Genomic DNA, 71,031 nt, shown 5'->3' on the forward strand with positions numbered 1-71,031 from the left:
GGCATCTACATGCCCCTTTGACATGGGCGTGAGCCCCTCATAAAAGTTCTGGAGCACGAGCCAGTCCTCTATTCCTTGGTGTGGGCAGGCTTGGATGTAATCCTAGAGCCTCTCCCACACCTCGGGGATGGATTCGAGTGAAAATTGCTGGAAGTTTGAAAATTTTCCCCTTAGGGCATTGGTTTTGCCCATGGGGAAGAATTTTTTGAGGAACGCTGTTGACGATAGTTAACAACCATTATAAACCATCAATAAAACATGTATAAGGGCACAATTGAGATCACCAACAAAGGTCTAGGGGTTTAAACTAATAAATTCCACGAGTTTTGGTGAATCTGTGTTTCCAACAGGGTTTAATCAGAAAACCGCCAAGGAGAACCTAATCATCAAAGGAAAATACGGAGTTCCGCCGTGGTACCTACGTGGGAAGACTCTAGAACACTCCAGAAGCCACGTAACCGAAGCAGAGAGCAAGGGGATGACATATGGGGCTGCCTGACCCCACTATAAGGCCACCCAGCCCCCCATGGGCCCACATACCAGCCAACTTCGTATGTTGGTCTCCCACCGCCTTTGAGGATGCATCTAGGCCGTTGCTTAAGTCGGTTTGATCCAAGGGCTCATGTTGGACCCTCAAGGCTATATAATCCAGCCCCTGCCTCTTCCCCCAGGCATAACCCTAGGCATCAAGTCATTTGAGAAGACAAAAACCCTAATCATCCTCAGAGCTCCATCATATTCTAGGTCATAGCTAGTTAGGTTAGGTCTAGAGGGAGGCAAGCAGGCTTCGCTTGGATTCCTGATCGTGTCAAGAGCTTGGTTTGGTATAATCTTTATACCCCCTCTCTTTTGTATCTCCATTACTTTTATATGCTAGCTACAATTGTTATGACAATATCAGTATTCATCTCATTTATGTTCTTCATTATAATGTTCATCGTCTACTTTGATTATATGCTTAGTATAGTTGGATTATCATCATGTTCATGCATAAGTTCGTATAGTGCTCACTCTAAGGTACCATGGGTGGGTGGTCGACATTATGTAAGCATGGTGCTTATACGTTGTTTACCTATGAATACACCCTATATTCTGGGTCATGTGATAGATCATGGACGTGACACTCCCGTTGAGTCCTTTGTAGTCCACTCCCCGATGTAGGTGGCACGTAGGATCTGATTACGAAGGAAGATAAACTCTATTCTTACTCTTCCCTAGTAATATCCCTTATGTGTAGATATGAAGATGATCTTAGGCATGATTACTAGGTGTAATTGCACTAATCAATGTATGCTTTGACTTATAATTAAGAACAATTTAGTAATTATTCCTCTAATATTCTACCTGACCATGCTATTGCCATAGAAAGGAGTACTCTGAGTGATTTATCATTGATCAATACTTATTATATATATATATATATATTATCTATGACTTACCCCTGTTATGAGTGGAACATTGGTTATGATTTACTTCTCCATTAATAGTATAAGTTATCAATACATGTCGATGCTAGACCTTTCCTGTGGTAAAAATATAAATAACGATACCTGAAATACTCTCAGGTGAAGTACTACAATGGTATATTATCTGTATGCTTACAGATCCTTTTTCATTCATATCTATATATTCTTTCTACTCACATAAGATGATAAAGAACTACTTAGTATCATTCTAGTAGTGATGCTAGGCAGCACCAACAAGCATCTCTGGCACCATCACTAGGGATGATAACCTAGTAAAGTAATGTTAGAATATGTAGGTAATTAATAGGTGGCTATTAAAATAAGTGACAAGTTAATAAATACCAACAAACATCGTGGAACATTTGTCCCATGTGTTGATAGCTTCCTTGCTCTGGTAAAACCACTGTTTCGCCTTCCCCGCAAGGGAGAAGGGAAACAGACGGAGCCGGATGCTAGCTAGTGCGACATCTTTGATGACGATGGTGTCGCACAACTCAAGGAAGTGTTGCAAGTGTGCACTTGCGTCCTCACTTGGCAAGCCACAGAACTAGCTTGCCTGCACCATCGTAATGAGGCCAGTCCAAAGCTCAAAGTTTCTAATACCCGTGTTGACAGCGGGCCCAACGGGCACGTTGGCAACAACGGGGGTGGAGTAGTCACGGAGTGACTTGGTCATTTCGGTAGTAGCAGATGGTATGGGGTGACTGGTTCACTTGGCGGTGGAGTGACGAAGGCAGAAGAGGTACGGGACCTGTTCTTCCTTAGGAGCGCCTCTGGATTATCGATGTAGTTGTTCAATAGGTCAAAACCACTCATACACTATCCTTTTTTCATCCACAATAGGAAGAAAACAAGCAGAATTAGCCTGCATAAACTATGGCTACCATTACATGCATGTACTCATGATCATGTCCTACTAGATTCCTTCAACCTATGCCCTCCCTAGCAACGATGCCAGAAATACTTGTTGGCATTTCTTAGCGCAATCACCAAGTGAGGAGGTTTTAAGTCCATCACCGGCAACAATGCTAGAAATGCCTATTGGTATTTCTTAACACCATTACTAAGATTGAGTTAATCTTAGCAACGCCACCAAGAAACACCAACTACGATAATTCTTAATGATTAGAGAAATATCCGCAAGCGCACAGATCTATCATTGTAGCATTTCACCTGAAAGTATTCAGGGTATTGTAATTTATATTTTCTCAAAGGAGGGCAATGTATGCAGAGTCTAGCATAGACATAAACATGATTACATACTTGCATAGTGGACCATAGTTCATAACAGGGGTAAAAAATAGTATATCAAGGATAGTGGACACACCTCTGGGCCAACCTCAAGGATAAAAGGAAAACAAAGAATAAAAGAATGTTCCTACGTGGAGCCGTCATGTTCTAATATAGCCATGCAAAGAACAGTTAATGATCATACAAGTTATATGATTAGAGTTAGAGCTAAGTTTAAGATGGACAGGGATATCTACAAGCACTGGTCTGCCAGCAAGCGCGAGAGACTTTAAAACTCTTACACAATACCCAAACGTGGGGGGTTACAAGGGACGGATAGGGTTGTCACCACCTGTCGCCTACCCCTCAACCGTGGGATACCGTCATATCTGAAGGTTCCCGTGCACCCGAGCACCACGCCCATGTATAAGGAAACTACCTATATCCCCTTGGGACTCCAACCCTACGGATTGACAAGCAAGAATATAAGCAATCCTGAAGGAACAGCGAACCACCCCCTCAACCCTAGTTCTACTTCTACTCATACAATTTATACGAATGATTAAGCATAAAGTTGGACATGTTAAGATCATAACACACAAACTATATGCTAGTTCATATATCATGATTATAACATGAAAACTATACTCTAGTTCATATGCACTACTATATAAATGATATGAGAGCATGAATATGGAAGAACTCTTCATAGTATTATTCATACCAAAGTTGCTCTTCTTCCAAAGAGAGAAGCTCTCCAAGTAGCTTTGCTAGCTCCAAATACTACTAAGAACTAAAGCTAAAAGAGTACAAGTAGAGAGAGGTGAGGTGTAGCTCCAAATGATGTGTGTTGAAGAATGAGCTCTATCCCTCTTCTTATACTAGTGACTGGGCCAGTTTGGCGCTAAAAAATAAAGAAACCCTAGGGAACCACCGTAGCATGGCGGCATGCAACCGCTGTAGAAGAGTGGGGCCGAGCGGAGGCGGTGGGGGTGCGGCCGCACCCAGGGTGCGTCTGCCTCGCGATCGTCTTCGCCTGGTCGGTTCCTGGATGGGCCTAGACCCTGTCCACGGTGGTATTCTGCTCAGGTAAGTTGTGTAGGTGGGCTTCTCTTCTTATTCTCCTTTATGCATTTCTGCTATACGCTTTCTGTTTGCACCTTTTGGTATGTTTTCCTCTTGTATTCGAATATGTGACCTGCAAAACATGATTTCTCCAATACAAGTGGAACTAGGTCAATAGTAAATGCATATGTGTTAAAAGCATGTCTATTTCTCCTGTTTTGGGCTATAATTGGCGGTCGGATATGGTCATTAGTGACCGCCAACACTGGGACGGTTATAAGTCGCATGAAAGTTGGCTTCGAACAACTGGCGCAGATGGTTCCAAGACTGGATTGTGCACTCAGGCAAGTTCATCAGCCATGTTCAGGCGGACCCCTGAAGGACAGTCGATAGGAAGTTGGCTTTTACATAGTCATCTCCTGATGCTGCCTCGATCACCATCTCATAGATCTGGATCCACTCCTTAGGGTTGGTAGTCCCATCGTACTTCTCAATGGGTCCATGACAGAACTTGTCGGGCCATATCACCAGACGCAGCTTGTGCGCAAATGTTGAATAGGGGCTGACCGAGTAGTTCCTATGCTGGGCCATGTTGATATTGATGGTCTCTCGAGCATCGTGATTCCGGCAATTCCTATCAAATTCGGGTCGTAGATCTTGGACTTGTCTTGGTTGATAACGATTTCCTACTGAACGATTGGATCTCTCGGGAGGAGGGTTTCGACCTCTCGATTGAGATCGCGATTTGGCTGCCCTAGCATCCATGCGCTGCTTCATCTGGTCAGCCAGATTTTGAGCCTGCTCAATGATTTTTGCTAGGGGTGTGCCATCTTCTGCCAGGGCTCCCATAGTGCCTAGGAGCGTTCTGATCTAGATGTTATCTTCCTAGGCTGCCTAGAAGTCGGAACTTAGATTCCTTGGAGCCAGGGTTGATTGAGTTGGCGCCCTAGGTGGAGGTGGTTGGGAAACCGACGGGCCAGCCTCATCGGCGGGGGTCTGAGCACGACTAGCCATATACAACCGACGGCTTTCGAAGGGATCTACCTCACTGTCAAAGTCCTCGAAGTCTAGATCAAGCTGAGCAGTTTTGTCATTCTTCTCCTCCTCGGCCGGGTGTCCCCAGGAGGCGAAAACCTCCTGGCCGGCACGAGTCAGATCGGGATCATCGATCCCCGTCCACTTGAGATTGAAATCACCGTCATGCTTGAATACCAAAGCTTCCGAAGTGGATAGTTGGTGGCACGTTGCGGGATGGTGAATAGATTTGAAGTCCTGAGTAGTAGTCGCCCAAGATCTCATATTTGGCCGAAGTAGGCAATACCTCGACGTCGGAACGTGTCGGTGCGGCATACCAAACTTCATTGACGATCGGCAATGCCTCTGTCGGTGTTTTTTACCAGCAGATACTCGGTTCTTAGCGGAACTCGCTTGATGCAAAGAGCAAACATGATGGAGACACAAGATTTATACCGGTTCAGGCCCCCAGGAAGCGAGTAAAAGCCGTATGTCCAGTTGCTACTTGTTTGTATTACGATCTCGTCGGGATGGCGAGATGGTCAGTACAAGATGGCTATGCCTATGAGAGTTTCGATGATTACAACAGAGCGGATGGCTAGCTATTTATATCTGAGGCCTACTTGCCCTACAAGTTACATAGTCGTGCCCTAGTCGGAGTCTTGACGTGATCTTCAGATATCCTTCCTTGAATAGGTGAGTCGTGAACCTTCGGGTCTTCTTTGGTACGGATTCAGTAGCAGCATATCTGGTAGTCGGGAATCCTGGGAGTATGGAACCGTCAAAAGTATTACAAGTTGTTTTTGGAGGGAGCAACAAGTGTTAAAGATTGACACTGTTGCCGTATAATTAAAGAAGAAGATTAGTACCCACTACCAGGCCACTAACGTTAATGTATCCGTACAAGTTGTTGCAGGTGTTTGAAACATTCAAAGGTTCGGTAGCTGCAAGTCTGCAACCGGTAGTTTGGACACTCCGTCACATTAAATATTTGAATACACGTATAGGATATTAAATATAGGTTAAAAAATAATTAATTATATAGATCGTGACTATTTTACTAGACGAATCTTTTAAGACTACTTATTCAATGATTTGACAATAAAGTGCTACAGTAACATATATGCTAATGGTGATTAATTAGGTTTAATAAATCCGTCTCATGATCTAGCGATAGATTCTGTAATTTATTTTTTTATCTGAACACCCCTCGATGTGATACCTCGGTAAAGACGCCACATCAAAGGTTAGTCCCCGCCGGATCCCCGGGCCCGGATCAGTCAGCAGCTAGCATCGATGGCAACGACGACTGCTAGCGTGTGCTTTTTCACGTAGCGATGGCTTCCGAATGACGACGAAGCTAGTAGCTTTGGAGTTTGGATTGCCTCGTATTGTATCCGTGCTGTGTTGATGCAGAGAGCACAAGAAAGAGAGGCGCGCTACCTGTGGGCAGGGCCGCAGGGGCAGCGGAAACCTTGTGCTGCTACAGAAACAGCGGCGGCCGCTGCAGGCTGCAGCTGACGGAGCTGACTGAAGAGGCCAACCATCTGACGATGATGATTTGGCGCTCACTATCTTTTTCTCAAGCCAAATATATACTGCTCTCTCTTATTTTTTTTACATGTTCCATTAGTTTTGTTCTAGTTAAACATTTGAACTTTTACCATCAGTCTCAATACAATCTACGTAGTTTTATAACATACAAATGATAAAATTATGAAAGTTTTCAAGTACCAAATAAAAAAAACATAAAATATTGTGTTGTTATCTTATATGTATTTCAAAAAATAATATTAAAATTGATGTTTTACTTATATTTTTTAAAAAATATATATTTAAAATGCATAAGTCAAACGGAGAAAGTATTTAATAGAGACACGTAGCAGTCACTGACGCGGGGTGCCCTAGAATCTTGGCGTGCCTGTGGCTGCTTTCACACCGCCCACCCGTTTTGCATTTGGCGTGTGCCGTATCCGTGAGGGGAGAAGACACCAGAGAACGAGATGGTGACCGACCGGGCCGGGACGATACTTGCAAGCAGAAGAATTGTATATGCATACTTGCTTTGGCGTAGATAGATAGTTTAAGAACCTCGTTTGCCACGGGTATTTGTATTTGCTAGTAGGTTACCACTCTCAGACGCTAGAATAAACTAGGAACCGAGAGTGGAGTTTACTTATCAGTAGTTTTTTTTTTGCCCCTTCACCAGGTCCTACTACGACTACTAGACTAGGAGATACTGAAAACGGGAGCTGTTTGGTAGGCGTGTCAAATGAGGTTTGGAATGGCCGGCCCAATGCAAATGTGTCGCGTTTTCCAGTGTATATGTACTGTATGTACTTTCGTTGAGGTTGCATGAGGGCTTGGCATCCGCGGAGACCTGGACGGCGTACGGATTACGCACTTGCGCAGTGCCTTTACGAAACCGATGAACAACAAACAGACGAAACACGGCCATGGAGACCAGAACAGAAAGTGAAGCGGAGCAGCGGACGGACGCACAAAGGAGTGGCGTGATGGAGACCTGCCGGTCAGACGTTAGAGGTAGGTGGCGGCCGAGTCACTGGCTGGCTGGCCATGGGCCATGGCCTGGAAGAAACCAAAGCCCCGTGCCGCCACCAGCATCCAGGCCACGTTTAGATTGAAAAAAATTTCAAATCGATGAATAGTAGCACTTTCGTCTTATTTGATAAATATTGTCCAATCGTGGACCAACTAAGCTCAAAAGATTCATCTCGTGATTTCCAACTAAACTGTGTAATTAGTTATTTTTTTTACTTACATTTAATGCTCCATGCAAGCGACTAAAAATTGATGTGACAGAGAGAGTAAAAAAAACTTGAAATTTGGAGGTGATCTAAACGAGGCCCCAGTACATATATACAGATTTTGAAGGCAAAACAAAACTGCGAGCTGTTGCTGACACTCACCGGACCGGAAAGTGCAGTGCATCCTCCGTGGAACTGACGCAACGCAAGCGTAGTCTCTGGTCCGAGCCGCGAGTCCTCGTCATCTGGATCTGGAAGCGAAAGCAAGAGCTGCATGCTCCGATGCTCGACGACGAGTCGACGACCAGACCAGTCTCTGATGACAAATCAGAGAAGGGGCGCACTAGCGAGCCAAGCTTTTACAAATTACAAGAACAGGACGTTAGAGAAGCAGCCGAGCAGAGGAGAGCTTCTGACAATACGACGCTGGCTGAATGCCTGAATCTAATAACACCATCAGCAAAGCAACAAACTCATCATCACATCATAGGCAATACAATCCGGCACTGTACTATGGATCTTTACAATTCTTCTACTAGAAACATCAAACAAAACCAGCCATCTGTATGCACTACTGTAAAAGAAGAGAGATTAATTAAAGAGAGACAGAGAGGAGATCAGAAAAGAGAGAAGAAATCTAGCTAGAAACCAAAGCTAAAGGAGGGAAAAGGGTTGAGGGATGTGACGGCATCAGGCCTCGCTGCAGGCGCTGCGGCTGGACGCGCTGCGCATGGAGGCGCGGCCGATGGACTCGTCGATGCGGTCCAGGCGGGGCCTCCATGGCGCCGCCCGCCCGGGCTCATCCTTCTCCTTGGCCGCCGCAGGCACAGCCACAGCCACAGACACAGCCACAGGCTGCTGCGGCTGGCGACTGCCGGCGGCAGCGTCGGCGTCGAAGAGCGCGTCGAGCGGGCTGGGCTTGGGCGCGGCGGTGGCGCAGCCCTTGCGGGCGAGCGCGGTGAGGCGGTTCATGAGGCAGGCGAGGTCCACGGCGGAGGACTCGGCCTGGAACACCGACTGCGGGAGCAGGAAGTAGACGGTGCCCGGCTGCAGCGCGTCGTCGGGCCGGAACGGCCCGCGCCCGGGCTGCAGCAGGTGCGCGGCCGAGCACAGCACGTACCCTTTGCCGTTGTTGTCGCCGTTGCCGGCAGAGGAGGAGTCGGAGAGGCAGCCCGTGACGGTCGCCACGGTCACCACGCCGGGGCCCTCGAAGTCCTCCACGTACCCGTTGGTGTGGATCACGCGTACCCCGGCGCACGGCCGCAGCGCCCCCGCGGAGCCCGCCGACGAGAAGGCGCACCCCATCCTGCGGACTCCGGAGACGATCGATCGATCGGGGGCGGTGGTGCTCTGTCTGTCTGATGGAGGCTGGAGCTGCAGCTGACAGTGGAGGGAGCGGAGACGAGACGACGGAGGCGAGGACGGCGAGGCGGAGGCAGAGGAGGAGCAGAGGACGGGGCCGGGGTGGGGGTGGGGGTGGGGTTCATTTAATTGGTTTCCGCGGGTAGTTGATGGTTGGGCGGACGGACGGAGGCGGGGTAGGAGGGTCCAGCCGTCCAGGTCTCCCGTCTCCGCCGGGCGCCGGCCGATGACGCTGCTGACGCGTGGGGCCACGGTGGGTTAACCCGATGGCGTGCCGTGTGGAGTGAGCAGGATGGGTAGATACTAGATAGGAACAGGAAAGGATAATGTACGCCAGTCTCGAGCGCCCTGTTCGTTTGAGCTCGTTTGGTTGATAAGCCATGATTGAAAGTACCGTTGACTGATTTGGTGTGAGAGAAAAATATTGTTCGTTAGTTAAAAACCAACCAAACAAGTCCAAATAAATCGAGCGGAGGTCCAAGAGGAGTTCATGAGGCAAAGCGGTGGATTAGGCGTGTGGCCACCCGCCTTCGGGCAATTATACATACATACATACTGTATAGTACAAAAAAAGTACCAATCTTAAGAGGTGTTTGGATCCGGTGACTAAAATTTAGGATGTGTCATATGAGGGTGTTCGGATACTAATAAAAAAATAAATTACAGAATTCGTTGGTACTCCACAAGATGAATTTATTAAGTCTAATTAATCTGTCATTAGCATATGTTACTGTAGCACCACATTGCCAAATCATATACTAATTAAGCTTAAAAGATTCATCTCATAAATTAGTCATAAACTGTGTAATTAGTTTCATAATTAATCTATATTTAATACTTCATGTATGTGTCCAATCATTCAATGGAACAGCGACTAAAGTTTAGAAGGAGGAACCAAACACCCCCTTAATCTTTATCCGATCGTTGACTTGGCAGATGGATCAGAGACTACTATTATACAGTATACAAAATTAAAGTACGAGTACAAAGCGTGCGAAACCGGATAATGATGCCTTCGGTTCGTAGCAAATGGACTGAGTGGATAAGAGTCCCCGTCTCTAGAAAAAAAAATCTATTCAATATCTATATATATGTTAAAATAAGTAGGAATATATTTAGATTTGTTATGAGGTATATTTTCACACTTTATTATAGATACATATCGTAAATGTTTTTTTAATACTACATAAGGTCAAACATTAGATAGTTTGGCTAAGGACCAAAGTAGAATTATATTCTTTTCAAAAAACGGATATACCGTAAGTAGATTGGATTTCCACAGCGGTAGGGTCGGGTGACTTCAATTCGGCTGAGTTGGACTGGCTTTTTTGGTGGTGGGGGGCCTGCCTTCTTTTCATGGATTGTTGTTGAATTGAAAAGTTACGTCTTGAGCAATTCCAAAGCCCAAATGGAGGTCTCTACATCAAATCCGTAGTCCACAAAAATAGGAATCGCCTTCGCTCTTCCTGCCGACCTCCTCGACTCGTCCTCCTCAGTCCTCACGTCTCCTCCACTCGAAGCACGTAATCCTTAATGATTACATTTTATATATTTATGTTAGTTATAAACATTAATGGTAGATGTATTGTATGTAAATGTTTGTTTTAAACTGATTTGGATGATTTAATTCATCTCAAGTTATATGTAGTTTAGGATGTAGATACTAGCATCGAGGACATGGCGTCCAGTAATACAAGTTAACAACAAGATGCTTCTACCTTCTAAAGTCATATATACCCACACATGTACCTCTCCCGCGTGGTCAACCAGGCAAGGTTCAAGTTGACAGGATGATTTTTCTAACTACTGGAGTACGTATATGTCCAAGAAAGAACTGATGATATACAAGATGTCTTGTATTCAGCAGCGTCTTGTATGTACAAATGTACGGATCCATTTATCGCTCAAGGCTGGACACTAAACACCAGTTGAGGAAACACAACAATACAACAAATATAGAATAAACTATATATACGCACCAAACTGCAACGGTGAAATCAAAGCAACTTAACCAAGGGCCTTACAAGTACATATTGCCATGCACATAAAAATTGCGAAATATAAGAAATAAAATCTCTGTAAAATGTACAAGGCATATGAGCTGCTGCAGCGTGTATTTTTAGGGTGTGCTAGGGCCGGTGTGCTTAACACCGGAGGTAGGGCGTGCTTGTTTTTGCTCCTAGTGGTACAAACAAAATAGTACCACCATCCGTCAAATATCCAAGAAAGAATTGACAATACGAGGTGTATTCAAAGGTGACATAAGGTGTCTTGCACGTACAATACGGGTCAATTTATTGCTGAAGGTGGACACTAAACACTATTTGAGGAAACAAACTGTGTCGTGACTCGTGATTTCTGGAGGAGGCCGCTGCCCGCTGGTCACGTTCCGTACGGCTCAGACTTGCAAACAATTGCAGTAAGTATGCACTAGTGCAACAACAGTGACAAGAGAGGCAAATATGGCTCAAAATTCCAGTCCATGTACGAAATTAACCAGCAGAGCAACCAAAGGTCTTATATATACCGGTACGCGGTACATAATCCTGTGTACTTACTATGTGATATCGTACATTTTTTTATTAATTAACGTCACCCCTCGCTGATTGAGGACTATATTATGGTAACACGTGCTCTGTTCGTCTGGTTTATAAGTCGTACTTTTTTAGCCAACGAACAATATTTTTCCACTACACCACAACACCGCATCACCGTCAGACATCTGACGCTAAAAAATATATTTATCGATGGATGATTTGATGCTAAAGATAACTCACAAACGATCTGTCGCTAAATCCTCATTTAACGACTCATTGTCTGTCGCTATAGGTAATTATATTTAACGTTAATCCGTCTGTCGCTAAAAATAGATATACCGTCGCTAAAAAAATGGGCCCCGCACCTAGCTCAAGCACCCATAGGTAAATGCTTGTTACTGCAACGGAAGATTAATTGAATGACAAGTGACTATAAACAATGTTGGTCATAATACAACCACAAGCCACAAAACCAATCATATAACTTATCAGGTCTCTAGCAAGTAATAACTTATCGGAGTAAATGAATTTACCTTATGATCAACTTATTATACTTAATTGCGGAAGTGTAAAGTTGACTTAATTTAATAATGAGGCTATTAACTTTAGTCTTAAATTAATCATAAAAAGGGTCTTAAATATTTGTTATAGCCTTCCTTAAGAATGTCTAAAACTTTGCATTATGCCTAAGAATGAGCCTTATAAGTATGACTTAGGACAATAAACAACTTATTAGTGGACAATAGAATTGTGACAATCAATAGTTGTAAATAACTTTGGTAAAAAATACAACTATGAAAGCCACTAAAATAAAGCCCAAACTCAATTGTAAACATTTTGCTTAAGAAGGTTAAAACTTATCACTTAGAGAATAAATACATACTTAGAATTAGAGAAAGGTCATTCTGTGCTCGTCTTAGCATTTAGCTCGTCTTAGCACAACATGCAACCGTGCATGCCAGCAAACGCTCAACCTGGGCCTGGGCCGGTAAAGGCTATTGAGCCGACTTCTCCCTCGCCGGCCTGTGAAGTCCCTGAGCTTTCTCAGCCATCCAGATGCATCGGACGACTGCCCTTCAATTTCGGAGGATCAAAACCAACAGAAAGCCGGCTCCCCAAAACCCTAGCTTCACTTTTCTTTTCTTCCTCCTCCGCCTTCTACGCTCACGCGAGCCGCCGCACAGCTAGGAGACCAGCGCAACGACGGCCCGAGCAAGCGACGGTAGGAGATGGTGACGCCACCGCGGCACCCCTCGCCAGCGCACGCACGCAGCCGAAGCTGCACGCAGCACCGTCGAGTGGCACCGCCATGGCGCCCTTTGCTGGGCGCGCGCACGCACGCAAGGAGCCTCACGGCGGCGGTGGCGGTTCCTGATGCGCCGACGGCGAGCTCTCTGACAAGCCCATCGACGCCGTCTTAGGTGAGCACTAGTCCCATTTCTTAATCTTAGGGTTGGGGATTTGGTACGGGATTTAGAGAATTATGATTTAGGGTTCGAATTTTGGGATTTTGTTGAAGAAATGGGGCTTAGAAAATGAAATTGATTTGATTCATGTGTCACTGGAGGGAGGGAGGTGATTGTTTATATTAGTTATAGTTGATCTAAGGTTTCAATTTAATCCTTTGCAGTGATTGTTCATTCACTCAGATGCCAATCGATGGAAAGCTACATAAGGTTCCATTGCTGTCCTCTACTTAGTGCTTTTAGATGCAATTATTAAAGGTATAGTGAGTTGTACAAACTAAGTTTCTTCCTTTATAATTTCATTTACTGGATAGCTTCTAATTTCACTTAATCCATTCAAATAAAAGTTTACTGTTCCTATCTTGTTGAGAGGACTGCTGCATGGCCATACAATAAAGTAATAAACTAGACTTGACATAATTTTCATTTTGGTTTGATCTGTGATGTAGTAAATTTGTTTATTTTATCTTATGCTGGAAAGTTTCCCTGATGATTGCTTGTAGAGAATTTGAAGACATGTAGACTATCAAATTAATTTGAATATATTTTAGATGTGTAAGAAATAATTCAGGTCTATTTTTTATTGTTGTTTGTGTGGTCAGAGAATATAACATGTGTGCTGAGAAAAAGGTTGAATATATTTTTCCCTGTTGCCCGCAGACCTGAGATGATTATTTGAGTCGACAATCATGATTTAGTCACATGTTTCTATTTTTTTTTCCTATTTTGTGCACTTCTGGAAATAATCTCGAGAATTATATGCACCTATTCTAACTGAACATTTTGTCCATTACAACTCACTATATGTAAATTGCATTCTTCTTAGGTAGATTGGAGAGGAGACGAGCAGACACTCAACTCAGGTGAACACACTCTGTAATTGAGCTGATAGCTTCTCTGTATTGCATATAAGTGTAATATATTTAGTGAAATCTATAACTGGATGTTACTGCTTTCATGTGGTAAACTAGGTTGAGCAAGTAGTGATATATATAACAACCTCAACTGGATCTTTGATTTATTTTTCCAGTTAGATCATTCATCTTGAGAAGAGTTGAAGGCAGTCCAAAGTGAATGAAATCTTCTACAGAGAAACCTACCTGGTATGTCTTTTGCTTGCATTATCTCAAAGCACTACCAGCAGTTAACATGGTAAGCTTTTTTCAAAATTACTAAACTAAAAGGTCATTCTGTGCTTGCAAAGGGCTAATGCACTTTCTATATTTGTGGGATGATAATGTGCACAATGAATTTGCCCTTGCAATCATGCATTAAATATGACTCTGCATACTAAGATTAGTGACATTGTCCTACATCCATTTTTTTTGCTGCAGCTTGTAGTTAACCTTTTTTTTATAGCTGCTTCTAAAATTTTTAGTTGAAATTTAACAGCTGCATATGTACAGGAAAATTTGATGAAAAAATTTAGGTAGGGGCCTCCCCTGCTGTTCCCTAAAAAAAAGTTAACAGATGCACATTAATGATCATTCCATATATGTACATGAAAGCTGCAGTACTAAGTGACTCCATTGTAGCTTGAAAAATAATTATCTATTCATCTCTTTTGGTACTAGCAGGTTAGTAGGCTAGTAGCAGCCTCGATTGTACTGTAATACAATCTTCGGGATTGCATTTTGAAGTTCGTTTCAGAGTAGCAGCGAATGATTTCCTCCTCTGTCTTGCAAACTCCTTTTTCTGGCTACAATATTTTATAATTCAAGTACCCATTACATGCCCTTTAATTGGCTGGTAGCTTTCTGTGCAAATCAGCAGCCTGAGGTCATTTCTCTGCTTATTTAGCTAACTTTTAAGTGCAAATCAGCAACCTCACAGAAAATGTGTAACATGTTAAGTTATACAAATTAAGAATAGCACTAGCAATACTTAACAAGTCCTTGCACAAGAGATCATCTATTTATGCAAAGTTAAGAACAAATACTTATTATTCCAGCATGACCTTATATGAATTTACCTATTTATGCTCAAGTTGTTGTTGTCCAACATGTAGGGAGCTAGCAGAGGCAGAGGCAACCATGGAGCCCACAGTACACGCCACTATAGGATAAAGACCTGTCCTCATGTTCAGGCCAAAGAGAACTAGGACGTGGCTAGGCTCTATGGTGAGTTGCATTGCTCTAACGCTGTAATCAGGTTTATTTGGAGCATCTATTTACTACATGATTTGACTTGCTCGGCACATAAGTAAGCTTCAAAGATACAGAAAACCAAGTCCCAATATGAGGCTTTCAATTTTTCTCTAAGTACCGATCTACATACACATTATTTAAGATCCAATTAATTTAATAAAAAATGAAGCATAGTAACTTTACCTGATCATGGATCTATGTTAACATGTTACTGATTGCATGTTAGGTTTTGGTTTCAGGATCTACTACGGTGCTAGTTAGCAAGTTTGTGGATGATTTGCCACTCAAAGCTGATTTAGGTGCTAGTCTATCTCTTTTGGATACAGGTAGCTGATACTGTAGACTTATCATTGATGAATCATTGATTCATGTTTGTAATGACTGACCATATATGTATGTCTTAGTGAGTGTTTAGACTTGGTCATGAATGAATCTATTTGTATGAGAAACGTGCACAATGATGTTACTTTTGTATTAATTTGCAACCAAATGGTCTTTTATTTTTTAAATGCATTTAAATGATCTTGTCAAACCAGCAGTCGCTAAAAACATTTGTAACTTCAAATTATCTGTCGCTATAGAGTACTGGCAGGCTATCTGTCGCTAAAAAAAATTCGGACAACGAACTATCTATCGCTAAAGATTTTTAGCGACAGGACTTACACCGTCTGCAGAAGTCTGTCGCTATAACTTTTTAGCGTCAGATTATCTATCGCTGTAGCCGCTTTTAGCGTCAGACCGTCCATTGCTAATCTTGGTGTTGTGGTGTATTATTCTCTCACAATAAATCAACCAACTATATTTTCAGTCATGGCTTATCAACCGAGGACGACCGTACCAATTTACCAAACAAGGTAAAAATCTTTGCATGGCTCTGCTTCAAAAGACAGGCTCAGCAGCACGACCAACTTGGGAGTTGGGCAGAAAAAACATTCTGCACAACAACGATTGTCAACGGTGCAACGTTACTGCTGAAGACCGCCGACAATTTTTTACCGTATGATCAACGCTGGTAAAATACAGAGAGAGGAACGGATTGACAAAAAAACAAAACATTCAAATAATTGCCATGACTAACGTTGTATGGGCATTTGGTATCTTTCTATGTATGTTTGTATATAATGGCCCCGTTCGCTGGTCTGAAAATTGGCTGAAACTGGCTGAAAAATACTGTTCCGGCTGAATTGTTGTGAGAGAAAAACACTGTTCTGGCTAAAAAAAAAGAAGCCGAACAAACCATTTTTAAGACAAGCGAATGGGGCCAATAAGTTGCTCATGATGGCTGGCTGGCTTAGGGAGCCTGAAGAAATTTCGACTCTTTATATATTTGCTCAGTTCTCTTGTCTGTCACACGTCCGAGAGTTTTTGGTTTTATTCCCATTATAATATTGTATTTTTGCATTTTTTGCTCGATCTGCGCAGCTTACTTTTACTGCGTCCCCATCCGTTTATAGAGCCGAATAGCCGTAGCACACCTACCACGCTCCCAGCAGCAATTACACGTGCCCACGGCGGCCGGCGGCCAGCGACCGGCGACGAAGCGCCGGCCGGGCGCACGCTTTCACTTGACTTTTTCCGTCCAAAAGATCCAAAGCCGTGTGCGTACATCCAGATTAACTGACCTTGCCAGCACAGCGTGTCCGCGACGAAGTCCAAGCCACTCAGCAGCCGACACACTTCAGCTATCAGCTATAATAAGGGCCAAAAAACAATTAAACAACCCTTCAGATCCTGTAAAATATGGCAAAATTTCGCACTTCAGATTGTGACTCACTCGACCAAAATCACATTCCCTTGGACCTTGCTCCTCAAAACTTTCTTTGAGACCTACTGAAAACTCAACTTCAATTAAAACTTTAACTTTACCTAGGATCTGCTCAAAACAAGCTTTATTTGGGACCTACTCAAAACTCAACTTTAAAACCTTTCCTATATGACCTCAGCAAAACTTTCTTTAGTTTGAGACCTAATCCTAAGAAATTCGACTTTTTTAAACTTATATATATATATATATAGAGAGAGAGAGAGAGAGGGAGAGCACTACCGGAAACCGGCACTTTGCCGAGTGCCGGAAGCTTTGCCGAGTGTATTTTATCGGGCACTCGGCAAAGACGGGTTTGCCGAGTGTTTTTTCGGCACTCGGCAAAGATGGCTTTGCCGAGTGTTTTTTTTTTCGGCACTCGGCAAAATGCGTCTTTGCCGAGTGCCTTTTTTTTGGCACTCGGCAAAGATGTATTTTGCCGAGTGCCATTTTTCGGCACTCGGCAAAATGCGTCTTTGCCGAGTGCCTTTTTTTTGGCACTCGACAAAGATGTATTTTGCCGAGTGCCATTTTTTGGCACTCGGCAAAATACGTCTTTGCCGAGTGTTTTTTTTTTTGCACTCGGCAAAGAGGCATTTTGCCGTGTGCATTTTTTTTGGCCATCGGCAAATTATTTTTTCAAAGCAATTTTTTAGGCCCTAAATGAATTCACATGAAAAACTTTTCAACTACAAAGTTGTATAACTTCTCAAGATCTACAAAGTTTATTTTGATCATTTCTTCATTTGACAAAGCAACAATAACGTTGTTCATAAAATCTACATCTCTCATATCTCTCATATTAGTTTCATGAGAGTATAAGAGAGATATATAAGATTTGTGAATAATGTTACTACCATATGTCGGATGAACAAATGACCAAAATAAACTTTGTAGATCTTGAGAAGTTATGAAATTTTGTAGTTGGCAACATTTTGATTTGAAATCATCTTGTCATGCAAAAAACGACGTTTGAATTTGAAAATTTTAAAATTTGAATTTTTCAAAAGACCTCGGATGGAAAAACTTCCTAAATGAAAATTGTAGATCTCTAAAAGTTATGAAACTATGTAGTTGACAACTTTTTGATTTGAAATCATCTTATCATGCAAAACTACATTTGAATCTCTAAAATTTAAAATTCGAATTTTTCAAACGACCTCGGATGGAAAAACTTCCTAAATGAAAATTGCAGATCTCCAAAAGTTATGAAACTATGTAGTTGACAACTTTTTGATTTGAAATCATCTTATCATGCAAAACTACATTTGAATCTCTCAAATTTAAAATTCGAATTTTTCAAACGACCTCGGATGGAAAAACTTCCTAAATGAAAATTGTAGATCTCCAAAAGTTATGAAACTTTGTAGTTGACCACTTTTTAATTTGAATTCGTTTAGAACCTTAAACAAGCAATTTACTCTCGATTTAGTATAATATATGAGGATATATAACGGAATCTAGATAAAAAAGCATTCGGTAAAGGTTTTTTAGCCGATTAATTCTTTGCCGAGTGTCCTTTGCCGAGTGCGACACTCGGCAAAATCTTTGTCAAGTGTATTTCGGTTTTCAGTAGTGGAGAGAGAGACACCGCGGCCGCCGCCTTCTGCTTCTTGGGCATTCTGTAGCCACCGATGACGCAGGCGTGGTCGCGCTCGAAGGGCTCGAGGGTCACCTGCGCCGCCGGCTTGAACTGCTCCGCCTTCAGCTTCTCCACTTCGCTGGCAAACACCGCCTCCGCAGGCATCGTACAGTCGATGCAGTTAGCCTGAGTGAACAAACACTAAGGACCCGTTTGGCAGGGCTCCGCGAACGGCTCCGGCTCGGGCTCCTGCCGAAGCCCTGCCAAACGGGTGACGGGAACAACGGCTCCGCTGCCGAAGCCTGCCAGAGCCGGAGCCCTTTTTCTATTGCGCAGACGGAGCCACAAAACCAGGCTCCTCCTGGCTCCTCCTTCCTCGGGGCGTGAAAGGACGCGGTGGCCCTTCTGCTTGACCGCGTAGCAGCCAGGCCAACTGGTTTCCTTGCGTACGCATGCTTTGCCTTACGTAAAGAAGAGGAGGACCCTGTAGCAAGAATAATAGAAAAAGCAACTATTAGCTTCTCATTACAGGTTCAAAATCGCCTGGTACTTGTAAAATATGTAATAAATCACAAAAATATAAATAAAATGTAAAACCAAGTTAAAGCAAGGGCATTATGGACATTCACCCTCTTCTATCCATTCTACAAAAACAGAAGGAGCTATTTTGCCAAACGTTTTTCAGAACAGCTTCAGCTCCTCCAGAGGAGCTGCTCCTTCAGAGAAGCCAGAGTCGGAGCCATTTTTAGAGGAGCCAGAGCCCTACCAAACAGGCCCTAAAATTCGTCAGGGCAGCTGCTGCCGGCTGGGCTAGCTGCTCTCCCTCACAAGTTACTGTAGCCGACACCTAGGGCCAGCCAGCCGCAACAGCTGAAACCCAGCAGCCGAACACGCCCGCAGGCTTCAAACTAAAGCTTTGAACATATATCTAAGGCATCTGGTGCTTTGCTTCCAGCTTTCTTTTTTGGTTGAAAAAACTTCACTGTGATGTGTTAACAAGTAGTCGTAATAATACCTTGATCGAGATGACAAAGTGGCCGCCGCTCTTCAGGGCTAAGATCCTAGCCTGCATGCAGGATGGAGCGTCCAATGGAAAGTTTAACAAGGTGCTTGTAAGTCACATTCAAGCTAACACAGGGCGTCCATTTACTATGCAAGCTGGATAAATTAATTAGCAACAGTTGAAAAAGCAAACGTTATAGCGCAAAAATTTGTGTGGGACCATCTGTCTCACTTTGGCTCAGCCTTATAATTAAAGCAAGCAATAAATACAGTAGTACCAACAATACAGCATTGGCAAAAACAAAAAATTTTCAAGATTCTCCGTCATATCAAATCTTGCGGCACATGCATGGAGTACTAAATGTAGACGAAAAAAAACTAATTACACAGTTAGCCGAGAAATCGTGAGACGAATCTTTTAAGCCTAAATAGTCCATAATTGGACAATTTTTGCCAAATAAAAACGAAAGTGCTATAGTAGTCAAAAGCCAAAAATTTTCGAAACTAAACGGGCCTCGCAACTATCTTTCTGTACCAGACATGATGCAGACAGCAGACCAGATAGAACTGATGAATAATTAATAAGTCTACGAGAACGTAAAGAAACATATAATCTTGTAAATGGTGTTGCCACCCAGCATGTAGTTGTTGGGTTAAAAAAAACATGGGGTACATAAACACCCAGGTTAAAGCATTGGAGTAAGAATTAAAAGGTTGCATCCCCTCTAATTTTTTATTATAATAAAATGCAAAGGCAAAACGGAAACTGCAAAACATTGGCATTAATTGGGCATAAGGACATAAGCGCATTCAGAACCTAACACAGAGCGTCATCGTACTGTATATGAGTGTACAATACGGACCCATTTACTGTGAAAGCTGGACAAATTAATTACAAACAGTTGAAAAAAGAAAACGCTATCGTCCACAATTTGTGTGTTTGGACCATATCTGTCCAACTTTGGCTCAGGCTTGTAATTAAAATAAGGCATTGTATAGTACAACATTGAAAACACACATATGGTAAAAAAAAAACTCCAGTAAGCAATCACAACTTTGACTTGGGTACATAAACACCCAGGTTAAAGCATTGAAGTAAGAATTAAAAGGTTGCATCCCCTCTAATATGATGATAAAATAATGCACAGGGCAAAAAGAAAACTTGAAAACATTTGCATTAATCGGGCATAAGGCCATAAGCGCATCAGAAGCTCGGATTTCCATCATCCATTGTCATATACTGAAGGGGAATCCGAGTATGTTCATCATCTGCTGAGGCCCAATATCGCCACAGGAAGACATCAAACATAGCACTTAGGCCAACCAACATTGCATACTAGTGCAACAATCAGAAATTTCAGATGTTAATCATTACTCATAAAGCAAGTAATAATAATAATTAAGAAAAACGTGTTAGTGTTGATCTCTCCAGCTCGGCCCAACGGCCGAGTTGGGCCTTGACCTCGCGCCCTGATCGGGGGCGCGCCCACCCTACATGGTTGGTGGGCCCCGTCGCACTGCGCTATAAAGAGAGGTGGGGGCCGACGGCTCTCAGTACGAGGTTCACCGTGAGCCGCCACACCCACCAACAAACCCAATCCGATCTAATGAGGGGCGCAGCCAGTGACGGAAGCTCCACTGCCATCTTCACTGCCGCCTTTGCGCCACCACTGCACTGCGACTAACCTCAACACTGTCACCGCGACACCGCCGACCCGGACCGCATCACCTTCGCCATGGCTACGTCGAGCTCTTCCTCCAAGCCCGCGGATGGTCTGTGTCTCACCTCCCTTCCACTCTCTCTCTCCCTAGATCATGTTCTAGGAAGTTTTTATCCCGTATGTAAGGTTTTACCCGCTAGATCTATGTCTAGGTGATCCACTATGTCTATCATTGGTATCAGTTAAGCCAGGTCTAGGCGTAGATCTAGAATTTGGGGTAGAATTAAGAAGGAGGTGATTCGATTCGGATTAAACCTAACCCTAGAAATACCAAATCCCGAGCAAACCCGAAACTCTAACCCTAAAGAACATGGATGGATCGGGAGAGGGACTCACCAGGGCTCCTCCACCACCGTCGCGCGGGAAGAAAGCCCCGCCGCCGTGCGGGAGAACGAGCTGAGCCAAACGCCGTCGGGCAAAGAGTGCTGCCGAGTGCCTCGGGCTCAGGGCACCGACGCAAGGCCGCTCAACGGCGGCACGCTTACCCTCGGGCGAACGCGTGCGCCGGAGAGGGGGCCTACGGTGGCGCCGCTATCTCTCCTCCAGCCGCCATGGACGGCCGTCGCTGATGCTCTCCTCACTCGATGCGGCGCTGAGAAGGAAGCAAGGGGAGGGAGAAAGCAAATGCTCTAGGGTTCGGGACGAGCGACCAGGGAGGGGTTTTTGTTCCATCGAAGCGCACAGAGAACCGTCGGATTGGATCCGACGGCTGACAACGCTCGGGCCTGCTTTAGGCCTAGGCAGGCGAAGAGATTCTCGGCCCAGGCCTAGGTTGCGGCCTAGGCGCGGGGGAGCGGGCGCTTGCGCCGCGTGAAGCAGGCCGCTGGGCCACCGTGTTTTTGCTGGGCCGCGCACTGCTATTACGGAATGGGCCACGGGCTGTGTTCCCCAGGCCGGGCCAAATGAACAGTAAACACTGATTTTAAGTTTTATCCTTTTCAGAAGCATTCTTTTAATGAATTTCGTTAAGTTTTGAGTTAATATCTCTGTTTAAATTTGAACCCTCACAAGAATTTATTCAGAGAGTAGTCAAGCACAAAGAAATGCTTCTGATAATATTAATTTTAAGATTATCTTTCATGTTTCCGCTACGAAGTTAATGCTTATTATCTTCTAATTAAATTCGAACCAACGGGAGGATATAATTTGAAGAGTGGTTATTTTTTTTGTTCAGTAAATTATTATTATGTTTGTCCTCTAATTTCAATTGGAACCAACGAGAAAATTTAAATTGGAGGAGTAGTTATATTTATTTAAGTTAATTTATGATATTGCTATTTTTTCTGACCAACGTTGATAATAGCAATATTATAATTTTGTCCATGAGATTTGATGCATTAATTCTATTTCTGCCCAACGGTGATGTAGAATTAATGTAGAAGAATGTTGTATATTTTAATTTTGACCAACGTTAAATTAAGGCATGCAATTATTATGCCATGTTTTCTCACTATCTCTGACGCTTTTTTCAGGACTCAACCCTATGGCATTCATCTCGCACATTCCGCCTTTTAAGGGGGACAACTATCGCGTATGGCGAGAGAAGTATGAATTGGCACTTGCGCTGTCCGAGAATGACCTAGCACTTATCTCTCCGTGTCCTACTGAGCCAGTGAACCCGGTGAGGGCAGAGAATGAAACTGATACTGATTTCACTGCTCGACAGTGAGATCATGCAGAAGTGAGAATGAAATACGATCTTGATCGTAAGAAGTGGGACATTTCGAACCATAAGTGTTTGATGGTGGCTAAGTCCACTATTTTAGATGCAATAAGGGGATCAATCCTAGATTGTGACACCGCCACTGAGTATCTCAAGAAGGTGGAGAGTCAGTTTACTGGCTCTTCAAAGGCTTATGCAAGCACTCTGATCAAGAAGTTATTCAATGAGAAATACTCTAGTGGAGGGATAAGAGAGTACATATTGAAGATGAGCAACATGGCATCCAAGCTTAAACCAATGGATTTGGGGCTCAAAGATGAGTTTCTGATTCATTTGGTTTTTGCTTCTTTGCCCAAAGAATATGAAACCTTTGTTGTTAATTACAGCATGCAGCCCAATAAATAGGACATTGAGAAGCTCATTGCCATGTGTGTGTAAGAAGAGGAGAGACTTAAGAGCTCACATGGTGACTCCATCAACCATGTGAAGGACAATAAAAGGAAGAACTTTAACAAGAATGCCAAACCACAAGGGAAAGCCCCTTAGAATAATCACCATCAGAAGAACAACAATGTCCAAGTTAACAAGGATTAATGTAAATGGTGTAAGAAGTATGGACATTACCAGAAGAACTGTCTAGAGTTCCTGAAGAGCCTTTTGAAGAGAGGTGAGGACATTATTACATTCATAGATGAGTCCTTGTATTTAAGTTATGCAAAATCTACTTGGTGGATTGATTCAGGTGCAACTATTTATGTTGCAAATTTATTATAGGGATTCCATACGAGAAGGACCCTACAAAGAGGAGAAAGACAAATTAAAGTAGGAAATGGAGTTGAAGCTGAAGTTGAAGCCATTGGAGATCTCTCTCTAGAACTAGATGGTTTTGTACTTCAGCTTTCAGATGTCCTTTATATACCCTCTTTACGTAGACATTTGATAAGTGTTTCACGTCTAGACGATGATGGATATGATTGCCATTTTAGTAATGGCAAATGTCAGATTGTGTTTAATAATAAGTGTGTTGGTTTTGCCTTCCAACAAGACAAGCTTTATTTGTTATCACTTTCTGAGAATGTGAATGTTGTGAGCACTGAGAATGAGAATGCCTCCTCGTCTATGAATGCAAGAAATAAATGGAAAGAGAGTTCATGATGTATCATCAAAATTATGGCACTGTCGTTTAGGCTATATTTTGAGGGGAAGAATAGAGCGTTTGATTAAGAAATCAATTCTTCCGCCATTAGAATTTTCAGATTTAGAACAATGCATTAATTACATAAAAGGAAAGTATGTTAAGAAAATAAAGAAAGATGTCAAACGAAGTACAGGAATTTTAGAAATAATTCACACAGACATCTATGGTCCTTTTTCTGTGAAGAATGTGGATGGTTATGATTCATTTATAACATTCACAGATGATTATTCTCGTTATGGCTATATTTATCTAATTAAGAAAAGAACAGAAGCATTGGATAAATTTAAGATATTTAAGGCTGAAGTAGAAAATCAGCACAATTTAAAGATTAAGATAGTAAGATCCGACCGTGGGGGGAGTACTACGGTCAACACACCCCATATGGCCAAGTTCCTGGACCTTTTGCAAGGTTCTTACAGGAAAATGGCATAGTTGCCCAGTACTCTATACCAGGCGAGCATCAGCAGAATAGAGTAGTTGAAAGACGCAACCGTACCTTAATGGATATGGTGAGAAGTATGATAAGTTACTCTACTCTGCCGATAAGTTTATAGATGGAGGCGTTAAAAACCGCCATTCATATTCTTAATCGAGTGCCAAGCAAGTCTACGCCCAAAACACCATATGAGTTGTGGATAGGAAAAGAACCCTCACTTAACTATTTACGTGTGCTGAGGCTAAAGTCTTTAACCTAAACATAGGGAAGCTAGACTCCAAGACAGTCAATTGCCATTTCATTGGCTATCTAAAAAAGTCAAAAGGTTATTGCTTCTATTGTTCTGATAGACATACGAAGTTTGTAGAAACGAGACACGCTGTGTTCTTGGAGGATGATATGGTCAGGGGGAGCATGGTAGCTCGAGAATTAATTTTGAAGAGAAGCGGGTATACGTGCCCACTTCGATGGTTCAGGAGCCATTTTTCTCACTACCTGTTGCTGCTGCACCAACAGTTCAGGACACTGTAGTGACAGCACCTGATGTTAGTTCTCCCATGGCAACAATGAATGAACATGAGGAACCTGTCGTTCAGGATCCTATAGAACCCGTTGTCACACATGAGGAAGAGCAACAACAGCCTCATATAGAACAAGCGTCAACTAACAAGGCCCCTAGAAGGTCTCAAAGAGTCAGGAAACCAGCCATTCCTGATGACTACGAAGTCTATGAATGTGAAGAATTTCAAATAGAGGGTGATCCCACCTCATTTGAAGAAGCCATGATAAGCGCTCACTTATCAAAGTGGCTTGAAGCCATGCAAGATGAAATGAGCCTAAAGGAGCCAAGACAGTAGACTGTAAATGGGTCTACAAAACTAAATATGACTCCAAAGGGAATGTAGAAAGATTTAAAGCGCGACTTATGGTGAAAGGCTTCACGCAAAGAGAAGGCATAGATTACAACGAGACATTTTCTTCAGTCTCATGTAAGAATTCTTTTAGAATTATAATGGCGCTTGTAGCACATTACGATTTAGAATTACATCAGATGGATGTAAAGACGGCATTCCTAAACGGGGATTTGGAGGAAAATGTTTACATGACACAACCAAAAGGTTTTGTTGTGAAAGAAAAAGAACGTATGGGATGCCGCCTAAAGAAATCCATTTACGGATTAAAACAAGCATCAAGACATTGGTATTTAAAGTTTGATAGTACAATAAGAAAGTTTGTGTTTCAAGAAAATGTAGAGGACAGTTGCGTTTATGCAAAGTTCAAGAATAGGAAATACATTTTTCTAATCTTGTATGTGGATGACATCTTACTCGTTAGTAGTGATGTTAATCTACTACTAGAAATGAAGAAGTTCTTGTCCTCGAATTTTGATATGAAGGATCTCGGTGAAGCTTTGTTCGTTCTAGGAACAGAGATTCACCGAGATAGAAGAAAGGGGGTTTTAGGATTATCACAAAAGACATACTTAGAAAAGGTTCTAAAGAAATATAGTATGTAAAATTGTAAGCCTTCACCTACTCCCATAGTCATGGGCGATAGATTTGGGGAATTCCAATGTCCCAGGAACCAATATGAGATCGATCAAATGAAAGCGGTTCTATATGCTTCAGCTGTCGGAAGTTTACAGTATGCTCAATTGTGTACACGCCCTGACTTAGCATTTGTTACCGGATTACTTGACAGATATCAGAGTAATCCAGGAATAGAACACTGAAGATTGGTAAAAAAAAGTTTTACATTACTTGCAAGGCACAAAAGGCCTCATGCTAACGTACAGAAGATCTGATTCCCTGCACATAGAGGGGTATTCAGATTTAGATTATGCGGAAGATGATAGAAAGTCCATGTCAGGATATATATTTACTCTCGCAGGAGGAGTTATATCGTGGAAAAGCTCCAAGCAAACCATCACTACATCGTCTACAATGTATGCTAAGTTTGTAGCGTGTTATAAGGCCACAGGGTAGGTGAATTGGTTGAAAAAGTTCATGCCCGAGTTAAAAGTGGTAGACGACATACATAAACCACTCAAGTTATACTGCGATAATAATCCAGCAGTATGTTATGCTCACAATAATAAGTCAAGTGGTGCTGCCAAACATATTGATATAAAGTATTATGTTGTGAAAGACAAAGTCCAGAATCATATAATTAGTCTTGAGCACATAAGTATAGAAAAGATGCTCGCGGATTCGCTTACAAAAGGCTTACCACCCAACGTGTTCAGAGAACAATTAGCCGACATGGGTTTAAGGGAAAGCCTATGATTCTTGGACAATAAGGGCCTAGTTGAGAATCTGTTTCAAAGCAGAGAGGTGCATTGTAGTTGTTAATCTAATGGCACTGACCGTGATGATGAGGCACACTCTATGCACTGATCTGTGATGGAATAGAAAAAAGATAAAGTAAGTAAAGTTTAAGTAATAATATGAGATCATGGGGAGATTGTTAGCATTGATCTCTCCAGCTAGGCCCAACGGTCGAGTTGGGCCTTGACCTCGCGCCCTGATCGGGGACGCCCAACCCTACATGATTGGTGGGCCACCGTCGCACTGTGCTATAAAGAGAGGTGAAGGCCGATGGCTCTCAGTACGAGGTTCACCGTGAGCCGCCACACCCATCAACAAACCCAATCTGATCTAGTGAGGGGCGCAGCCAGCGACGGAAAGCTCCATTGCCATCTTCACCACCGCCTCTGCACCACCACTGCACTGCGACTGACCTCAACACCGTCACCACGACACCGCCGAACCGGACCGCATCACCTTCGCCATGGCTACGTCGAGCTCTTCCTCCAAACCCACAGATGGTCGGTGACATCTCACCTCCCTTCCTCTTTCTCTCTCTCTAGATCATGATCTAGGAAGTTTTTATCCCGTATGTAAGGTTGTACCCGCTAGATCTATGTCTAGGTGATCCACTATGTCTATCAAAACGCTGATAATTACAAAGAATTAGTGAGATGAGTATACCTGGTCTGGCTGAGCAACATCAGAGAAGATGACATCAACCATGCCAACCAACATCCGGTACCTTGTCGGCTGCCTGGCATCCTCAATAAAGGGAATGCCATTTGTCCTCTTCTTGGCCATATTGACAAGGTCTCTTCCACTCCTGTGAGAGAACTCAACAGCATAGACCAACCCTTCCTGCAAAGTAACAAAATTCAATGGTACTGTAGAAACAGTAAATGAAGTCGCTGATCAGTATCGGAAACATAGGTGACAGCGTGATCCCTCACCGGTCCAACAATATCAGACACATGAGACACAGTTGTTCCTGAAGCAGCGCCAAGGTAAAGCACACGTTGGCCAGGAGCCTAGATTGTAAACATGTTTGTACATTAGGACAGCAACAGGAAAGCCTTTTTTTCTTACTGAAAGGGCAAGATAATAGATAACTAACTAATGTGTGTTCAGTCTGAGTAGCTTACAATCCAGATGTTGTCAACACCACCAAGCACAGCAGCAGCCAGCTTGGATCGGAAGGGTTCCACACCCTGTACTCTACCTTTGTCCCATCCTCTTTATGTAATGCATGCCAAAACGGCCCGTTCGCGTGCCCTTAAACCCGGCTTGATCCACTTCTTTTTTCATCCGGAACAGTGTTTTCCTCTCATAGATTCCTCTAGAATTCCTCCAAACCATCCAAATTCCTCCATAACCATACCATCCGAACGGGGCCGACAAAAGGTGACCATACATGATGGGTCAAGCTAGTGCTAGATCGCTAGAATAATGCTAGTGAAATAAACCTTCAGTTTAGACTTTTGACATATACATATATAGATCTATAAAACACCATTGGTGACAAAGAGGTAAACTAATTTAACCACATTTATTAGATTCCACCCACATTTGCACAATAGAGAGATGACACAACTACATAAGCAACAACTAGGATGAAGCACGGCCAATGCAAAGGAAGGACCTGGACAGAGACGCGCTTCTCGCCGTAGACGGACTCGCTGGGGTTCATGCTCCTGGTGCAGAGCGCGTCCTCCTTGGCTTTAGCGACGAAGACGCCCTTGTGCTTGTGCGGATCCACCACCACCTTGCTCCCGCCCCTCATGCCGCCGCCGCCCCTACGGCTGCCGGCCGGCGCCCTGCCACGAGGCGGCCTACACCTGATGCCATTGCCCCCTCCTTTCCGCGGGCCGTCAAACCTCCGTCCGCTGTCTCCGCCATCTAGTGGCGGAAACTTCTAGAGAGGGCAAGCAAAGAGATGAACTCAAAACTCACTCCTCATACATAGTAAATTTTAGTATTTGCTAAAGAAACTTTCTAAGAGCATCTCCAAGAGTTCCCTACTTTTTTCTCCTAAAGACTTATAGTTTGGCAACTCCTAAAAAGATTTAGGGAGGAAAAAAGAAGGTTATCTCCAAGAGTATCTAATAAATGGCATCTAAAAAATCAAATTTAGGGCCGACATAAATTATGTTATGGCTTTTTTTCTTTTCCATCACGGGAAACTACAGGGCGCGCCCCTCGTCTGCTCCGACTCCGACACGGCCGGCTTGTCGCCATCGACGCCGTCGGCATCTCCGCTGGACCCCGACGACGAGCGCGTCTCCTCTTCGCCCATAGCAGCTCTGAGATTTTTCACAAGGAGCAGAGGGGACACCGCACTAGCCCGTTCTCGTTGCACTCGGGGCACCGCCTAAAGGTGTCCACCTCCTCGAGGAACACCTTGCAGCTGCCGGAGCATTCCTCGCAGGGCACGAACCGCACGCCGCCGCAGCTGGAGCACGCCTCTAGGGCAATGCCCTTGCCGCCGAAGCTCGGCTGGGGCGCCATCTCGCAGGCCTCGAGCGCCTTCGACAGCTCGCCGGCCTCGTGCATCCGGCGGACCTCCTCGGCGCCGCCCAGGTGCCTGCTGTCCGCAAACACCTGCGGGATCCTGCTTCCCGCGGTGGAGCCCAGCGCGGCGTGGAGCTCGTCTTTGAACCCCGAGTGCATTGACAGGTCACGCTCGTCGACGCGCACGCCGTAGCTCCGGAGCGCGGCGGGGGTATCTCATCCAGCGCCTTCCGGAACGCGGCGATGATGTCCGGATCGAACTCGAGCGATCCTGCGGCCGACTTCTCCCGCCGCTCCTCGCCGTCGGCGTCGCCGTCCTCGTCCTTGTCATCGAGGCTGTCCATGAGCTCCCACACGTTGATCACCTCGGGCTCGCGGACCTGCGTCTTGGCCGGCGACCCTGGCACCTGTTTCTGCCACCGCATCAGCTACGGCTTCAGCGGCAGCGGCGGCGTCTTCGCCGCTCTGACAACTCCGCCGTCGTCGCCCCACTTCATCATCTCCTCCTCGTCCCGGTCAAGGCTGAGCGACCCCAGCGTGGAGGACTTGAGCGCGACGGCAGGGAGTCAAAGGATACGCCCGAGGCTGCGGCGCGTAAAGTTACGCGGATGAGGGGGATTTTTTCCAACTCCTAAAATATTAGGAGATTGTATTAGGAGTTGTTGGAGATTGATTTTTTATGGATCTTTCTAAATACTTAGGATTAGGAGGAGGTTTAGGGAACTCTCGGAGATGCTCGGTGCCATGGTCACCTTTGGCCCCTTCCGAGAGAGGTCCCTGCCGCCATCGCCTCTCCCCCCTGCCCTCCAGCTGCGGCCTCTGCCTGATCCTCTCCTCCCGCCGTACCCTACGGGAAGCGAAACATTAGGTCAGACAGTTTGTTGCACCGATCGAGCAATTGAGCGGTAACCCAGAATGGTCTGGCTTTGGCTGCTAGCTTGCCTCGTAGCGGTGGCCTCATGGTGGTGACGACGTGCGTAGTCGACGATCACCTCGTACCCGCCGCCCCCGCCGCAAGGCAGAGGTTTAAAGTTTTTTTCCGAAAACTTTTTACCCTTTTTCTTGGACGAGGGTTTAGGGTTTTGGATATATATATATATATATATATATATATATGTGTGTGTGTGTGTGTGTGTAGACACAAATAAAAATAGACAAGCACAACAACAACAACAACAAAGCCTTTAAGTCCCAAACAAGTTGGGGTAGGCTAGAGTTGAAACCCAACAGAAGCAATCAAGGTTCAGGCACGTGAATAGCTGAAAAATAGACAAGCATGCTGAACAAAAATCACGCCTGCGCAATTTTCATTCCAAAAATGTCACTCTGGACCATAAGCCCATACCTGCGCTCGTGGGCCCTTGAACTTCAGCCCGGGCCAAAAGATCCTCCAGCGATTTCCCTCACGTTAAATTTCCGGCCAATTTCAACATCGATAAAATCAAGCTTAAGTTAGCACTGCAGTCCAAAATTCCCTAAAAAAAAGCACTGCAGTCCAAAAGCTTTGATGTCAGCTTATCAGTTGCAAAAACCATCATCCGAACAGCCCGTGGTCTCTAGCTCGTTTAAATTTCAGTGAGTTTATTTGTAATTTCTTGGGTAGAGGTGGTAAAAGGGCTGCCCATGTGTTGGCGGGTTTAGGTTATGGATGCATCGAAGGGAGGCGCTAATTTCCAGCACCATCCCTGATGATGTCTTTGTAATTGTCTCTGATGAGTAATGAATCAGCCAAAGTTCAAAAAAAAAAACATCAAGCTTAAGTTACGTACGTATTATTAAATTCATCACAATTCATCATCAGCAGCAGCAGTTCATACATCACATTCACACCAACCTAGCCAATGTTTACACAGGCAAAACTTGCCGTTTCAAGAGCTGGCAAATAACCAAACTCAGCCATCATCAGCAATCTACTTGAGCGTGACACGAGTGCGGCAGCAGGTGGCGTCATCTGAATTCTGACCTGAGAGAGTTGCGTGCTCTGCGTAACTGTGTTCCTGCTTCCTTCAGCTACTGGATTCCATCACCAAGTAGACGGCCTTACACTACTCACCTGTTACAGTGGTGGTGCTGAGGCAACAGCGCTCAAGAGGGAGAAAGAAAATGAGTGCTGGCGCCTCTGATCCACTGCTCAGATGATGGTGAAGTTCGAGAATATGTTCATCAGGTTGTCAAGCGCCTCAGGGTAGAACTTTCGCGCGAACAGGTAGCAGGGCCGCTTCATGCCATTCCACATGCACGGCCTCCTCTGCGCTACATGCTGCACAATGAAGACAAATGGCGCGTTAGAGCTTCCAGGGAACAAGGAATACCTCATTCGTTTAAGCTGGCAGTGATTGGGAATAGGCCAAGCAAAGCGAAGGACCGAATTACTCTACCCTTGCATTGCTGCTAACGTGGACGCTCTCATCAATGGACTGCGGGCGTTTGCAAAATCGTTAGATAAATGCCAAGGGTAATGAATTGTTTGCCCCTAAAGGCTCGAAGCTTACCGAGATGTTCTTGAGCAACTCGAAGCTTGTATCCACAGCCCTATAGACTTTAGGATGCCATTTCCCTTCAGACCAATCTACATGCGTCACTGACCAATTTGCAATTCCAGTCGGATCAACCATCTGCAGCCACAAATACAAATGCAGTGTTGTTCAGTAGTTTTTCTCAATAAAATGTTGTTGGCTGTTCAAAGAGAACAAAAGGCCGTCATCTACAAGCTTCTGAACACTTACATTAAAGAGAGTTGGCAAGTAGTGCTCGTCTGAATAGCAGTTATGCCATTCATTCCCTGGCTGTAAAGTTGCAATCACAACATCAGCAACGACATAAATATCAGGAAAAGGGGGGCAATTTATGGCATGTACTATACTCTTGTGCACCCTGTTCACCCTAAATAGCAGTATGTGCTATGGTTTGATATTATCTAGGCTGAAAGACACAGGTTAACAAACACAATTGTTTTCGCCTTTTTCCCCAGAAATCCTCTACCTATTGTCTGAGCGTATTCGAAGGTCTGCTTGTTACACATGAAAAATAACTTGACAGTGCTTTTAATAAGACAATGTATCTTAGAATGTCTTTTTTTGGTGTGGGGAGCAAGGGACCACCTTACAGTAACGCTTGAACTTCCCATAGTAAAGGGTGTCAGCGAGAATAAGAATTGCATGCTGCCGTTTTACTGTAAACCACTGTAAGAGAAGAACACACAAGAGCATTCAAGTTAACTATGAGAAGCCATAGCAGCTGTTATAAGTAATTGATTTTGGATTGAATTTGGACGATAGAGGATTATTGGAAGAGAAAAAATACAAAAAAAATGAAGCAACAACCATAAAGTTCCACTTTCTAGGGCGATCAGTCATATGAAACTATCACCTGTGCACCCTTTCTCCAATCTTTCTTCACAATTTCAGGTAGCATATGGTCAGAATATCTACCTGCTCCATGTGGACCAGGATCATCAAAACTGAGAAAAAGATAATTTGGCATGTCAATAGCAAAATTCTTATTTAAAAAACATAATTTCAAGGAAAGCATATCTTAAATCAAATATCTTTTCAACTCTGATTAGAGGAAAAGTTAATGTGTTGCTTTATGTAAGTATGTTCAGTTGTTCACTTACCAGTCAACAAAACTGACGTTTGTCTCCATGAGATAACTATATATATAATCGAAGTTATGAAGTGGCACACAGCTGCAATTAGAATGAAGTGTTAGGATACGGACCTATCACTGAAATTTAGATGGGAGCAGAACAAATGAAAATGATTAACCTCTCAGAAAGCAAGACAAAATGCTGGTTTTCAGGATCTTGTAGGGCATGAGCCAAGAGCCTCTTTTCAGCATCAACCATAGAAATCGTGCCCCAGATCACCTGGCAAGAAAATTGAAAAATTAGATCCTACAACAACTATAACTAAAACTTTGGCATCAAAATAATCTTGGACACAATTGCTGTAGGCAAGTACTACTGGCCATGATAGGTACAGGTGATGTTTCAACAACATTAATAAATCCTGGGTCATACTCTACAAAACATATCCATCCGTTTAAAGAATGGAGTTCTACAATTATTAGAGATGGCACTCTGAGAGAAAACAGAACATATTTTTTTTCAAAATCAATCTGTATTATATTGAAAGTTAGCAAACATTTTCTGCATAAATCAATGAGGACAGTACAGGTTTAAGCCAATTCTAGTTAGATACCTTTTCACTTCGAATATCCCTGCCAGCGAATATTGGACTTGAATGAACCGGTCTATCTCTTGATGCATGCACGTATATGGTGTATCTGTCTTCATGACCCTGAAAGTACACCCAAGTGGTTAGATTTGGTACTCATACACACCCAGCTGCGCAGGTGACTATGGACATATCCTTGTTCTTATATGAGATAGTATGTAAAAATTGAGTCTGTTTACAAAATAAAATAGTAGCTAAACAATTTATTTTACTAATAGGAGAGGATATTAGTGTTACACGCTGAGACACAGCCATTTAGTCAATTCTGCTAAGACTCGTTTACTACCTAGACATGTATTCACTGGAATTCGCAAATACTGCAAAAATCATACCATGAAGAATTTTTCCCATAGCTTCTCAAATGGCAACGAACTGGGCGTCAAGAACATGAAAGCAATTTTTGGATTCTTTGACTGCACTGGCAGTGCCCGAATGATGTCTCTCATGATAGCACGAGCAGCAATCTCATCATCAGTGTATACCCTAGCAGGTTCTGGAGGAGGTCGAGAATTGCAGGCTTCTGATGGTACCAGATAACAGGCTGTGTAACGTCGTGGAGTATAAAGATAGGCTCCAAGGGCTACTGCACAGACAAAAGCAACCAAGACGACAATCCAGAGAGGCCTTCTAGATGAAGCCCTACTGCGCGATGCCATGATGTATCTGTACAGACAGGAAAGCAGGGCCTAGCAAGCTACAGCCATGCAATCATCCATAAGCACTCCTCTGATAGAACTGATCAAAATCCAAAAACCTGGGCAACACAGAGAAAACAAAACTTTTAGTTTAATGGCTTCAGGCTTTCAGCTAACAGCACCATTTTTTTTGTTGCAAAACAGTTCATGTCTTGAACAACAATCCATATTGTATAACAAAAGGACATGTATAGAAGATTAAAACATTTCTAAGACACAATAGTTCAGAAACTGCTTGATATTGCACTAGGTTGGAAACAAAAGTTTAAAACTATATGTGTATACTAAAGAACAGAGTATAAAAACATATACTAAATAAAATACATAATTATGGAAATACCTATAGGTAAAAAAAATGAAAAAAAAACTATATATATACTTGCTACCCCAAAACGAAAAACAACTATAGAGTACATTTCAATCAAGCCAATGTTCTAGTTAACAAGTAGGAGATTCTACAAGTCGTTCTGGGTTACAAAACAAAGCAGGACAGTTGACGTTTTCACCTGGAACTTGCCAATTTCTATCCACAGATGAACTTCAAGTTATTAGGGATAATAAAAAAACACAAGCTCTCTATGCATTTATCCTGTCTTAACCTCTTTTTTTTTTTTTGGTTCCTTGTTGCTTGTTGGTTCGTATGGCATGCATCAATTTTAAGTTAAATTCTCTTCACTGTCTAATGTTAAAGTACTTACATGTCCACACGGTCACCCATCAATTTTTCCACAGCACATCACAAAACCCTCCCTAAACCTCGCCAACCAATTATCACCAGACGAACTCCAAAATGGCATGGCCGCAACTTAGCTTGAGGCGCTGAAAACCCTAGGCAAAGATTCTAGATGGATTCTCGACTCGATAACAAGGACACCACGCAGCACACGAGCCCACAGGTAACCGGGCAAGAAAAATTCGAACTTGAACGCTCGCAGACGGGAGAGAAAGGTCCCCAAGGACAAGGCAGGCGAGCTCCAACCTCCAACAGAGAGGCAAGGCAAAACTCGAGTCACTTACCCACGAGCGAAGAGGTCGATCCGAGTCAGTCCGGATAGACAGAGCTCCACTGATTCCACACCGCACCAGGAAGCCGGCAGCTGCCGTGCAGAGGAGCGGGGAGGCTAGGTCGACGGCGACGAACCACCGGCAGCTCGCGGCGGCCGCGGAGGATGACAGGAAGCAAGAGCACGCGCGCGATTCGTCTGGGTTACGGAGATGTTGCGGAGATCTAGACGGTGGAGGAGGGGGAAAAGTACGGAAGAATCTTGGGAGCAAGCAAGACTGAGGTGGAAAGATTGGCTGGACAACACCAACGCAGAACAGGCAGAGCACAGGGGTCTTTGCAGTCTGCAAACGCTGCTTCTGCTTGACCCCCTCGAAGACAAGAAGAGGTTTTTGCATCTTGGGCACTTGAGCACGGTCTAATTACTCCATCTGTCTGGGTGCTTTCTGGAAAAAGGATTTTGTATAACTTTTTTTTGGTTCCCAAAAGAGCTTTTATATTTGTTCGATTTATATCTATGTCTGAAATATACTCCCACGAAAATCCCTGCGATAAAAAATGAAGTAGTAGGTGGGTTCCTAATAAAAATTGGTAGATTATTTTGCATCAGATTTGTTGGGTTGAAATGTCGGATACGTGTGACGGCACGTATGGGCTTGGAAAAAGACATCCGCTTTTCTGTTAAGTGAATGATGTATCGTTAGGAGTTTACACATATACTCCGTAACCGTAAGTGATAAGTCCATTAGTTGTATGTCCCAGTGGACAAGGACATTTCAATATAGTACTGTACTTAGTTGCTTGTCGTTAGCATCCAAGGAGATCTGACTTTCCACGCTGACTAGAAAAACATCGCGCCGCTTTGCCGCGCAAGCCGCGCGGGCCAGTGGCAGCGTTACGAAGCTGCTAGTTGTTGCGTAGAAGTCCAATCCAGTGTAAGTATTTTTATTTTGAGATTTACCTAATTTCAAGTCAAGACATGAATATTATTAGGACAAAGTCGGCTTTTATCGATGGAGCTTCTGCGCGGTCTAGGGTGACGAGTGGTGAGGAAGGGAAGAAACCCGGCGGCGCATAAAATGAGTCGTGGGCTTATATATATATATATATATATATATATATATATATATATATATATATATATATATATATATATATATATAATGATCGTGAAGCTGGTAGAATCACTTAATTGTTTTATTTTATGTGTGTTATGGGTAAGCTAGCATAAAAATTTCATAGCAATTTGAATAAAGAAACTAACTCTATTAATTTTTTTAGAAAACTCTTAAGAAATCTAGTTCCACATTAATAAAAAAAATACACTAAAACATGTGATGTTATGTGTTTACAGTGCAATGCTAGTTGTGTAGAGTTGAACAAATTTGGTTTGGCATTTTTTAAATTTTTATTTGTTTTATTATGTTATTTACAAAATTTTAGTCGTTTTAGATAAATAACAAATTCGCAGAAAAATAGAAAAGCGTCGTCGGGCCGAATTTGGCCCAGTAAGGCCCAGGTTCGGTGGGAAGCAAGCCCGAGCGGGAGGTAGGCCGACCCATTCAAAAGGCCTGGATTACGGGTTGATTTCGGTAAAGTTCGAGGGCTTTTTTGCAAAAAAAAAATAAGAGGAGACCTAGACTGCGGGTTGATTCGACTATAGTTCAAGGATTTTTTTTACAAAAAAACCACGCCTCGCACGCTCTGGGCCGTTCACGCGCCCGATCCGACGGCCGGGAACGGCTAGCGACGTGGCCACGCTCGCCGGCCAGCTTTTGGGTGCAGGTTTTATATGTAAAGATGACTCTTACGTTGGAAATGCAGAATCAGGAGTGGATTTTGTAGACTGTAGTGTTGCGCAAGACCCTAGGAAAATCCCAACTTTAGGCACCTCTAGATAACTTTTAATAAGGGCCTATGGTTAGCATTGTTATAAAACATGTTGTCAGCGGTTAGGACCTTTTCATCTTCGTCTCTCATGATCAACATAGTAGATAAAAATAGAACACATACATATAAGAGATAGGAAGACTATTCTTTATTTCTCTCAATATTGATGATTACAACATAGAGCTCCCACATATATATAGTCCTGCCAAGGTCTAAGAGTTTGGTAAGAACCCACGTACAAACGGACTAGGATTATGATTCCTCCTTTTTCTTTTCTTCTAGAATAGAGTCCGTATGTTTTACAACACTCCCCCCTTGGACGATTACCACGATATGCACATGCCTCATTAAAAACTCCATCTGAAAATCCAGTGGGAAAAACGGTTCTTGGAGAAAAGAGTACATCGCATTCGTTAATTGCATTGCATATGTTGTCTCATTAAAAATCTTGCGTGAGAAACCTTCAAGTAAAAACTCACATAGGAAAAAGAGTACAACATTTAACCTTCTTGGTCATGTATTCTTCATGAATAGATATTTATCTTCATGATCTATGCATAAACTTTAATGTTTTAGCAAATATGATCTACTTGATTTTTGTAATTCTAGTGATTTTAATTACCTTCAAGGTAGATTTACTTAAATTGCTCTTCCTCATAAATTCATCCTTTGAATTTCATTGTTTAGTCCACACTTTTCATAAATGTGTGGTTAATAATGGTATGCAGTACCATAATACTATATCTTTCAAAATGTTGGCTTACCATTCTTCAATGAATTATAATATGAGTAAACAAAAGCAATATGCTTCATGCATAAATAACCACTTATTAGTTGTGCAAAACAAATAAAATTTATCCTTCTGGGTAATAAATCCTTTCAGAGGATTATGCGAATAAATAAGTTACAATATTCAATACCTTCTAGATAGTGCATCAAATCTTATACTAGAGTTTGAATACTTCTCTAATTCTTACTTAGTGGATTTCTAAATTATATTTTGTATAAGTCTTTAGGATTTTGATTGTACCACTAAATAATAAATACAGTCTTACATTTGGCATTAGGGGATAATTCAATTGCCAAAATGACCATTATTCTCATACCTTCTTTGATATTTAGAGGATACCAAAACTTCATTGCTAGCTTTACGATATACACTTTCTGAGTGTTTGTATGACACCTTCATGGTGTTTATGATTCCTCATTTGCTTTCTTTTGGGACCATATTCACTTCGGGGATTAATGATGCTTTTCAAAAATCGACTGATAAATCCTTCAAGGATGTTCTCATTCTTAGTGAATAATATTTCTCTTCTATAAGATATATTATCTACTACATGAGAGATTATTATGTGATATACACAATGAGATAGTGTTATTCACTACAAAGTCATTCGATGACTATTCCTTCTAGGACATGCTCTTCTTGAGACTTCAATATTCATTCAGGAATATATTATACCTTAGACTTCTTAATACTTTGTATGAGATTTAATTTCTATTTGTTGCGATTTATATTCTTTAGGAACTATATGGATCTTCATGATCCATTTATTAACTGTATATTTTATATTCATTCATTTCATTTACCAGAGATATAGCAGAATATTTATTTCTTCTTAGTAGAAGATTCAACCTCAATTGCATTCTTCATTGACCTGATGTAATCGCTATAGGCGACTTTGCCATGGACTTTATTTTCTGAATCTGGGTTCTCATAAGAGAAACATTTGTAATTATAGAGGTAACATTGTCGACAACTATTATTTTCTCCCAATATTCTCAGAATATGAGATTATTCTGTCTCTTTGTTATTTCCCAAACAAGAGATGATTTATTGTTCTGCATACCCAACACTAATGATGCGCGCGCTTAGTGTGTTGGATTTCATCTTTATGATGATCCTCTTCATGAGGTGTTCTCTTCATGAGAATAGAGGAGTTTCATTTTATTTATATCCAACAAGTACACACTAAACTAGAATCCACATGCGTCCCCATAGATTTTAGCTTGATAGTATACAATATTTAGTTTACTACTAGTAAACACAACTTCTGGTTTATAACTTCAAGTTACTCCTCTTATTTTCAAAAATATCTGGCATATGCTCCACTTCATGCTTCACAAGAGCATTAGTCAAACTATTATTTGATTTAGTGCATGATACTATTCCTGTTTCAAGCTTTAAGGAATATTTTTTTCTCTTAAGACCATTTTCCTTCTATGAAAATAATATTTGGCATTCAACATAGGCTTTCTCTTCCCCTAATGCCAATATTAGATCTTTAATAGCATACTTCAAAAGATATCCCTTATCATGGACTTAAAATAATTCAAATTCATGTATCTCCAACTATAAGTGGAGACCCATTCATGTATGCTATGATGTAGTTTTATGGGAAATATTCACACACATATTTTAACACGGGGGTTATTATTCACTAAATACAACGAGCTAGAATGCATAAAGTGCATTTAAGAATGTTCAGCATTCCTACAAACTCAGGGATGTTCTCTCCCTGATTTGCACATATCATGGTTTAGAAAACTATTTCATTGTCTAGCTTCTTTATTATTTAGCAAAAAATGATCTAATTACTCGTACATAAAAAATGGACCATATACTTCAAATGTATATAATACGCAACATTCAAAATCACATGGAATTTCTTCTAGAAATTTCTAATTGCCATTAATACAAAATTCCCGAAATGTCTTTTCTTCAATAATCCCAAATCATCTAAGTGTGTAGTCCACCATCTTAATTCCATAATTATTCATCCCATCAATTGGGTCACTTCTCCATTTAGCTAATTTCAGATTAACCGACTCCCCTAATCTTAGGCTACATGGCCATAAACCAATGTATTGCTTATGCATGCAACGCATTGAAAGCAAAATATTTTTTAGTTCAATGAGAACTAGCGTGCTAACTAGCCAATTTAATTATGAGGGGAAAAGGTAGTAGCTACAAGCTACGAATATAGCTTCTATGCTAATACTCATGCAGGAGTGAAAAAGTTGCAGCTCAATGAGAGCATAACATAGTGATACACATTCATGTGTAATGTGGCATATTGGTATTCAATCCAACTTAATGGATAACAACAAAATGCAAAGCTACAAGCTTACTTGCAATTCGTGCAATGTAGAGAAAGTTAACTCAGTCGGAGAGGACGCGGTTAGAACTTTAAGTCCTGATACATGCACTTAAAGATAGATTTAGGAAGGCTATGCCTATTAAATATATATTACCCACATTTTCTTATACCTTTACCCAAAATTCCTCCTCCTTTTCATGCCATAATTACTTTAAGTAGTAATAAGCTTCATATATATATGAATAATCATTTTAAATGTTCCATAGAATTCAATCATACTCCTAGTATTCAATGATTGTGGCATAAAATTCATATATCCAGTATACTATTTAGTGTACAACAACGGATTCAGGGTGGGACATAAACTTCTAGTTTCTGGACTAAAGTATTAGATACTTAGTTTTAGGATTATACAATTTCTTGGCTAAATTGATCCTTCCAAGATCAGTTAATACGCTAGTATAGTCCAATTGTTCATGTGCTTATAGAAAATCAAATCTCCCTTCTACCTACATGGTAATAATACACAAAGAACTATAACCTTCATAATTAATTGATGCTTCTTTCTGAATAAAATTAATGAAAAACTTATTTAGATAGGCAAAAATAGGCAATTGTTTATATGTGAAACATATAAATCTAATTTATTCCATGAGAAATAAACACATATTACTTCAAGTAAGAATTGCAACTAAGAATATTAAATATTTTATATTAGTCTTCAAGCTAATAAAATAACCATTAACCACTTAATTCAACGGGAATTAAAACTTAATGCACCACCGCTACTATATACTAATACTTCTATATAGTATAAGTTTAAAGACAATACAAGTAGCACATGGTTTAAGTTCTTCCAGAGAAACCTTAAAAATTCATTACCCATTCTTATATGTCTTGACTTCTATGCTTGACATTTAGCAGCTTCATGCATGCTTTATTTTATAGTGGTGATATGTAATCATGATCCTTCTAGGAGTGTAACATAAGCAAATCATATATCCTGGTTTATAGAGCTGTCTAAAAATTCTAACTCAACTTCCATTTGAGTAATTTCTGATGATAAATTCAATACTTCATGTATTACATTGCTCTTTGATATTCTATACACAAGAGACATTTCTTCGCGAATATACATTGATAAAATATTATTTACCATCTTGTCTTCTAGACATTTAATACAAAGCTTCAAGCTATTGTTTATAGAGCAACATTATACCTCGATCTATAGGCATACAAGCTTAAAAATTCGACTTTCAGTGTAATATGATATTTCGTAATCATAATTTAGGATTTTTCTCATACAGTGAGTCCCATAGCGCATTTGTTATTTCTCCTAGCCATATACTCATTCTAGAGAGTAATCAGGAAATATATCCTGAGTTCACTACACTTCAATGGTAGCAACATATCCTACATGGATTTAATAATGACTATAACAAATAATTCTACTATTCTGAGTAATTCCAGGAAATTTTTTCTTCTTTTGACGCATGCATATGTTAACATAAATTGGACCATGTGCATATAAGTTTACTACATGTAAATAGGTAACAAGGTGCAAAAAGGTAGTGGATGGTTGTTCAAAATATTCTTAGAAGCATTCTAGCATTTTTTTTAGGATGATGGTATATGCAAATTTTCAGAATTAATATCAAGCATTCGTTCATCCCAAAAATTATTCACCGCTAGGAAAGAAAATAGATATGAGCCTCTTCAGGATATAAGTCTAAGGTCTGCAGGATTTAGAGAGCCCATATACCTTATACCATATTTCTAATGTAATCATTCAAGATTTTATTCTTGCAATTACATGGTATATACTTCATACACATGTGATATATAAATAAATGCATTCAGATGAGCATAAAAAAATCAAAGTGGTACATATACATGAACATAAATTAAATACTATAAATGTATACAACAGAGGGATTTTTCTGTCAAAATGATTCTCTACTAGAAATTTGTGGTAGATGTAGCTGCAAGCTTGATGATTAGACACGGTAATGAGCTGCTTGCTAGCATCAAGTTCATAATTATTCATGCGTGCTAAAACTACAGGTTATAAAATTTTCAAAGCCAAACAAAGACGTAGATTATTAGAATGTTGGAACTACATGTTCCTGTGCCTGATCTAACAATTGTATGATCAACGGAATCAAGACAATCACCATGTTCGCTGGTTGGTGCTGGTGCTGGTTTGAGCTGGCTGGTGCTATTTTTTTTAAGAGAAAAACACTGTTGGCTAGTTGAATAAGCTTGACTGAAACCAACAAGCGAACATGGTGAATATTTTTACAGCTTCATGCCGTATTTTGCTTTCTTTAATGCAGAATTCTTGCCTAATAGACAAGTAAGCAGCATTCTGGCTGGATTGTACAATTACGTGTGAGCCAAGGATATGGCTGAGCGACGTGCAGGCCGCGGAGGACATGGTGTCGATGTTCGTGCGAGGTAGGTTGGGCTTATGACATGCGAGCTTTGTGGAGGTGCTTCTTGCACTGTGTAGAGGTGGCGTTCAGGCCATGCCACGATGTCTATGACTTCAGGTCGCGGCACATACATGCAGTTGCTCGGCGGTGTGCGTGCTGGAACATGAGGTATTCGGGCATGCGAGTCTGACGTGGAATTGCGGAAGTCTCCGGGCTTTAGCATGCTCGGTGCGGCGTGTCCATAGGCCTACCTACGACATTGCTCTGTTTGGCCTATGAGTCATGCGCAGACATGCATAGGCTACGGCGTTCGGTCTGTGCAGGTGGCGGCCGCGTGCTCTTCGTAATGGAGCTTAGTGCCTCGATCAGCGCATGATGTTGCTGACGTGCAAGCCAGAAACAAAAATAAAAAATCTTCGTGCTCTTTCCTTTTTTATTTTATTAACCCAAAATTCAGCTCTTCTAGATGCAATCACGTAGCATGCACGTAGTTGCCTATGTACTTCCAGTAGAAATTCTTATGCACACGTCATGTATAGTAATTGCGACAAAAAAACATAATTGCCCAACTCGATGGTAAGACAAACACAATTTGATCTGCAAGATCCCTATTGGCGGCATGTATCTGCGAGATGCGATTATTTCATACCTTGCAGGATGCCAATTTGATCTATCTCACATGCCGCGTAAGGCAGTGATTAGTAGATACATATCGCGTAGGACGTTTGGCATTGTCGTAGAACTATCTGCTTAACAACGACGGTCTATGTCGATGTAGTTCATATCGACAACAAGTAGAGGTAACAGATCCATTCCGCTAACAACGTCGGAGATGTCGACGTCGTCGAAGTAGTCACTGTGAGATGTTGGCACAAGCGTCGATGTCGAAGATCAGTGGTAGCTTCAACGGTGATGTCGACGTAGAGCTTATCGTGCTGATAACGTGTTATAAAACATGTTGCCAACGGTTAGGACCTTCTAAAAGGTCCTAATATGGCTAGAGGGGGATGAATAGTCTATTTAAAAATCTACAAATTAACTAAAGCAATTTGATTAGTATGATAAATAACGAAATGCAAACTTGCTCTAGCTCTACAAGGGTTCCAAGCCACCTATCCAATAATTCTAGTTACTATAATTGCTAGACACACAATTTGCTAAGTCACTACTCACTAAGAGCTCTCACACTTGCTACACTAAAGAGCTCCACTAGATTAACTTAAACTATAAAACAAGCTCTCAATTCTAGGTACACTAAAGAGCTTGCTACAACTAGTTTGCGAGAATATAAATGAGTAAGTAGGATGATTATACCGTCGCGTAGAGGAGTGAACCAATCACAAGATGAATACTAATTCAATCACCGGGAGAATACCAAAGGGCAAGAGACAACCAATTTTCTCTCAAGGTTAATGTGCTTGTCAACACGTTATGTCCCCATTGTGTCGACCAACACTTGGTGGTTCAACGGCAAAGAAGTGTTGCATGAACCTTGTCCACACAATTGGACACCACAAGAACCTACCCACAAGTGAGGTAACTCAATGACACGAGCAATCCATTAGGGTTACCTTTTAGCGCTCCGCCGGGGAAGGCACAATTCCCCTCACAGTCACCGGAGATGGCCACGAACAATCACCAACTCGTGCCAATACTCCTCCGCTGCTCCAAGCCGTCTAGGTGGTGGCAACCACCAAGAGTAACAAGCGAATCCGGTAGCGAAACACGAACACCAAGTGCCTCTAAATGCAATCACTTAAGCGATGCACTTGAATTATCTCCCAATCTCACAATGATGATGAATCAATGATAGAGATAAGTGGGTGGGCTTTGACTAAGCTCACAAAGTTGCTATGTCAATGCAAATGGCCAAAGGAGTGAGCTTGAGCTGGACATGGGGCTTAAATAGAGAGCCCCTATGAATAGAGCCGTTGGCTCTTTGTTCCCTAAAAAATCGGGGTGACCAGACGCGCCAGTCAGATCGATCGTACATAGGACCCCAGCGTCCGGTCACGCGATGCACGCCACATGGCCCCTGCTTCAAATGCTAATCGCCCGATCTCAATGGTCATCAGTACACTTAAGTTGTGACCGGACGCACTATAGTGTAGGACCAGACACAGGACCCCAGCATTCGGTCACTTCCAGTAAGGTTCTAGTCATGACCGGACATGTCCGGTCACGCCCGATCGGTCTCACTCAGCGTCCGGTCACTCACGGTCTTTACTGTGCGCCACCACATTAGTAGGACCGGACGCTGAACAGTGTTCAGCCAGAGTCTGGTCACTTACGTTTGGTCTCAGGCCGAGAGTACCACTTTCTTTTATAATTGACCAGACGCTGCTCTCCAAAGTCCGGTCACCATGTGACCAGCATCCGGTGCACTCTGTGAAACTCTGTCTTTTCTGTACAGGGCGTCGGTGGCACCGTCAAACTCTGTCGGTGAAGTTTTGAACCCTTGCTCCCAAGTGCTAAACACAATGTGTATCACCTTTGTGCATGTGTGTTAGCATATTTTCACTAACATTTTCAAGGGTGTTAGCACTCCACTAGATCCTAGATGTATATGCAATGAGTTAGAGCATCTAGTGGCACTTTGATAACCATATTTCCATATGAGTTTCACCTCTCTTAATAGTACGGCTATCGAACCTAAATGTGATCACACTCGTTGTCGGTACAGAAAGTGACCAACAAGTAAATATTTGTAGTTTTGCCGTACGTTGTGATCGGAGGTGGCCTAGCACTCAATGACACATGGTTTATACTGGTTTAGGCAACGTGGCCTACGTCTAGTTTGAGTCAGTCGGTGACTTTATTCCTAAGCCCAGATGCTCGAAGTTTGCAGTGGGGTTACAAACGAGAAGGAGAAAGATGGGGGGTACAAGAGGTCTGGTCGAACTCTGGTCGAAAGGGCCGAGAGTGACAAGAGCTCTGTTATGAGCTAAGTGTTTGAGCATATGCTCGTGGTTTGAACCTGGTGGTTCGACTGTTGTGTGCTAGTGAACTTGATCGATCTAATGAATCTGGAATCACTTAATGAACCTAAGGGGAGCGCATCCTCTTTTATAGATGAAGAGGATGGCCTTACAAGTGAGAGGGAGGGAGTACGTTTGCTGCTAAGTCTTGCTACCCACGTCGGTGGGTACAAGACGATGGTAGGCACCCACAATACTATTGAGTGTCAGATGCATGTGGGAGGTTGCATCGTCTTCTTCAGGTATGAAAGACGTCGGTCCCTGCTATACTGTTGATGTCTAGAGGCATGCGAGGGGTTTTACCATGTTCGCCTGGTATGGTAAATGCCGACACCTACAACACTGTCGATGCCTAGAGGCATGTGGGGAAGGCTTACCGTATGGGAGTTAATGGCGCCCACAATACTGTAGGGGAAAATGTCGGCACCTACAACACTATTTGGACTCTGTTGTGCTAGGGAGATTGCAGAGTACTATTTTTGCTGGTGTATAGGGTACAGTCCCTGGTATCATGGTTTGACTTGTGCGCCCTACCTTACTTTCTCCGTTTGTTCCCTGGTCCTTTCTGAGCGGGCGTTCCCGGTCGGTTGGTCCTAGTCGGCTCTGATCGCGTCAGTCGGAGAAGAGCCGTGAGTAGGGGTTTGGCACATCCCCGGTCAGAGACACAGGTCGGAGTTGGAAGTAGTGCTTTTGCCAGGCCTTCTAGTCAGAGAGGCCGTTCGGAGATGGGCTAGAGACCAAAGCGAGTGCTCCAGTAGGAGAGGTGGGTCGGAATCGGAAAGAGGGCGCTGTTCCTCCTCAGCCAGGATTCTTGATCGGAGATTCGATCGCCCCTCTGGCATGTCATTTAGGTACTTGGGCCAACCCATGAGTTGTGTGTTTGCCTGCTTGGGCCGAGCCTTTTGTTGGGAGGCCGGTCCATGAGAGACCTCGGGTTTATGAACACGACAGGAGCCCCCGAGCCCCCGGGCGATTCAGGTAGAATCGTTTGGGTGATTTTTGTCTTGATGGCGGGTACGCGCGAGCGCACCCGCGGGTGTAGCCCCTGAGCCCCCGGGCGATTCGGGCAGAATCGTTTGGGGTTTTTTTTCAGCGGGCATGTGTGCGTGTTTTTAGTCGAGACGGAGTCATCAACCAAGGCATCATTGCACAGCCGAGGCATTTTAGTTTTGGGATCAGGTGAGGTAGAGCTCGTGGATCCTAGCGTCGGTGCACGCCGTGGGATCGGGCGACACAGTTAGTTTAGGGATCGGACGAGACAGAGCTCGTGGGTCCTAGCGTCGGTGCGCGCTGTGGGATCGGGCGAGTTGGAGTCATGGATCCTGGCCTTGGTGCAGCCCATGCAGCTGAGGTTGTTAGTTAGTTTAGGGATCGGGCCAGCCAGAGCTCATGGATCCTGATGTGGCGAGTTTGGGGTCATAGACCCAAGCGTTTGGTGTGCAGTCGAAGCGTAGCCGAGGGATGGGGTGAGTTTGGGGTCGTAGACCTAGACATTTGGTGTGTAGTCGAAGCGTAGCTGAGTGGATGGGGCGAGTTTGAGGTCGTAGACCCAGGTTTTTTGGTGTGCCTTGAGCCCCTGAACCCTGTTGGGCTTTTGGTAGGGGTCGGTTTGAGTTGTGTGCGTTACCCCGTCCTTGGTTTCTCACAACCGGATGGGCTGAGTTTTGTCCCTTGTCCCGATCGCTCAGGCTCGAGTGACACATTCGGTGAGTTCGCTAACGGGTATGATCGAGTGGAATCTGGGTTCGTCATTCGTGACGGGGTCGGCATAGCCCTCTTTGTGACATTCTACTGCTCCTTTACCTGCAACCCGATAGATGCCTGGGTCATTCCAGAGACCGACCCGAGTGGCCTGACGGCCTCCCCTCGATGGAGATTCTGTGGGCTTGGCAGAGGTTTAGGATCAAACAAGAAGGTTGAGATGACCCTATATGCTTTGGGGCAGACTGGGCAAGGGCCACATGAGGCTCATCTACGTTTTCTCCCCTGGCTCTGTTTGACATGGGGCGGCCTTGAGCCCTTCGTGGGCCAGCCTTCGAATCCCAGTCGGTCGTTGCTCATGTCGAATGAGGCAACTATCGCTTCATGACGCAACACGGAGCGTTGTGATGCATTTCGCTGCATGTGCGATGCTTAGTTCCCGAGCCCCCAGGCGGTTCAGGGCCTGAATTATTCGGGGGGCACGGGTGTATGGAATGAATGCGTGTATGGATGTACGAAATTATTATAAAGAAATAGCGAGGGTCAGTAGTGTTACCTTGATAACTCGAGTGATGGGGTTTGAAGAGCTCCAGTCAGAAATGTCTGACCTAGACCCATGCTTGTCATTCGTGATGGAGTCGGCATGGCCTACATGGGGTGTCCCTTTGCTCCTTACCTATCTCATTATTTTTCCTGAGCCGTTCGATCGGCTTAGGAAGCTCAATGGCCTCTCCTAGCGGAGATCTTGTTTTGGTTTTTTCCAAGTCCTGCCTGGGGATGCGGAGAGCTACCTGTGTGCGGTGGTGCTTTGGTTCTTGCGCCCAGCGTGCGGTAGTGGTGGGCCATACCTAGGCCACGTCCCGTCTGATCAGGCGTCGTTCCGTCGAGAAGGGCGTTTCTCATCGGTCAGGGCGCGTCCCATCGTATCCTATCTGCATTAAATGAGGAAGAGAGAGTTTTTCATCCATTGTTTCGCCTTTCCCCGATCGGCGGGCCTTCCCCAACTGTTGCGCCTTTTTCCTTAAGTAGGAGAAGGGAGAAGTCTTTTCGCTCCATTCCTCTGCCTTTTCCTCATCCGCCGCCTCTTCTCATCTTCCTTCTTGCTGAGAGTGTTTGAGAGCCATGACGGTTCCTAGGAAAGAAAAGGGAGAGAGCGAGGGAGAGGAAAAACTCACAAATCCTTTTGCGAACCCAAAGAGAGATGTTGGACTGGAGGTCATCCACTGTGAGGGAGTCGGTGTTGAAGGCCTTCGCCGTGAAGGGGTTTCTACCACCGAAGGAGGTGACGCACTGGAGGGCTCTCGGGAGGGAGGAGTTTCCGCAACCTCGGTCCGGTGAGGTGGTTTCCTTTCTCGCCTTCCATGAGCATAGGTTAGGATACCCCACGCACTGGTTCCTGTGCGGACTCCTCAATGAGTGGGGTCTAGAGCTATAGCACCTCAATCCGATGGGGGTGCTGCACATCATTGGCTTCATCACTGTCTGCGAGGCCTTCCTTGAGATGGAGCCGCACGTGAACTTCTTCCGGCGGCTGTTCTCTGGGCAAGCTTTGCCGGTGGGGAATCCGTCCGAGGTCGCACCGGTGGGGGTTTTGCCCTGCAGAGAAAACCGAGCGTGGGGGGCTTGTATCCCGTGTACATCCCCTATGACTCCAACCGAGGGTGGCACAGGGAGTGGTTTTATATCAGAAATCTGACGGAGGTGTCGTTCCCTGCGTTCACCGATGGGAGGCCGGAGAAGCCGGATAATTGGTCATGGGGCTGTTCCCGTCGGGAGAAGAAGAAGGTGGAGATCATTGAGGTGGAGCTCTAGAAGCTCATGCACGCATGGCCTTGATGGGGCATGGGTGTTTGACACCCTCTACCGCCCCGGGTTGCTCTGTTGGCGGAGATGGCGCGGCTAATATGGAGGTACGGCGGCCCGTCGGACCCCGATCGTGCGCTGCCGAAGGAGCTACCAGATGATGAGGTCTGGAGTTGCCTTGACCGGGTGCTGCAGCTAAAGCCCAAAGAGAAGGTCGATGGGAAGCCTGGACCTCACAACGCCTCGGTGGTGTCCAAACTTTGTATGCTCCTCTCTCTTTACTTTGTGTTCTTTTCCTCCTGTGCTTTCCTGCTTTTTTTTATCTTGAGTCGCCTGTTGCATAGGGGATTGATGCTTAAAGGTCCTGGCCGCACCTTCCGAAGGGGCCGGAAGGCACGGCTTGGTAGGCCACCCAGAAGGAGGCGACGGATGCCAGGAAGGAAAAGAAAGCCAAGGTGGTTCAGTGGAAATATAAGAAGGAGAAGGAGATTGCTCGATGCGTGAAGGTCAGGGAAAATAAGAGCGACATCGAGTCTGAGCTCGAGTCGGAGGATCCCACAGATGTGGATGACATGGTTTTCTCCAAGGAGGAGGAAAGTCGGGAGGTCGTTGTGACCTCAATGGAGCGTCGTGACCCTGGGGCGACGTCTACTGGTGATGAGCGGGAGGTGGAGAGCTATGTCATGGTTCCCGTGTTGAGGAAGCGTGCGGTGAGCGCAGACACCACCGGCGAATGGGAGGCGAAGCGGGCACGGTCACCACGTCCCTCGGTGGCATCGCCAGTCTCATCCCTGCCTGCTGTGGGCGCGACCGAGCAAGCTAGGCGGTCAGAGGAGCGGGCTTGCACCCATGCATCACCGAGACCGGTGCCAGTGTGTGACTCACAGTGGGAGGATGCCCTGCCTACTGCTCCTGTCGGGGCATCCCGAGTCGAAGGTCGTGGTGACCCGCAGGCCAGGCAGGAGCCGATTGGGACGACTCCGCCCCCGGTTGAAGTGAGGGGGCACGGGTCGCAACCTAGGAGCGGTCCTCACCCAGCGAGCCCATCGATGCTAGGTCTTGGCTTTAGAGTCATGCCACTTACCTCATGGTATGTTTTCCTTTGTTTCTTTTCGATCTTGTTGTTGAGTCTTTTTGGAGGATGACTGACATGTACTTTTTGTCAGTGGCCAAACGATGATGGGGTTGAGCATCGCCCCAACTCCCGTGCAGGAGGTTTGGAGGCCCACCCTATAGCGTGCCACGATGAGTGGTGGGGGGAATAGGATGGTGGCGGCAAACCCTTCCCTTTAGGGGGTGGTGCTCCCCGGGTCGGTTGCTAGCACGACGACAGCGGTGGTGATGGTGCTGGCGGTGATCTTGGTGGTGATGGTAGAGGCTTTGCCAGTGGTGTCCCTCATAGCCCCTCCTCCACAAGCTGTGGTGGAAGAGGAGAAGGAGACTGAGACCCCTGCCACGCTGGGCGGAGAGCTGCACGGCTCACCCTCACGGTCGGAGCTGAAGGCATTGGGGAGAGACACGGCCAGGATAGAGTCGGAATGCCCATCGGCGGCCCACACAACTGAGGTGATGGAGATCCCATCTAATGACGAAGCGGATGACGCGATGGAGCTGTCGGTGCCGTCGCGGGAGCTAGCGATGGTTCAGTCGGAGGCTGGGCCCTCTAGCGGGCTACCGGAGGGTGATCTAGAGTGGCCCTGCCCCGAGGGCCCATCAAAGGTGCAGTTTATCCTTTGGGATTCCCAGGAGTGTCAGCTCTAGGACATCCTTGGGGAGAAAGGACTCGCCATGGAGTCCAAACTCGCCAAACTATTGGTGAAGCTCGAGGATGCCTAGGAGCGGGTTAAGTCCACCTAGCAGTTAGTCAAGGTCGACCTGTAGCTCACCATGGAGGTGAGTTTCCCGTATTTGTCCTTGACCTCTGAGTCTATTGTTGGTTGCCTCAACATGCTTGCTTTCATTTTCGTAGGGTCTAAAGGAGATGTCGTCCCACAAGTCCCGCTTCCTCCGGATGGAGCATGCTTGGGTGGCTGAGCTTGAGTGTCAGCTAGAGTCCGCCAGCCGTGAGTCCTAGGACCAGGCGGCTGAGGTGACCGCGGTGTGGGTGGAGGAGCAGCGTGCAGTGGAGTGGGCAACCACCGCTGAGCGAGGGCTTGAGGTGGCGAAGGCCTGCCAGGGGGAGACCAAGGCGGGGTTGTAGAAAATCCCTGGCGGACACCGAGGCGGTGCTCCAAAAATCCCTAGAGACCCTTGAGTCAGAGCGGAGCGCCTTGGTGTCGGAGCAGAACGCCCTGGAGTCAGCGCGAAAGGCCCTGGAGTCGGAGCAAAAGGCCTGGTCAGAGGTAGACCAGAAAGTGCTCAGGGTTCAGGGCTGGGTGATGGGGATGGAGGAGGCGAGCGCCTGGCTACGTGAGTAGGTGGCCCGGCAGGCAGAGGAATTCTCCACCCTTGAGAACTTCTGCCTCAGTACATACCTTTTCTGTTGTTCGTCGCATTGGTTTCTTCCTTCAGCCTGTTTCTGAGCTTGTCGCCCTTCTTCCAGAGCTGGGTGGAAAGGTGAAGTCATTGGAGCGGGACCTGGAGACGGTCAAGGCAACTTTTGGCCAAAATGCAGAGGAGCTGGCCAAGTCCCTTGAAGAGCGACATGCTCTCGAGGGGGAACTTGACCAGATTCGCAATGTTTCCTAGCTTGTTGTCTCGGAGGTCTTCGGGTCGGCGTCAAGTACTAGCGCGCCCACCATCTAGTTGGCAGAGGTCCTGGATGACGTTCGGGCCCTTATCACAAGCGGGCTATTCTATGGAGAGTCGGCGGTGTTGACTTTGGTGGCGACGTACCACCTGAACCTGGACTTCGCCACTATCTATAGCGGGTATGCCAATGGCTTGAGCACGGAGGACATCCAATCGCTCGGGGAGAGTTTGCTGCCACACACAAGGTTGGTGGCATAGCAAGTCTCTGCGCAGTGGGTGATGGATGTCCACCATGAAGACATGGCCGAAAGCGTGCGTCGGGGGGACATCGCCTAGCCTACGGATGGCACGGAGCCTGGGTCAGAGGTGGACATCGCCCCGGCTTCAACCGAGCCGAATGTCGTCCCGCCAGGGAGTGAGCAGCCCGCGCCTTCGCCGGTCGCACCAATAGCAGATGCCGCCGAGCCACCCTAATAGCTTGTAAAGTATAAGTAGTTTAGTAGATGTAAAAAGTTTAAGTTCATGGAGGAGCCCCCGTGTAAACATTCTTGTGTACTCAATGACTACAATCGGTTTCGTTTTTTGTGATGGAGTCACTCCGTTCGGGGAAGCTTGTCCCTTCTGTTTCTTAGTTTTTCCATTAGCATAATTTTGTTTTTTATTCTTTCTTTCTTGTACTTTCCTGTTCATCCCGTAGGCTACAACCTTAGGAGCCCGGGGCATGGCCCACGAGGCTCAGCTACTCGTAACCATAGGTAGAGGTGGGGTGCGATCGGTCGAAATATTTTAAAGCAAAGCTACGTGAGGCAAGTTAAAGAAACGAACTACCCTTTTGTTCGGGTAGGAAGGAGTTTCACCATATGATAGGAAACGAAAAAGAGAGGTAGTAGTGCACCCTCATGGAGCCCCCAAGCGACCCAGGCTGAAAAGTGTTCGGGTCGGGGTGCTCTTATAGAAGCAAATGCTAAGTAAACAATGGTAAAACTAAATTTTAGGGGAAGAAAAACGACATAGCTATTCTAAGCGTTTGGTGAGAATGTCGTTGTTGTCATCCTTCAGTTGGTAGGCGTCTGGTCGGATCACTTCAACCTTTAGTCATCTGGATCCTTGTCTGCTACGCCCCCTTTCTTGGTCGCTGCTTCTTTGCCTTCTTCTTCCTTTGGCCCGCCGGCCTGTCGTAGAAGGCGCTTGAGGAGCTCGCAGTCCTTGTAGAGGTGTTTGATGGGGTAGGCATGGTTGGTGCACAGGCTCTCCATGAGCTCGTGGAAGTGGCCCGGAAGGTCCTGTTGGGGTTGTTTGCCTATGTGATCAGCCGTGGCGATCAACACGGAGTTGGCCGGTCGGCGGCGATCTTTTCTATTCTTTTTCCCCCTCTGCATGGAGGGGCCCTCATCTTAATCTTGGCGCTTGGCCTTGCCTTTACCTCGGCCTCTGTTGGAGCGCTGCGACAGCGGTGCTTGCTGGATGCGTTGGTCAAAGGCCCGTGGTCCTAGGCCATCCGGGCTGGGACTCCGGTCGCTGCTGTGAGCGTCTTGGTTCGGCCCGAGCCAGTCGTGTACAGGCAGTTGGTGTGGATCGATCGCCAAGTCAAGACAAGGTGGAGATGCAGCCTTCTGTGTCGTGCTTGGCGGCTATAGCGGTGAGCGCGTGGAGCGATTTGTCTAGTGCGTCCCCACTCCCCTGGTAGGGAGAGAGGCTGCGAGTCGGTGTCGCGATGCGGAGCTCTCCGCCTATTGAATGGTGGCGGTCTCCACTAGTGCTCAAAGGTTCCGGTGGATCGCCTGTTCCTAGGGGTCGTTCGGCTCGGGAAGGTCACGCAGAAGCATTGCCACAGCGGCGATGTTCTGATTGGCCCGAGTGAACTGTGGGGGATCGTTCCCCCTATCCATGGCATTGCGCTGGACCCGACGAGCGTGACCTCGGGCGCCGCTCGCCGGTCTATGTGCACTGGGCGCAGTGTGGTGCGCCGAGCGCACTGGCGCAGTCGGCTGTTAGTTTAGCCGCTGTTGTCATAGCTTCTCGCCGTGCTCCCATGTGAGCGTGAGGGTCTCCGCACGAGGTGTGAGTCCACAAGGACTCTGCTACCACCGGTGGCTGTCCCGGAGCATCCGCCATAGCGCACTTCTGGGACGGACAGTGGCTAGGCGCCACGTCGCCGATGCTAGAGCCATCACTCTCAATGTCATCATCCATGTGGTCGAAGAAACAGGTGGGAGCATAGCTCGCCATCCCCATGAATTCGGACATGAGAGGGGGCGGCGCTGGCATCCTTCAGAGCCCCAGGGCATACGCGTCCGCGAGAGACGTGAGGCCGTAGGAGAACCGGTCATATGGCGGTCGCGGCGGGGACAATGGGGTCCCTTCGGATAATAGGCGGAAGATAGAGAATATCAAGTAAATAACAGCATGTACATTACTCACAGCAGGGTTTGAGCAGAGATTTTGCTCGGAATGAAGCGCAGATACCTCGTCGTTGAAGTCATCATGCGTCCTGAAGCCGATGGAGGGCGCCCCTCCGATGGGCGCCGGAACGAGTGCCTCCTTGCGGAGGTGTAGTACGTCGAGCCAGTCGGCGACGAAGTCCAGGCTTCCAAGGAGGAAGGCCTAGGATGGCTCGAAGACGGGTGGAACCCACATCCTAATAGGTGGGAGTACGGGAAACTCCAGTGAGCCAAAGCGAATCATATCGCCTGAGCCCGCCATGGCGAAGGTGGCAGAAAAAGTGGGCCATTCGATGACCAAAAAGTGTTGAACGTACAGTGTCTTCCCCACGGACGGCGCCAACTGTCGGTGCAGAAAGTGACCAACAAGTAAATATTTGTAGTTTTATCGTACGTTGTGATTGGAGGTGGCCTAGCACTCAATGACACAGGGTTTATACTGGTTTAGGCAACATGCCCTACGTCTAGTTTGAGTCGGTCGATGACTTTATTCTTGAGCCCAGATGCTTGAAGTTTGCAGTGGGGTTACAAACGAGAAGGAGAAAGATGGGGGGCATAAGAGGTCTGGTTGGAAGGGCCGAGAGTGACAAGAGCTCTGCTATGAGCTAAGTGTTTGAGCGTATGCTCGTGGTTTGAACCTGGTGGTTCTGCTGTTGTGTGCTAGTGAACTTGATCGATCTAATAAATCTGGAATCACTTAATGAACCTAAGGGGAGCGCATCCCCTTTTATAGATGAAGGGGGTGGCCTTACAAGTGAGAGGGAGGGAGTACATTTGCTGCTAAGTCTTGCTGCCCATGTCGGTGGGTACAAGATGATGGTTGGTGAAGGGGACCGTGACGCCTAAGAAGGGGGGTGAATTAGGCAACTTAAAAACCTTAACTCCGAAACTATGACCTTTTTTTCTAACCCTAGTAAAACCTATGCAAAAGATAAACTATCTAAATGTGCAACTATGGTTTTGCTAGTGTGTTGCTATCTCTACCGCAAAAGGAGTAATACAATCAATGTAAATGCAAAAGCTAAAAAGCAAGGTAGAGATATGCAAACTCCCATCGACGACTCCGGTATTTTTACCGAGGTATCGAGAAGCGCGCAAGCTTCCCCCTAGTCCTCGTTGGAGCCCCTCGCAAGGAATCCCTTGCAAGGGCCAAGCTCTCGGTCGGGTAACTTCGTGGATAGCCTCAAGCCTTCCCCACGCGTAAGTGGGTCTCCGACGTGCCTTCCGGCAAGCCTCTCCCAGATGCTCCCCGCCGTCTTCACTATCAAGCTTCCGGCCGAAACGCCGCGGGCCTTGTTCCCTTCGGTACACGGTGGTGGCCACACCACAAACACGGTTGGTGTGATCTCGCAAGACTACAAGCTCCTTCGATGTACAACAATGGTGCGCGCAAGCACCGAGTGATAAGAGGTATGCAAACCTCACTAAACACTAGGCCTAAACCTAGAGCAAGCACATAAGCGGTGGTCTAATCAACCTAAGCACTTCGCAAAGCACCTACGCTAATAACCTAATAAAACACTAAGCACTATGCAAGTGAAGATCACTAAAATGGTGTATCAACACCCTTGGTATGTTTCCTCAGCTCCACACTACTCATTTGGCCGGTTGGGGGTTGTACTTATAAGCCCCACTGAGAAAGTAGCTGTTGGGGACGAAATCCCGCTTTTCTGCTATTGACCGAACGCTGATCATGTCTTGACCGGACGCGTCCGGTCATCCTGACCGTTGGAGCCGCGATCCACTAATCGGACGCTGCCAGCGTCCGGTCACTTGCCACCAGACGCGTCCGGTCGCAAGTTCGCCGCTCTGGAACCTCTCTGTACTCAATCGGACGCTGTTGTCCTACGTCCGGTCGGTTTGCCGCCAGCGTCCGATCGCTGCAGCTGTTGCCAAGCCTCTGATCGGAGCGTCCGGTCGCTTTTTGTCCAGCGTCCGGTCGCTTCTGTGAGCTTGTTTCTTCGCGATCTTGCGTGCGGCTTGGTTCCTATCTTCATGCTTGGACTTTGCTTGATATCTTGGGTCTTCTCTTGTGCTTCTAAGGTCTTGCTTGAGGTGTTGATCATCGGATCATCACGTCGCCTTTGTCCAAGTCACGTCTTGCATCCTATTGAACTACACAACAATCACTTACAAATTCATTAGTCCAATTTGGTTGTGTTGGTCATCAAACACCAAAATCCAAAGTAAATGGGCCAAGGGTCCATTTTCCTTACAGTAGGCGCCCACAATACTGTTGAGTGTCAGATGCATGTGGGAGGTTGCGTCGTCTTCTTTAGGTATGGCAGATGTCGGTACCTGCTATACTATTGATGCCTAGAGGCATGTGAGGGGTTTTACCATGTTCGCTCGGTATGGTAAATGCCGGCACCTACAACACTATCAATGCCCAGAGGCATGTGGGGAGAGCCTTACCGTATGTGAGTTAATAGCGCCCACAATACTGTAGGGGAAAATGTCGGCGCCTACAATACTGTTTTGGCTCTGTTGTGCCAGGGAGGTTGTAGAGTACTATTTCTGCAGGTGTACATGGTACGGTCCCTGGTATCGTGGTTTGACTTGTGTGCCCTGCCTTGCTTTCTCTATTCGTTCACTGGTCCTTTCTGAGCGGGCGTTCCCGGTCGGTTGGTCCCAGTCGGCTCTGATCGCGTCAGTCGGAGAAGAGCCATGAGCAGGGGTTTGGCACATCCCCGATCGGAGACGCAGGTCGGAGTCAGAAGTAGTGCTTTAGCCAGGCCTTCCTGTCGGAGAGGCCGTCCGGAGGCGGGCTGGAGACCGAAGCGAGTGCTCCAGTCGGAGAGGTGGGGTCAGAATCAGAAAGCGGGCGTTGTTCCTCCTCGGCCAGGCCTCTCGGTCGGAGATTTCGATCGCCCCTCTGGCCTGTCATTTAGGTACTTGGGCCAGCCCATGAGTTGTGCCTTTGTCTACTTGGGCCGAGCCTTTTGTTGGAAGGCCGATCCACGAGGGACCCCGGGTTTATGAACCCGACACTCGTTAAGTGTCTCGACCACCAAAACGAAAAAGCTCATATCAAGTTTCACCTTTGCTTTGAGCTTTTCGTTTTTCTTTCTTCTTTTTCAAGTACAAGCATTTGATCATCACCATGCCATCACCATCATCAAGTTATGATCTTCATTTGCTTCACCACTTGGAGTAGTGCTACCTATCTCATAATCACTTTGATAAACTAGGTTAGCACTTAGGGTTTCATCAATTCACCAAAACCAAACTAGAGCTTTCAATCTTCCCTCTCCGTCTCTCATGATCAACATAGTAGATAAAAGTAGAACACATAGACACAAGAGATAGGGAGACTATTCTTTATTTCTCTCAATATTGATGATTACAACATAGAGCTCCCACGTATATATAGTCCTGCCAAGGTCTAAGAGTTCGGTAAGAGTTCATATACAAACGGACTAGGATTATGATTTCTTCTTTTCCTTTCCTTCTAGGATAGAGTCTGTATGTTTTACAACAGGCATGACATATTTTTTTGGGCCTATTTCCTATGAAAGATGGTATAAAAAATGACGTGTAAACTCTTGACGTTAGAATTCCTGTGTTCTTATTTTTTAGTCCAAAAAACACTTGCTCCCTCAATATCTTTTTTTTTGTAGTTCTCGTTTCCCGAAAAGTCAAGCGTACTCAACTTTGACTAAATTTATATAAAATATAGAAAATAATTAGGGTACATAATTAGTATCATTAGATAGATCGTTGAATCTATTTTTATAATAAATTTATTTGAAGATACAAATATTGCTAAAAAATTCTACAAATTTAATCAAACTTAAGAAAATTTAACCGGCACAAAAACCGTAGCGACAAATATTTAAGGACACAGGGAGTATTTATGTGATTCCTTTATGTTTTCTTTTCCTCTGTTTCGCTAAAACATCTATACCCTATTCCATAACCTATTCTTGTGTTTTTTCTCGTACTTCTGTTTTTCCCATTCCTTCTGTTTTTTTTATTATCTTATTCCTCTGTTTTTAATTCCTCTATTCCAAAAAGACCATAGGGGCCCTTTCAGAACACAGTAATTTATTAGCCACAATCACATAAATCAATTTATTTTAAAAGAGAAAACGTTGGAAATAGAAAAAATATCTTATTTTAAAAGGGAGCTAAATGGATAGTTTCTGAATAAAAGTGTTGGCCCTGGCCGGCACCAGTTATATTCTTCGTTTGTGACAGTCTCCATTGCAGTACCAGTACTCGAGTTGTCACAGAAGATGCAAACAGAGAAGCAGTGCAGGAAAAACCAAGCAGAGCCCTCCCTTTCAGACCCCTGCTTAGTCAAAATCCTGCATTTTTTCTTCAGCAAACTTATATGGCTATATAGTAAGTATATAATAGTAACTATAATGCTAGATCAAACACCCTGCACCGGCGATCTTAGTCTATCTTACGCCGGTGAGTCACCTTACAGTTGCTTGCTCATATGTGCACACCCTTCTTCCCCGGTGGAATTCCCACCCTACTACTACTAGACTACTACTCTACCACGATCTCAGGCAGCTTCAGCATGCTGTGGCCGCGGCAGCTGCTCCTCGTCGCCGCCGCTGTCGTCCCGGGGCACTTCATGTAGCTCCTGCAGCACGGGCTGGTCTCCCTGGCACACGCAGCCTGCGAGCTCGAGCAGGTGTCTCCACCTTTCACGCTGCAGCAGTTCTTGCTCGCGGCACAGTCGGTGGGCGCAGGGCTGCCGCTGCAGTCTTTCGCCTTCCCGCAGTGCTCCCTGTGGTGGTGGCCTTCATCTTTGGGCAGGGCAGCAATTGAAATCGTGACCGCTTCAACTGGCTTGGCTGCGATCTTGTCCTTGTCATGAGGCTCATGGCAGCAGTGGTGGCTGTGGTCATGGCAGTCCTTTTCTGGCTCCTCAATCTCCCCATGCTCATGCTTGTGCTGTCCATGGTCATGGTCATGGCAGTGGTGTGTTTCTGCAGCGTGCACAGTTTGCTGCTCAGCATGGCACTGATGCTCACAAGCATGCTCAACAGTAGGATGTGAATGGCTGTGCTCCTTGCAGTGACTGTGCTCATGTTCATGGCAGCCATGCTCACCTGTAGCGTGTGAGTGGCTGTCCCCTTCGCAGTGCCTATGTTCATGTCCATGTCCATGGTCATGGCCATGGCAAGCACCCTCACTGTCAGCACGCTGAGTCTTGGGTTCTTTGCAGTGGCTGTGCTCATGGTCATGGCAATCCTGCTTGCCGGTGTGGTCATGGCTATGGCCATGGTCATGATCATGGAAACCATGGCTCTCCACAAGCACCTGGTTGCCTGCCTCTTTGCAGCAGTTATGGGTGTTGCCATGGTCATGGCAAACATGCTTTTCTGTAACCACATGGCTGCTGGGCTCTTTGCAGTGGTTATGGCTGTGGCCGTGATCATGACAAGCATGCTTTTCTGTAGGGTGCTGGTTGCTCGGCTCTTTGCAGTGGGTGTGGGCATGGCCATGATCATGGCAACCATGCTTACCAGCAGACGACTCTTTGGAACAGCCTGTCGACTTGCACGGACCATCTGAGCAGTGGCGGGAAACACAGTGCTTCTTTGCGTGCGACGCATGCTGTGAAGAGGCGCAACATTTCTTCACCTTCCGACCGCCCTTTGATCTCAATAGCAACATGCTGTACATGATCACCAGCATGCATGTGCCAACATCTGCGAGAACGGCTGCCCAGATAAGCGGATGTCCAGAGAGTGCAAGTCCAACGATTGCAAGCTTGGTGATCACCGAGAAGATGATGTTCACGATGATAGTCCGGTGCGTCCTTCGTGCCAGCTGGACAGCCTTTGGGATCCTGCGGATGTCATTCGACATCAGAGTTATGTGGCTCGTCTCCATTGCAACAGCTGAACCAGATACGCCCATCGAGACTCCAACGTCAGCCTTGGCCAGTGCTGGGGCATCATTCATGCCATCACCGATCATCAGAGTAGGGCCATGTTTTGCCTTGAGTTCATCAATAATTCTCACTTTGTCCTCTGGAAGAAGTTCAGAGTGAACCTCATCAAGTATGTTCCCAAGCTGCCAGAAGACAGAAGCCGCAACAGCATTAGTTGTCATATAGTCTAGAAATGATAAAAGTGCACAATACCAACACTACCATGTCTTTTTTTTACCTGGTTCTGTGCATATGAAGCTGCTGCAGCACTATCCCCAGTAAGCATCACTGACTTGATGCCCAGTGACCTCAGCTGCCTGATGGCCTCAGCTGATCCAGTTCGGCAGGAATCCGAGAGAGTAAACACTCCGATCAATTGCCCTTTGCAGGCAACATATCCGATGGTAACTCCTTTCATATCTTTCATGTCAGGAACTAGAGCAAAGAAAGGGGCATGGAGTTATTCAAAGGTTAAATATGAAAGTGACAGTATTTACTGCAAAAAAAAAGTTCAATAGAAACTGTGCTTTGTTTTATTACAAGAAACTGTGCTTTGTTTCATTACACAATAAAAACACAAAAATCCTTCTTTTTAGTTAAATAACTAATGCAACCATGTTCCAGTGATCCAGTCAGACAACAATATGGATGACACATCTCCTAGAGTTCAGTTGCCTGAGCTCTCAGGCGACGAGTTCAGGACACGATCTACTACTTTGCTGCTGAGCTGACGAAAGGAAGAACAAAGGCTATCACCGTTTGACCATCACACGTCGCCTGAACTTTTTGGAGAAATCAGGCGCCTGTTTAATAGCAATTCCCTATGGATGAAGGACAAATACAGACGTTTTTCGAGTTGATGATTGTTAATTAATATCCCAGAAACAAAAAACTTGCTATGTCCTGCGGAACAGTGGAAGTGACTTCATGTATGGTATATTGGTATCACTACTTCACTAAAGTTTATTAACTTATTTAACAGAAAGTCCGTGGCCACTAGATAACTAGCAACATAATTTTTGGAAATACCAAGTTCATGTGTTAACCAACCTGTTTCACATGAGGCCCTTGACAAAATTCTTTTGTTCCCTATATATACACCTTCCCCATCGATTTCACCATAAATCCCCTCGCCGGGGTAGATTTGGAACTCAGTAACATTATCAGATTTGGGTTCGACTGACTTTGACTGGGCATAGTCAACTAGCACAGATGCCATTGGATGGCTTGATCTGCTTTCAATGCTCGAAACCCTGCAATAGACATGAAATTGAGTTTATATACACCCAAAGGAACCTTGTGCAAGGCGTAAATTACAGAGGACACAACACTCACCAGTAAAGAAGTTGTTGCATGGGGAAACATTCGCCAACTACCTGGAATTCCTCAACACAGAACTCTCCTCTAGTGATTGTACCTGTTTTATCAAAAGCAGCAATTTTGATCCTTGCCAAGGTTTCAAGGACATCCCCTCCTTTGATAAGGAGCCCTGTCCTCGCAGCCGTCAGAAGAGCACAGAAGGTAGCAACCGGCGTCGACAGTACTAGAGCACATGGGCAAGCACTCACTAGAAGGACCAGGGCCAATTGGAACCAGTGTTTGAGGTTGTGTGCTCTGATCACCACAGGAATGACTGCTACCCCCGCAGCCATGACAACAACAGCTGGAGGTGTAATCCAAGATAACAGTAAGGGGAAAAACCATCTAGCATGATTATTCCAAAAAAAAACCATAATTGTATAACTTTTTTTCCCTAGTAACTATTTGCAGTAATAAGCATCTAGAAAGGCAAAACTATAGCAAGAGTAGTCTCTTATATCTGGCTTACCGGGCGTATAGTACTTGGCACATGTATCAATCAGCCTCTGAGTTTTGGATCTACTGTTTTGTGCTTCTTCAACTAGCCTTGCCATTTTAGCCACTGCAGAGTGGTCAGCCATAGCTGTCGTCCTGACAGCAATATAGCCTGCCACAGCACCAATACAGAATCACCACAAGATCAGTAGCTTATTCTAGCCCCTGAATATATGTCAGTTCAAGCTGCAATGTAACACTATTATGTATTACCATCTATGTTGAGCGTGCCGGCCCAGACCTGGGAGTCTGGCTGCTTCGCAACTGGGAAGGACTCCCCAGTTAGGGTACTTTCATCAACCTCGCTCCGTCCATCCACAACCACACCATCAATTGGGACGACTTCCCCAGCTTTGACAGCTATTACTGTATTCACCTTGACATCCTGAGCTGCGACCACTTCCCCAGTCTCTGCTAGAACAGCCTTCTGTGGTGTCATACTCATCAGCGATGACATCCCAGCAGTCGCCTACATGTCAAACAATCGTTTAATTAGATCTTTCTGAGAAAAAAAATGCAAATATTGCCTCTATAACAAATATTTTACAAATATATGAGCGTTTATGCAACTACTATCTGCTTTTGTTACAACATGTTGCTTTTGGTGGTTGGTTATAAGGTTACCTAATCTGCTTTACACATGTATGAGTGTATGTGCATGTTTGAGTCCACTAGATATAAAGTTTATGTCTTGGCTTTGAGAGCTTTCAGGTGGGCATCAACACCATGCTCTCATCAGCATCTTAAAATGGTGGTACAATCAGCAATGTGGGCCTGACTCTGGTCGAAGCCATGCCCCAAATGGCAGACCGAGATTTGTTTATCAGTCCATCAGTGGGGATAGTGCGCATCCAATCACCGTATTGCAACAGTACGAGCATGCGCTCACAAACGTGACTAGCCAAGAAGAATTAGATCCTTCTCTGTGCAGTGGGTTAATGTGTGGTCTCAGAGATCCGGCATCTATTATTATTATTTCTTATATGCAAAATAAACTGTTGAAAGAGATGGAAAGACCTTGTGGCTCGCCCTGGTCTCAAGCCATTCAGCTGTAGTGAACAGAAAAACAATGAACCCAGCCTCAGAGTAGTCCTTCAGAGCTATCGCCCCAGAAACTGCAAATAGATCAAAAAAGACATTAGAACTCTACAATTTAGCATTCCATCCATCTACCAAAAAACCAGGCATTCATGCCATGGCAGAACCTAAAAAAAAGTGTCATAAATACAATAACAAGGAACAGTTCTATGTGATGGCAAGATAGCATGGACCATCCTAGGTGAGAGGGTAGTGCCAACAAAGAAATATGGTGGTGACTGTACATACAGACCGCAAGCTGTTGTGGCGATTCCTTTGATACGTGTTGTATGCATATACCGGGATAGAGCGATATTGGTACCATAAACAAAACCGATCCAGAAAGTTCGATTCAAACGATATGTGGCTTCATCCTAAAGGAATACAATTCCCTGTTAAGGTCACATCGCATCACCATACTGAAGAAAAGCATGCACACTCTGTTCATGTAGCATATACATTAGCACCACATCACATATCCCTTTAGTGCAGTGGAAAGCCGAGGTCCCTCCAGAACCTTACGATTAGGAAGAAAAAAAAAGGTTGGGCAAGTGAGACAAAAACTTTTTTTGGGTGCCGGATCGGTTCGGCTCTCCCTCCCACTATGGAGCCACCATATTGGTCCAGGAAAAACAACTTGCATGGTCCCTCTTTTTTTGCACAACCCCATCTCCCACATGGACAGATATGTTAAGTGCAGAATTATTAGCCCAAAGTGCGGGTATCTGTCGGGGCTTACATGCATGAGCAACAGATAATCATGACATGATGAAAATGAGTTCGTATTTACTAGGCCCAGCACCTTTATGTGATGCAACTGAAGAATAATTCTCGGTGTTAAATGAAGAGCAATTCAAGCAGAGGACAAACCATCCCTGTCAACCTGTGGTGAAGAGAAGGAGGGGAGGGGGTTGTTTACCTGCAATCAGCATGAGTATGTTGACATCAAGGGTGAGCCTCCGGGCAGCTGCAAAGCTCCTCAGAACGATCGGCGGCAGGCCGGCAGCCGCCGCCACCAGCGCGAACCATTTCAGGGGAGGCCAGAAGTGCTCGAAGAGCGACACGACCAGGAAAACCCCGCAGAAAAGAACGTAGGGACTCGGCCATTTGTTGGCTACCTTCTCCTCGGAGCCAAAGCCGTAGGCTCGAACAGACGCCTCCAGCCTAGCCTGGTTCAACGCTTTGACTGAAGAAAAAAAAATGCAAAAGATCAAGTCAACCAAGGTTCAGAAATGTCACGATTGCGATAAATGCAGGCGAGATTGGCAAGCCCTGTTGTCAAAAAAAAAAAAAAATTGGCAACTCGATGCAATTGGTATTAGTACATCTCAGAGATAGTGTTAATTATCTCAGAGATAGTGTAAATTTTCTTTTATATAAAAATGGTGGGGACGATTGGGTGAATTCAGAGTGAAATTTACACACGAGCAGCGCGTGGTGCAGAGACCAGGGTCTTGGCGATTTCAACTCTCGGCTTCGCTTGACACCGAGAGACTTTTCTTCACTGCGGCCGCGGCCTTTTACATCAGGTGGGAAATCTGTTGCCACTTGCCTATCGCATCCCCGTGACAGCAACCACAATCTGTACGATCTCTGCGGACTCAGGCCTGAGGAGTAGGTTCACAGTTCACCACCGACATTTTTTTTCTTTTCGTTTTCGTACCGGTGATGCAGGGCTCCAATTCTTCAACACTCATGATGATTGGTGCTGAAGAAGAACTGCACTGTTCTCGCAGCCACTGCACGGTAAACGGTACGAAAGAAAATCGTGCAGCAGCAGGCAGTAGCAGCCATGTTACGATTGCTGCTACGGTCACGATCACGGCAAGCATTGCAGCCCAAAAAAACGCACAAGCCCTGCTACTACAGCACTACTGCACTAGTGGGTCCCGGGGATGGATGAATCAAATCGAATCAAAGAAGAGAAATTGCAGCGGATTCGTCGTTGAAAAGAAGGGGGAAAAAGGCAAATTTTGCGTGTTGCTTTGCAAAGAAACGAGCTTTGCGTGATCCCTCCCTGCATTGCCAAACATATTCCCCGGGTGATTAAGCATGAACAGAGTTCGATCCTTTGTTTTTTGTAATTTTATTTGAGGAGGAAAGAGGAAAAGAAACGCGAAAGATTGCGTGTCGGGATTGGCGGCGGGCCGGCGGCGTCCATGATTGATTTTTAATGACGTCGTATGTATCTGGAGGTGGAGTCGTGCGGGCGACGGCGGACTCCGGTCAGGGACTAGCAATAGTAGTTGTCCAAGTCCGGTCGCGGTCCCGTCTGGTCTCGTCTCGTCTCCGGCGCGTGGCGACGCGGAACGAACGGCCGGCCATCTCGAGCGGGAAGGGCGACCGATGGTCGGTGGTGGGAAAAAAGAAGACAAAAAAAAGGGGGGGAAGGGCACGCATACCGATTTGTGCGGGCGACGTGGCGGCGGCGTCGTGGAGCACGATGACGGTGCGGGAGGGGACGATGACGGTGACGGTGCTCACGCCGGGCAGCGGGCGCAGCAGCTTCTCGACGAGGGGCACCTCGGAGGGGCAGCAGATCCCCAGCACGTCGAAGTAGCTCTTCTGCAGGGTCCCCGTCGCCGGCGGCGCGGCGTCCCCCATGGCTAAGCCTCCGCTCGCTGTCCCTTCGGCTGCTCTGCCTTTGCCTCTCTGTGTCGTGTCCCGCCACAGAGGAGGAGGAGGAAGCGGCCAAACCTGCAGGCGGCACGAGGAGGAGAAGCCGAGTGGTGTGAGCGGAGGCCAGGCGGGCAGGCAGGCCAGCAATCTTGGCGTGCGCGGCCGGGGTTTTCTTTCGGTGCGCGTGCCGGATTGTATAAAGAAAGAAGAAAGTCCGCCGGGCGCCGGCGGATGCAGCGACTTACCCCGCCTACCCCGCCCAGGCGGCGGCCGGTGAGTCCAGGAGGGAGGAACGGACTGATGCGGGCGGCGGTGTTGGTGGCGACTGGCGAGGCGGTTGCGTTGGCCGTTGGCTGAGTGCGCGTCTGAGCGAGCACCCACCCCTGGCACTGGCAGAGCCGCAGAGGGGAAAGCAAAGGAGTGGGAGGTGGACGCGGGGTGCGGGCAGGTATTTTATAGACCTGACGCTGGGCCGCGCGCGGTCCGTCACTGTGAGTCTGTGACTGGTGCTCTGGTGCGGTGTGGTGGACTGGTGGGTGCTGACGCGCGAGGCACAGTGCACAGGCGGCACGCACCGCCCGGAAAAGCCGCGGGGCCACCGGGCCGGGGCGGCGGTTGCCGGGCGCGCGCGACGGGTGTGAGACGTGTGAGACCGACGACGGGATGGTTGCGGACTTGCGGGCGCAGGCCGGGTTGCGGAGACGGCAGCAGAAGGCCGGCCGGGAGACGGACGCGTGCGTGTGTCAATATTGGCATGGCGGCAGCCGACGCGTGTGCGTATCTGTTATCTTCTCATGTATTCTATCTGAACTGACGACGCGCCGTGCCGTGGCGTGCCAGTTGCCAAGCGGCGAAAAAAGGCTGCAGGTGGAAAGAAAGATAGAGGAGTAGTCCAGACGGCGATGACTCGTCGTCGTCATCATCGACATCCATGGTGCGTCGTTGGTGCCGTCACGCTGCTGGCTTCTTTCTCTCCGTCGACCATCGTCGTGCGTGGCCCCTCGGGTCGTCCGCGCCTTGTTACAAGTGTGAAGTGTGCACGCGCGCGATAGATAGACGCACCTACATCTACATGCCGCCAGCAGTTACGTACGTACATTCGCATTCACATGCACCACGTACACGTTACGTACGTACACGCGCCACAACTGGTCCACTGTAGGTACATTATATACTCTCATGCATGCATGGTGATGGCCGGTGATGGTGAGGGTGCATATATATATACCTACATGCATTATTCTGCTGTGCATCTTCTATCGATCATGGCCATGGTCATCTTCCGTTACGGCCTTACGGGGTTGCATTGGGCAGCTTCAACCTTCGCGATATCTCTGGCCACGTGTGCAGTGCCCAGGCTACATTTGTGAGCCATGCACGCATCCAACGCTGACGTACGCTCCGTCGGTCGCTTGCCCCATCTCCCCGGCCGGTCCCTCCGCTTTTTAAGTGTCATATATCGGCTATATCATATATCAATATATATACTCTTAACCTCTTATGATTCTAAATCCCACTAACCATTCTATCTCGCGAACAACCCACCTCAGCAATCCACTATGACATACATTTAATTATTGTCATTAGTATGCCACACCATCCATTACCATTAATTTACAATATATATATCTAAATCTATATATATGTCTTATACTCCTAATACTCCACTAGCCATTATATCTCGACATGCAAACAATCCACCTCAGCAACCCACTATCTCATGCATTTAATTGTTGTCATTAGTATGCAACACCATCCACTACCATTAATTCATAATAGTTTTTTTCTTTCATATAAGTAATTTAATATGATTTTATTTTTATTTATTTATTTATCCATAATTCTTACAGTAACCGTGTGGGGTATCCTTCTAGTATCAATATATTGAGAAGTCGGACGTACTCAGCTTTAACCAAGTGTATATAGAAGAGATTACTACTCTCTCTCTTTTTTCAAATTAGAGATGCTTTGACTCTTTTAAAGACATTGTTTTTACTATGTATATCTAGAAATAGTGTATATCTAAATACATAGAAAAAACTATATATGTAGAAAAGTCAAAACGTCTTATAATCTAGAATGGTGGATAATATTTATGGTGCGTAATAAGTATTACTAGATTAATCATTGAATATATTTTTATAATATATTTATTTAGAGATATAGATATTACTAATGTTTTTTTATAAATTTAGTTAAAATTATGAAAGTTTGACTAACACAAAATTCTAGACGACACTTAAAAAGAGAAGAGACAGAGGAAATGTAAGTAGGCTGCTAGTTTAAATTAGGCTCATGAGGCCCCGTTTACAACAAAGGACGTACGAAACACATGAATAGGATCGAAAAGACCATGCAAATGATAAAAGAAACACTACCACAGGAATTTTAACCGTGGCAGACAAAAAGCCTTAACCGAGGCGAGCAAGCCAACCGCCTCGGACGAAAGGTCACGGTTAATTGTGGCCTTAACCGAGGCGGTTGGCCCAACTACCTCGGTTAATCGATTAACCGAGGCGGTCATTATAATCCAACCGCCTCGGTTAATGCATATTAACTGAGGCGGTTTTCTTTACATTCTCGCCTCGGTTAATGGATTTAAAAAAAACTCGACGAGCCCATCCATGAGGCCCACCGAGCCCATCGATGCCCCGCGGCCGTCGCTCGCCGGATCTACTGGAGCCGAGAAGCGCCGTTGGGGCCGCGCCCTCGCCCATTGACGCACCGCGGCCACCGCTCGCCTGATCTACTGGAGCCGAGAAGAGCCGCTGGGGTCACGCCCTCGCGAGTCGCCGCCAGGGCGGGGCCCTCGCTTGCCACGTCGTCGCAAGCCACCGCTGGGGTCGAGCCGCCACCGCCGCCACCGCCAGGACCAGCCCCACGCTCGCTATGCCCTCGTGAACCACCGCCTGGGCCAGGACTCCGCTCGTCGTGCCCTCATGAGTCACCGCTAGGGCCGGGCCCCCGCTCGCCGCATCCTCGCAAGCCGCCATGAAAGCCCTAGTTTGGTTTTGGATAATTGATGAAACCTAGCACTAACCTTTGTCATGAGTTGTGATATGAGCTAGGTTGGTGCAATCCAAGTGATTGAGCAAGATGAGGTCCATGGAGTTGAAGGTGGACATAAAATGATGATGATCAAGCTCAACTTGGAAAAGAAGAAAGAGAAAAACAAAAATTGAGATGATCAAGGCAAAGATATATGATAAGTTTTTCTTTTGCACTCAATACACCATAGAGGGTGTGAGTGACTTATGATCGATAGCCGTACTATAAAGAGGAAAAATCTTTAGCTAAATGGTTTATTGAGTGCCACTAGGTCACATGACTCATGCATTGCATTTAGAAACCTAGTGTGCTAACTTTGACCCTTGTAAAATGCTTTAAAAATGCTAACTCACGTGTGCACAAGTTCTACACTTTGTGGTTAGCAAGTTGGAAGCAAGGGCGAAGTGGTTGCGGACTTAGAAAACGAAAAGGAGGAGCTGGACAGCGACCGGACGCTGACCACGTCCTGACCGGACGCTGGGGGCTGAGTCTGGTCAATTTTAAAAGTTGGCGCAAAGTCGACCGAGGACGACAAGGCGCAACCGGATGCTGGCGCTGAGTGGATCGGCGCATCCAGTCACATTCTACAGAGGAGGCATTTTGCGCGATCGGACGTGCAGGGGCTGAGTTCGGTCAACACTGACGTATGGTGACGTCAGCATCGAGAGCGTGCGTGTATGAATAGTGAGAGGACCGGATGCTGGGGCGCGTCAGGTCTCCTCTGACCTGACGCGTCCGGTCAAAGAAAATCAGCTCTGGATGCTCTTTGGACTTGATCTGACGCCAAGTGATCCAGAGTCCGGTCGTTTCATCTGTGAGTCTGGTCATAACTTAACCCTAGGGCGCTTTTTTAGTTGACCATTGTAGATCGACGCTCGGTATTCAAAGCACTAACACGTGGCATGAGATCCATGACCAGACGCTAGCTTGAGCGTGTTCGGTCAACCCGACCGGCGCGTCCGGTCAGTACGCAGGGCGCCCCTCCTTGGCTCTAACGGCTCTATTTGTTTGGGGACATCTATAAATAGTGTTTGGCCTACTCCAAGGCAACTCTCTTGGCATTTTGACATACTTGACATCCTTGTGAGCCTAAGAAAACACCTCCCACTCATCTCCATCTTTGATTCATCATCATAGTGAGATTGTGAGTGATTCCAAGTGCATTTATTTAAGTGATTGCATCTAGTGACACTTGAGGATCGTTGTGGCTGTGGATTTTTTGTTTCTCTTGGTGGTTGCCACCACTTAGATGGCTTGGAGCAGCAGAGGAGCTTCGGCATGAGTTGGTGATTATTCGTGGCCGGCTCCGGTGACTGAGGGGTCTTGTGCCTTCCTCAGTGGAGAGCCGAAAGGTAACTCTAGTGGATTGCTCATGTCATTGAGTTACCTCACTTGTGGGTAGGTTCTTGCGGTGTCCAATTATGTGGACGAGGTTCGTGCAACACCTCTTGGCCGCTGAACCACCAAGTGTTGGTTGACACAATAGGGACTAGCGTGCCGGCAAGCACGTAAACCTCGAGAGAAAAATTGGTTCTCTCTTGCCCCTTGGTATTCTCCCGATGATTGAATTGGTATTTATTTTATGATTGGTTCACTCCTCTATGTGGTGATATAATCAACTTACTCATTTATATTCCCGCAAACTAGTTGTAGCAAGCTCTTTAGTGTAGCTAGAATTGAGAGCTTGCTTTGTAGCTTAAGTTCATCTAGTGGAGCTCTTTAGTGTAGTAAGTTTGAGAGATCTTAGTGAGTAGCAACTTAGCTCTTGTGTGTGCCTAGTGATTATAGCAACTAGAATTGTTTGGATAGGTGGCTTGCAACCCTAGTAGAGCTAGAGCAAAGTTGCATTACGCAATTTGTCATACTAATTAAATTGCTCTAGTGATCTTGTAGATTTTTTAAATAGGCTATTCACCCCCTCTAGCCATATTAGGACCTTTCAAGTGGTATCAGAGCCGTGGTCACCGTTTGAGTAAGGCTTAACAACCTTGATGCACAAAAGATGGCTCAAGTTGTGTTCAACCATGTGGGGGGCAAACCACCGTTCTTTGATGGCACATACTATGATTATTGGAAGAGAAAGATGAAGATGTATCTTGGTTCAATCAATGATCAAGTGTGGGATGTGACCGAGAGTGACTATGCTATCATTGATCCCGACAACCTCACCAACCAAGACAAGGCCAGCAAGCAATGCAATACAATGGCTCTCAACACCATTTACAATGCCATTGATTCTAAGGTGTTTGAGCAAATCAAGGATTGTGATAGAGCTTATGAGGT

General features: G+C 45.4%; 3 protein-coding genes, 1 long non-coding RNA gene, 1 other non-coding gene and 2 pseudogenes across 8 annotated transcripts; 1 reads left to right on the forward strand and 6 right to left on the reverse strand.

The window, feature by feature from the left end:
* Positions 1-7,559: 7,559 nt before the first annotated feature.
* On the reverse strand, positions 7,560-9,012 carry LOC136521726 (uncharacterized). Its single transcript, XM_066515497.1, has one exon. The coding sequence runs from the start codon at positions 8,846-8,848 to the stop codon at positions 8,234-8,236; it is 615 nt and encodes a 204-aa protein (XP_066371594.1). The 5' UTR covers positions 8,849-9,012; the 3' UTR covers positions 7,560-8,233.
* A 3,563-nt stretch (positions 9,013-12,575) lies between these two features.
* Positions 12,576-15,552, forward strand: LOC136521754 (uncharacterized). Of its 2 annotated transcripts, none has more exons than XR_010775657.1 (6): positions 12,576-12,863; positions 13,073-13,166; positions 13,735-13,771; positions 13,939-14,011; positions 14,917-15,028; positions 15,282-15,552. It is a non-coding gene; the product is annotated as an uncharacterized lncRNA (long non-coding RNA). The 2 variants fall into 2 exon arrangements; XR_010775658.1 differs by having other exon boundaries at positions 15,295-15,552.
* Positions 15,553-16,058: 506 nt separating this feature from the next.
* On the reverse strand, positions 16,059-28,547 carry LOC136524593 (rRNA 2'-O-methyltransferase fibrillarin 1-like; annotated as a pseudogene).
* On the reverse strand, positions 20,641-20,715 carry LOC136525032 (small nucleolar RNA snoR60). The gene has a single exon (XR_010776365.1). It is a non-coding gene; the product is annotated as a small nucleolar RNA snoR60 (small nucleolar RNA).
* A 530-nt stretch (positions 28,548-29,077) lies between the features above and the next one.
* Positions 29,078-29,838, reverse strand: LOC136524595 (uncharacterized protein At3g28850-like; annotated as a pseudogene).
* A 1,189-nt stretch (positions 29,839-31,027) lies between these two features.
* Positions 31,028-35,568, reverse strand: LOC136520436 (glycosyltransferase BC10-like). Of its 3 annotated transcripts, XM_066513961.1 has the most exons (11): positions 35,226-35,568; positions 33,846-34,267; positions 33,478-33,576; positions 33,043-33,143; positions 32,892-32,963; positions 32,645-32,735; positions 32,377-32,457; positions 32,002-32,061; positions 31,768-31,890; positions 31,654-31,692; positions 31,028-31,535 (listed from the first exon to the last, which is right to left on the reverse strand). In XM_066513961.1, the coding sequence occupies exons 2-11, from the start codon at positions 34,167-34,169 to the stop codon at positions 31,407-31,409; spliced, it is 1,119 nt and encodes a 372-aa protein (XP_066370058.1). In that variant the 5' UTR covers positions 34,170-34,267; positions 35,226-35,568; the 3' UTR covers positions 31,028-31,406. The 3 variants fall into 3 exon arrangements, with proteins under 3 accessions (XP_066370058.1, XP_066370060.1, XP_066370059.1); XM_066513963.1 differs by lacking the exon at positions 32,377-32,457; XM_066513962.1 differs by lacking the exon at positions 31,654-31,692.
* Positions 35,569-58,400: 22,832 nt separating this feature from the next.
* On the reverse strand, positions 58,401-66,116 carry LOC136519656 (cadmium/zinc-transporting ATPase HMA2-like). Its single transcript, XM_066513037.1, has 10 exons — positions 65,946-66,116; positions 65,484-65,778; positions 64,001-64,267; positions 63,022-63,119; positions 62,218-62,473; positions 61,979-62,116; positions 61,486-61,813; positions 61,201-61,403; positions 60,389-60,585; positions 58,401-60,293 (listed from the first exon to the last, which is right to left on the reverse strand). The coding sequence occupies exons 2-10, from the start codon at positions 65,683-65,685 to the stop codon at positions 58,755-58,757; spliced, it is 3,228 nt and encodes a 1,075-aa protein (XP_066369134.1). The 5' UTR covers positions 65,686-65,778; positions 65,946-66,116; the 3' UTR covers positions 58,401-58,754.
* Between the last annotated feature and the right edge of the window lie 4,915 nt (positions 66,117-71,031).

The sequence above is a fragment of the Miscanthus floridulus genome, chromosome 18 (genome assembly GCF_019320115.1).
Source record: "Miscanthus floridulus cultivar M001 chromosome 18, ASM1932011v1, whole genome shotgun sequence".
Classification (NCBI taxonomy): domain Eukaryota; kingdom Viridiplantae; phylum Streptophyta; class Magnoliopsida; order Poales; family Poaceae; genus Miscanthus; species Miscanthus floridulus.

What these genes read in the sequence shown, in the direction of transcription:
- LOC136521726 (XM_066515497.1), bottom strand. Translation starts at nt 8,848, where the DNA reads ATGGGGTGCGCCTTCTCGTCGGCGGGCTCCGCGGGGGCGCTGCGGCCG.
- LOC136520436 (XM_066513961.1), bottom strand. Translation starts at nt 34,169, where the DNA reads ATGGCATCGCGCAGTAGGGCTTCATCTAGAAGGCCTCTCTGGATTGTC. An exon ending in GGGATATTCGAAGTGAAAAG is followed by an intron (nt 33,144 to 33,477) that starts GTATCTAACTAG and finishes TTTTCTTGCCAG; the next exon opens with GTGATCTGGGGCACGATTTC. An exon ending in ACTTGCCAACTCTCTTTAAT is followed by an intron (nt 31,891 to 32,001) that starts GTAAGTGTTCAG and finishes TTGTGGCTGCAG; the next exon opens with ATGGTTGATCCGACTGGAAT.
- LOC136519656 (XM_066513037.1), bottom strand. Translation starts at nt 65,685, where the DNA reads ATGGGGGACGCCGCGCCGCCGGCGACGGGGACCCTGCAGAAGAGCTAC. An exon ending in AGACCAGGGCGAGCCACAAG is followed by an intron (nt 62,474 to 63,021) that starts GTCTTTCCATCT and finishes TTTGACATGTAG; the next exon opens with GCGACTGCTGGGATGTCATC. An exon ending in ATGCAACAACTTCTTTACTG is followed by an intron (nt 61,404 to 61,485) that starts GTGAGTGTTGTG and finishes TGTCTATTGCAG; the next exon opens with GGTTTCGAGCATTGAAAGCA.